Below are 72,089 nucleotides of genomic sequence, written 5' to 3' on the forward strand. Positions count from 1 at the left end.
GCTCATTAATTTACACAGAGATTTCAAAATTCTTTGTGCTGATTAAAAATGGGGTTAATAGTTGCTAATCCACTCAAATGAATGCTAACATCTTATTCATTGAAAATGTCACATGTACGTATCTATCCATGGACAGAATTGTGGATGAAGTTGCGTGTGGACAGACTTGGAGAGCCACAAGTATGTGACCCATGTACATGAGAGAGATGCTGTCTCATCGAAAAGGCAGCTGAGCTGTAAGATGGGCTCCCAGGGGTAGTGCTTCCCCTGAGACCCTCAGGCAAATATATAAAATCACAACTCTTTCATGCCCGTCCTTTTGAGGGTTCTATGTGACTCATCCCATTCTTGCTCATAAGAACTCCATTTGAAGCAGGTGAGTGATGTTTTTATCACTATAAAATGGTTACTATTGAGAAAATACTTAAAAGGTTGATTTCCTAATATTATCCATTTCATTCTGATGTTAATCCATCAGTTCATGCTAAACACCTGACCTCTCTGAACATCTCCCTTCTGGTTTATTATACTCTACTCGGTTGCCAGACTAATAATGAGAAATATGTATAAACTCAACAGAACTGACCAATTCTTCACAAGGGAAGTCCAAGCTCCTAATTTTATTTTAAAATAAATATACTTTTGGTGTCTTCTCTTCGCCAGTTACTCTACTTTCCAAATGTCACAACCACACAGTCACAGAGCTAATTGCTATTTTAAATAAACTTGGCATTTGCATATCAAACACTTCTCCTTAAACTACCAACTGACCTCATTCCATTGTCTGCTTGATTCTTCTATTGGCATTATATACTATCTACAAGGGTAAACTCAAATATGGACTCCTTCTTAATCATCAGATATACAGGATGAATTGCTCCTTCTCTTATATTCCAGTATTGAATTTTATTTTTGTACCATTAGATCATATAACTTTCTTTAGCTGTATGATTTTCTATCTTGTTTATGAAAGATCTCATTGTGCAAACAAACCATATCTTATTCTACTTCATTATAACTTAGCTCTTACTAACCTAAAGTGATATACAAGTAATTCTATTTGAATGAGAATTTTCTTCTGTGTCTATGAATAGGAGGCCACAGGTTGTCTGCTTCAGGGATGACTACCTTAAATCACACTGGCATCAGTCACACAGTCTTCCGTTTGCTGGGCATACCTGGACTAGAGGACCAGCACATGTGGATCTCCATCCCCTTCATCATTTCCTATGTCATTGCCCTGCTTGGGAACAGCCTGCTCATCTTCATCATCCTCATAAAGCGCAGCCTCCATGAACCCATGTACCTCTTTCTCTGTATGCTGTCTGGAGCAGATATTGTTCTGTCCACATCCATAGTGCCTCAGGCCTTGGCCATCTTTTGGTTCAATGCTGGGGAGATCTCCTTGGACTGCTGCATCACTCAGGTGTTCTTCATCACTTCTACCTTCATTTTTGAGTCGGGAATCTTGCTGGTGATGGCATTTGACCGCTACATTGCCATATGCTACCCGCTGAGATACACAAGTATTCTTACATATTCCCTTATTGGGAAAATTGGTGTAAGTATCATTTTGAGATGTAATGGTACCATTTTCCCCATAATCTTTCTTCTGAAAAGACTAACTTTCTGTAGAAACAACATCCTCCCAAATACTGCTTGTAAACACATTGTCTTGGCTCGCCTTTCTTGCAACGATATCCAAGTAAATGTCTGGTACGGGGTCTTTGTACTGGTGTCAACCCTGGTCTTAGATGTCCTGATAATTTTTGTTTCTTATGCGCTGATCCTTCGTGCTGTCTTCCACATGCCTTCCCAAGATGCTCGACACAAAGCTCTGAACACTTGTGGCGCTCATGTCTGTGTCATCATCCTCTTTTATGGGCCTGGGATCTTCTCAGTCTTTACTCAGAGATTTGGACGTCACATTTCACCCCATATTCATGTCCTCCTGGCCAATGTGTATATTCTTGTTCCACCTATGCTAAATCCCATCATTTATGGTATTAAGACCAAACAGATTCGGGACCAGGTGGTTCATGTATTTTTTACAAAGCACACATGATCATGATTGCGAACTTTTCTCAGAAATGTTGTGCTTTACGTCAGATTAACCTTCAAATTTAGGAAGGTTGAGCAGACAAGGTAATCGAATGACTTCATATACTGATGTCTCTAAAACAACTGCACTAGGAAAATTATAGCTCATGTTTCATCCAAGGCCTGTATATTGTCATTAGATATTAGTGTCTATAGGAATTTAGTTTGCTTTTTTTATCCCTATACTTGAGAACTGGATTAGTCCACCTTGTTAGTTTTCACCTTATAAGTCTAGATGAGAGGTTGGCATGAGATTAACTGAATCATAGCTGAACTATTTTTTCCCCAAAAGTTTTGAAAAATTTTAAGTAGTTGTATTTGTTTTATCCCTCACTAGAATATTTCTCCAGCCATCTTCTCCTATGTTGTCTGTACCTTCAACTTTTTCATTTGTAAACAATGCAAATTATTACAAGCATCACCTGCATAAATCATAGATTTTCACCATTACTATACAGTTTAGACTCTATGAATGTGTGTATGTGTACATATAAAGTATTTCCTCCACAAAATAAAGCAATGTCTATGTTGGTGATGTCTTTATTTACATTGGCATTCATTTGAAGTAAACATTAAAGACTGCTACACCGGTTGGTGGAAATTCTCTGAGTCAGGGATCTTGCTAGTAATGGCATTTGACCACTACATTGCCTTATACTACCCAGTAAGGTACACCGCTCGTCTTACCCAGACCTTGATAAGGACATTTGGTGTAAGTATCTTCTAGAGGAGTTATGGCATAGTTTCCCCTGTGATATTTCTTTTGAAAAGATTGACTTTCTGCCAAAATAATATCATCCCACACACCTTCTGTGAACACATTGGTTGGCCAGATAGGCTTGCAATGACATTCGAGTGAACATCTGGTAAAACCTTTTGGCCTTAAGTGTAACAGCTGTCTTAGATCTTGTGCAAATTTTTGTTTCCTATCTGCTCATTCTACATGCTGTGTTCCACATGCCCTCTGAAGATGCTCGACACAAAGGCCTGAACACCTGTGGCTCCCATGTCTGTGTCATCATCTTATTTTATGGGTCTGGGATCTTTACAACTCTTACTCAGAGATTTGGACACCATATCTCACCTCCTGTCCACATATTATTGCCTAATGTCTGCCTCCTGGCTCCACCTATGCTGAACCCCAACATTGATGGGATCGAGACCATACGGATCCGAGATGAGATGGCTCGTGTGTTATGTACAAGGAAGAAATGGTCTTGGCATGGGACCTGTGTTATCAGAATCTCAAAACTACCTACAAAATAGTCTACGGAGGTGGTGAGTGGGAGATGAAGCTAAAACACTGGGGAAATATGAAGGGGCTTTAAAAAGTTCATAGGAAAATTTGTCCACAACTTTTTGTAGCCCATACCTAGCTCAGTCTGATTCTAGAGTAAATTCACATGGGAAATAGTAAGGTGTCTTTTTTATTTTAAAAATGTGTAAATAACCTGAGAGGGAAGTGCCATCTTTTACTTGTTGCCGTACATACTTGGGGCTAGATGTGTTGATCCCTACAAACCATGTGCTCCCCATGACACTCCTCTAGTCCCTGGAAATGGATGCAGCTAAGTTAGTGCTCAGACTGAGAATGTATTTATCTAATCTATAATGAATGTCTAAGGCTCTGAGACATCATATGATATCCCTGGAAAGAACATACAAACCTTCATTGGTTTATATTTTTCACTCTAGATTTTCAGGTTATTCATATTTCATTTTAACTCACACCCTAATAAGAAGGCATGCTGGTAATGAATTGTGGGCTCCTATTGTGCAGAAGAACCTTTGTGGAGATGGAATCTGATGACTTTCTATTTGGGGAATTGTAATGAGGTTTTTAAGGGGTGGTGTGTACTGAGAGAATGTGCTCATGGAAACTCCTTCATTCCCAATGTCAGGTTTGTTCTTTGGTGAGTTGCTCTAACATTTGAGTTAGTTCCTGATTTCGTTTGTAGGAACACTTCTCATATTACCTTATTAGCAATTTCAAAAACAAAGAATATTCACTCCTTACCTCTCCAGAGTCTTTCATGGATGTTGGAATAACTTTTGACTTGCTGGGACACTTTTATTTCTAATTTCATACTCTATTCTCATTACTATATTTTATTTTTTAAATCATTTCATTGGGGGTTTATAAAGCTCTTATTACGATCAATCCATCCATTGTGTCAAGTACATTTGTACATACGTTGCCATCATTTTCAAAACATTTTCTTTCTACTTGAGCCTTTGATATCAGCTCATCCCTCCCCTTCCCCCCTGAACCTTGATAATTTACAAGAAATTTTTTTCATGTCTTACACTGACCAATGTCTTCCTTCACCTACTTTTCTGTTGTCCATTCCCTGGGAGGGGGTTATATGTAGATCACTGTGATCATTTTCCCCTTTCTTCCCCTACCTTTCCCTTCCTAGTATTGCTACTCTCATTTTTGGTCTTGAGGGGTTTTTCTGTCCTGGATTCACGGTGTTTATAGCTCTTATCTGTACCAGTGCACATACTCTGGTCTAGCCATATTTGTAAAGTATAATTGGGGTCATGGTAGTTGTGGGGAGGTGGTGGGAAGCATTAAAGAACTAGAAGAAAGTTGTTACGTTTCATTGGTACTATAATGCACTGATTGGCTTGTCTCTTTCTTGTGACCCTTCTGTAAAGAGATGTCCAATTGTCTACAGATGGGCTTGGGGTCTCCACTCCACATTCCCTCTCATTCGCATTGATATGATTTTTTGTTCTGGGTCTTTGATGCCTGATACCTGATCCCATCAACGCCTTATCATCACACAGGCTTGTGTGCTTCTTCCATGGGGACTTTGTTGCTTCTCAGCTACATGGCTGCTTGTTTATCTTCAAGTCGTTAAGACCCCAGATTCTATCTCTTTTGATAGCTGAGCACCATCAGCTTTCTTCACCACAGTTGCTTATACACCCGTTTGTCTTCAGCAATCATGTCGGGAAGGTGAGCATCACAGAATGCTGGGTTATTAGAACAAAGTGTTCTTGAGTTGAGGGAGTACATGGGTAGAGCCCCAGTGTCTGTCTGCTACCTGAATACTTCACTACTATATTTTCTATGGTACTCTTCTAACCAGCTTCTATTTAATTTATACTTCGGTTCACATTAGAGAGGCAAAAAGTATATTGTGCATGTTTCTTTTTACCTTTTTTGTAAAATCTATGTTTTTTATAGAAAACACTAGACCAATAAGGAAAGACAAGGTATCTAGCTGTGTTTGGCCGGTTTGACAAGCAGCTCCCTGTCAATGTACTGTTGAAATCATTGAAAGATTTTCAGTAAAATTTTACTGGCATGTGATATCAATAATATTTTCTACAATTTGAGTATTCTGTTGGGTCACCTTTCTTTGGAATGGGTATAAATATGGATCTCTTCCAGTCTGCTGGACAACTTTGAGAGTTTCCTAGCATAGACCAAAGAGTGCTTCCAGCGCTTCATCAACTTATTTTATCATTTCAATTGCTATTCCATCAATACATGGAGGCTTTTTTAAGCTAATACTTTCAGTGCAGCTTAAAATTCTTTCTTTGGGACCACTGGTTCTGGCTCACATGCTATTTCTTGAAATGGCTGAATATTGACTGGTTTCTTTTGGTATAGGGACTCTGTGTATTCTTTCTTACCTGTGTATTCTCACCGTGCTAAATATCCTGAATTGTATATTTGTACATGGCTATATGAGAGATTTTCCTTGTTCTTAGGAAATACCTGCTAAATATTTGAAGTGAAGAGTTAGGCTATCTGCACTGCATTCCACTAAAATGGAACAGCAAAATAAAAAGTGCAGGAATGATACTATATACTAAGCATAATGAGAGAAAGTAAACTAATAAAGTGGAGATGGCAAAGTGATGTCAATGGTTAACTCTAGATAAAAGCTCAATGAGTTTTCATTGTCATAGTCTTCTAGCTTCTCTATGCTTTAATTTACTTAACATTAAGTAGACATTTTTGTTATCTTTTTATAGTGCTTGGTGGTGTAGTGGTTAATTGTTGGGCTGCTAACCACAAGGTTGGTAATTCAAAAGCACCAAACACTGCGCAAGAGAAAGATGGTTCTTCAAAGTAATTTTTTGTGTGATAATAAAACGCATAAGCTTCATTTAGCATTAATTGCCTATTGTTGGCATTTTACATTTAGTTTATTTTGCTTTCCTTTATTATCTTCATTATATATATTTGTTGCTACACCACTTGAAAAGATAATGTCACACATATAACTCAAATATTCAGTATTTACTTTCTAAAATCAAGAGAAATTCTTAAATGATTATAGTGTAAAAGTCCAATTTAGGACTTTTCCTACTGATATAATACTATTATTAACAATTTCAGATAATGAAGGTCCTCGTATGATTATTTATAGCACAAAGTTTTCCAGTCTGCACCCAATCCAGCATTTCATGATGCATTTATTAAAGTTTATCTTTTGTCATGTAATTTTCCAGTTGCCTTCAATTCATATCTGACTCATGACAACACCATGTGTACCAGAGAAGAACTATGTTGCAGGTGGTGTGATCGATGACATTCTATGGAAGCCTTTATAGGCCACCTGAACTGATTGGGCAACCCAAAATTTCTAAATGCCTCTGCAGGGCTGTGGCAATCTTTTTGAGAATGAATGGATTTGGCCATCCAGTCACCTTGAGAGGAATCCCATGATGACATTAGGCTCAAAAGTGAGAATTCATTATTATAGCTGACACGGGAATACCGCCCACTGTGCGGGGATACTTAAATAGAAGGCTATGCCCTGTTCTTGGGCATTCTGGTAGTTAGAGAAGCTGAAAGTAGGATATAACCTCTGCAAGGTCTCAGAGCCTTTGAAGCCACTGGCGCCAAAAAAACTCCCTGAAGTTTCAAGTTGCTGCCATCCTGGCCTCATCTCCACTTAGGCTGGTTGTGGTGTGCGTGAGGAACATCAACAGGAGCATGGAATCCCACAGCCTCCTCAGTAAGAAGGGGTTCAATATCGGGTCCTTTGGCATGGGATTGTATGTGAGGCTCCCAGAACCAAAACCAATCTGCCCTTTTTCTATTATTTCACAATCATATATCAGCAAAGGTATGATGGCTACATCTGGAGTGAAATTCTATAGCTCTGGGGAAGAAATCTGATCATCAAACCCCAGCCAGAAAGATTCCACGAATGCAGAGATGTCTTTGGTGTCATTGTGACCTCTGAAGAGATGGTCTTTGATGGAGTGGTGGCAGACCTGAGGTCTAGAGAACAGGAGACTAACCATCTGGCACACGTGATCTAAACGGAAGAGGTCACCCTGGGAGCCTTCCTCATTTGTTAACTCTGCCAGCTCCTCTAGCACATGGATGCCTTGGAGGGCAGGGTGAGTGAGCTCATCCTGCAACTGGAGCACAAAACACACAAGAGTGTTCTTCACATCGCTTGCTTGACATGAAAATCCTTGCTGGTTCTGACTTGTTCCAAAGTAAGAATGCATATGTCCAGTATTTGCTCATTGTTTTCTCTTAGAATTCTCTCTAGGGGCCCAGCTCCTCAATGCTCAATGTATTCTCAGGCATTCCACAAGAAGACCAAAATCCTCACATGGTAAGTGGAGAGAAGATTGAAGTTGTCAAGTATTTTGTCTTCCTTGGATCCAAAATCAGCGTTCATGCAAGCAGCAGTCAAGAGATCAAAGAAAGAGTTGCATTAGGTCAATCTTCTGTACAAAACCTCTTCAGAGTATTGAAAGCAAAGATGTTACTTTGAAGACTAAGGTGTGCCTGATCCAAGCCAAGATGTTTTCCATGGCCTCATATGCATGTGAAAATTGGACATTGAATGAGGAAGACTGAAGAATCAATGCATTTGAATTGTGGTGCTGGAGTATTGAAAGTACCAAAGACTGCTGAAAGGACAAATCAATGTCTGGGAAGAAGTATGTCCAGCATGCTCCTTAGAGGCAAGTATGGCAACATGTCTTTGAGCATGTTGTCAGGAGAGACCAGTCCCTGGAGACGGACATCATGTTTGGTAAAGTCGAGGAACAGTGCAGTTGAGGAGGGAAGGCCTTTAAGGAGAAGGATTGACACAATGGCTGCATCAACGAGCTCAAGCATAGGGATAATTGTGAGGATGGAGCAGGACCAACGTGTTTCCTTTGGTTGTGCAGAGGGTCACTATGGGAGGGAGTGGACTTGATGGCACCTAACCACAACAACACTTGAAGAGGCTTGTTGAGAAGCACAGGTCTTGTGCGAAAGAAGGCGGTGATAAGCAGAAGAAGGAACCTCTGCAATGTGACCTGCTGCCTACTTTACCTAGAAAACAAATTTAATCCGCCAGGTCAGCAGTTGGAAACCACCAGCCACACCATGGGAGAAAGACAGAACTTTTACGGCAGCAAAAACAGTCTCAGAAACTCACAGGGGCAGCTCAACCCTGTCCCATGCGGTCGCTAAGAGTCGGCCATGGACTCAATGGCAGTGAGTTTGGAGGGGCTTGGGGGAATATCAATTAATTTAGGAGAAAATTTCTTCTGAATGAAATTTAGACATTATTTTTATTAGAATTCAGTGATTTCGTTTTCATACGCAGACACAAAGCTGTTGTTAGATATAATGCTGTTTCTTCTTTGGAAATTTGTGCATTCTTTATCAGAACAAACGATTTTTTTTAAGAAATGGAATGAATGTGCAAAAGGAAGGTCAATTCATCAGTAAGAATAGTTTGAGTAAATGTCCTTGAATATTAGATGTATCTTATTTCATAGAGCAAGGGCAGAATGTTGGGAAATAGTTTCTCATAGTTGACTCATGGAGAAGGAAGATGGGATTGCTGTTTGATTCATTTTAATAGTTTTATTAACTTAAAACCAATGTATTGGCATATACTTCATATCCTACAATTGGATAGTTTAGTCATATTAGTAATATTTGTGCAATCATCACCACAATGAGTTTCCGAACATGCTCTTCTCATACTCGTCTTCGTTAGCTTCCCATCCACGCCTTGTGCTCCCCAGGAATGCCAGTCGGCAACTCTCAATCCTGTTACTGTTTCTATCAATCTACCTGTCCTGGATCTCACATACAGGAAACCCTACAAGTCAAAAACTGGTATCAAACAAGCAGCGGGGGAGAAGCCAACAGCAATGATGACATAGAAAAACTTAAGTTAAAAAGAAAGCAGGCAATATTAAAAACTGAAACAACTTTAGAATGGGTCAAAAGGAGCTCAAACAATAAAGTATTTAAACCCAGTTACATCTGCCATGATCCATTTTACAATGCTGTCTGCCTGATTACAAGTCTATTCGTGTCCCTTCAACTAGTGTCAGAGGAAATTCACCCAAGGCTGACTCTATGGGGGACACTGCAAGTGGATTTTGGGCTTCCACTGTCATCCATAACCTTCGGGAAACTGGGTGTTCACAATTTAAACTTTAATACCTGTCCCTCCTTTGGATTTTGATTTTATTATTTACATTTCTTGGAGCACATAGGCTTGGTATCCTTCCATGTGGACTTAGTTAACACCTAATTTCACTATCTCTTTATTGACATTCTTGTTTTGTTCCTGTACCATTTTCCTGACTCATTTTCCCCGTGTGTGTGTGTGTGTGTGTGTGTGTGTGTGTGTGTTTCCTTTGGCCCTTTGAGCATATTTACTACCATTTTTCAAATGTCTTTGTCTAGGAAGTCCATTATTTGGAATTCCTTCGGGATAGTTTGTCCATTTATTAATTTTTATCTTAATTAAGCTATTTCTGCTCTCTCTCTGTTTTTTATTTTCAAAAATAATTTGAATATTATAATGTGGTGACAGGAATGTCAGATTCTCTCTCTTCCCCAAGGTTCCCTGGGGCGTCCCCTGTCCCCTAGGGAAGGACATGGTTTTATTTTATTTTAATTGAGAAAGTCTGTAGAAATTTGTTTGGTGACTTTCTAGGAAATGTGTCAAGAATAAAGACCAAAGTCTCTGTTGTTTAATGTGTTTTAAGCTAATGTTTTGACAGATATTTCCTGAATTCCAGGGGAAATTCTCTGCTAGAGCAGAGAGCAATGTGTGAAGAACACATTGGGTGCACTGAACACAAATGACCAAAGACCTGATCAGTTATTGAATGAAATAAAGAATATCATACATGAAGAAAGCAAATGATCATTCAGAAGTCAAGAAAGAAAGAAATATCAAAGTGGATGTCAGAAAAGACTCTGAAACTTGCCCTTAAGCATACAATATCTTAAAATAAAATGAGGAAACTCAGAAGTAAAGGAGCTGGACATAAATTTCAATGGGCACCTCAAGAAAACAGAGTATTATAATGAAATGTGAAAAGATTTGTAATTACAAAGCCAAAAGTGAAAAACACAGTCCACCTATGTCTCAAGCGGAAAGAACTGAAGAAAAGAAACTGAAAGCACAAGTTCCATCCGATATTGATGGATACTACAGGCAAAATACTGAACAATGTAACAATTAACAAAAGAAGATGAAGGGATACAGAAAGTTACTCCCCAAAAAGGTAGTTGATGTTCACCCATTTTAAGAAGAGGCATATTGTGGTAGTTAGGCTTTGTGTCAACTTGCCTGCACTTGTAGGAAGATATGGGTGGAGCCCAACCTCTCCATCAGGTCAACACTGATGATGTCTCTTCGGGAGTGCAGCCTACTTTACTATCTAGAAAGAGATGCTGTGGAGAACAGACTCTTTTTCTTTCTCTTCCTGCTGTCCTGATTCCTGTGTTTTGATACTGGGACTTGGGGCTAGTGGCTATCAGAACCCATTTAGATCCTAAGGAGCTAAAGGTCAGCAGCCTGTCATGCTTCCTGATTTTGATAAACTTGACCCAGTCTTCACCAGCCTGCATCTTCCTACCTCCTGCTTAATTTTTTCTGGTTCATTGATGAACATTTGGAAGAATCTCCAGTTTGCAATTGACCCAAGTGCTGGTGTTGGGCTTGGCTTGTCCACTCTGCAGCTGTAATACATATTTCTTTCTTGGTATAGATTTCTTTCTTATACAAATATGATTGGCCTTGTTCTGTTTCTACAGAAAACACAACCTAGCATACATATTAGGGGCTACCCCCCAAAAAACATAATTTTTTTCAAAGCTATGAATTAAAATTTATTTACAAAACAACCTTATCACCTTCAAAGTACTCTCCATTACACTTAATACATTTTTCAAATCTGCGATTCTATTATTGGAAACATTTTTCAAACTCATCTGTTTGGATGGGTGACAGCACCTCCCTTGTTTTTTTCTTCACCTCTTCTACGTCATCAAACCTCTGTCCTTTCATGTCCTTCTTTATTTGCAGGAACTAAAAGAAGTCACACAGAGCGAGGGAGATCAGGGGAGTAAGGTGCATGGGGCAAAGAGGCATGTTGTTTTCTACTCAAAACTGGCGCATTGAGAAGGCTGCTTGAGCAGGTGCATTGTCGTGGTGGCAAAACCAGTCCTCGATCTGCCACAGATCAGGCCCTTTTTGTTGCACAACTGTTACACAATCTCTTCAGAACCCCTACACAGAATGCTTGATAAAGAGTCTGACCGTGTGGAACGAACTCCAAATTCACTATCCGCCTCACATCAAAAAACAAAAGAAATGAGCATCATCTTGATCTTTGATTTTACTTGAGGAGCTTTTCTGGGCGAGGTGATGATGGCATCTTCCACTGGCTTGATAGAGGTTTGCTTGCAGGGTTGTGAGAACCACCCTATGTCTTGTCACCAGCAATGACCTTGGGGGGAAAGTCTGGGTCACTTTGGAGCTGTTCTTTCAAAGCATGGCATGTTTCTAGTTGACGCTTTTTTTCCTGGTCAGAACCTGAGGCACAAATTTCTGAGAGACCCTTCTCATTCCCATATCTTCTGTTAAAATTCACTGACCTGAGCTCTAAGATAGTACAGGTAACTTTCCTGTCTCTTCAATTGTCCATCGTCAGTCTTGGAGCACAAGTGCATGAATTTTGTAGACATTTTCATCCATTCAGGAAGTTGATGGACATCCAGAATGAGCTTTGTGATCAATCAACATTTCACCTTTTTTGAAATGAGAAAATCACTCATATATTTGAGTTTTTCCTATAGTGCTGTCCTTGAAAGCTGTGTTCAACATCCCAACAGTTTCTGTGGTATTTTTCCTGATGAGGAAGCACAATTTCACAGCTGCTTACTTAAATCAGCCTTCCAAAAATGATGTTTGAGTGAAACAGCTTTGACGAAAAAATTCACTGTGGTGAGAAAGAACCTTCTCAGCGATGCCACTGGGTGAACTAACTCAAAGCGGGTTGCTCAATGCTCCCCTAGCAGGAAAAATGTGTACCAGTCTGAAAGCTCCACCAAGCAGAGCTTTTTACTGTTTTGGTGGTGGTGGTGGTGGTGGTACCCCCTCATGCGATCACAAACTGATGAGAGATATTAATAGAAGACATCTCTGCTAGGGAGGGTTCTCTAGAGAAGCAAAACCTGTGATGCTTATATGAGGCTATAAAGAAAGAAATTTATATCAATAAAGTGATCCACATAATTGCTGATGTGGGTAAATCCAGTTGGTTCAAGTCCTTTGGCTAGATGCTAAACTGGAAACGTCTCTTGATCCATGTAGCTGCTGGGACTGGCAAACCAAGAAGCAGGAAAGCCACAGACTAGTAGAAGCATAGATGGATGAATCCAAGGTCTCCAGGTCATGAACAAAATTCCTTAAAGTTGGACCAACAGACAATATCATGATCAGTGGAGCAGACATTGAAGTTTTCAATGAATTCTTTTAGCTGCAAGGACGAATAAATCCAAGGTTGGCAAGCAACATGGCAGGTTGCTAACAGCTCCTACAGTCGACAGGAGTATCGTTGGCTCAAATCCACCGAACCAGAGGTCTATGAGGCAGATGCAGGATTCTGGCTAACAAGAAGGGAAGGAATTCTCTGTGGCATCTATTTATATGCATGAAGGAGGTTACACTGCTGAGAAAGTATCAGCAGGGCCGTGACCTGAGTAAGGGGTTGCACTCCACTCTAAGCTTACCACACTGCTTGGCTGCTCACAGCAGATCCCATCATGGATGTGTTTACATTATGCTTGGTCATACCGTGGGGGAGGCCTCAACTGCCAAACACTGAGAATGTTGGCCCAGGCAAGTTTACACAAAACCCAGCTATCATAACATCTAAGCTGCACTGAAGGTATTAGCAAAAAGCAAAGCATCAGGAAGTGACACAGCCACAAATGAAATGTTTCAATAAACTAATGAGCCACTCACATATCTAAGCTACAACATTTGGAAGACAGCTACCTGATCATCTGACTGGAAGTTATCCATATCTGTGTCCATTCCAAAGAAAGGTGACCCAACAGTAAAAATGATGGCAGCAATACATTATTCGGGAACTATCAGAAATTCAAGCTGGATTCAAAAGAGGGTATGAAATGAGGCCTATCATTGCTGACTTCCAATGAATTTTGGATATAAACGGAGAAATAAAAACCAGAAAGATGTTTACTTATATTTTATTGATGATGCAAAGGTATTTGGCTCTGTGAATTACAGAAAACTATGAATAACATTATAAGTAATGGGGGTTCCAGATCATTTCGTTGTATGTAAGTAGAGCCTGTCTAGGAACCAAGAGGCAGGCCTTCCAACAGAGGAAAAGAGTATTGTGTGGTTTAAAATCAGAAAAGTTATGAGGCATACTTTCTTTCACCAGACTCATTCCATCTGTGTGCTGGGAAAATAACTTGAGAAACTGGATGAAATGAATAGGAAGAATGCACGATCAGGACAAGGGGGAAGGCTTGCTTACAAATTGCAGAATGCAAACAACATCATCTCACTTGTTGAAATCCAAGAGCACTTACTGATGAAGATCAAAGACTAATCTAAAGTATGTTACACCTAAAGTAAGCAAAATTCCTTACAGTTGGACAAACAGACAATATCATGATCAGTGGAGCAAACATTGAAGCTGTCAATGAATTCTTTTCACTTGGATCCACAATCAAGGTTCATGGAAACAGCAGTCAAGACTGACACCGTGGCCGTGACAGTGTAATGTGTTATAACAAAGCAATTGTGAGGATGGCACAGAATAAGGTAAGCTGCATTCTGTTTTACACGGGCTCTATAACACCTAAGACGGAAAACAGCAAAATTATATTAAAAGTGAATATATAACAATTACAGAACATAGGTGATTTGAAAAATCATTTTAGTCTACATTGTCTAATACTTATGCAATAGATATGATTTATTCAAAAGCAAGAGAAAGAATTTGCTAAAAAGTCGTATGAACAAACAATGTAAACAGATTAAGATTTCCATTAGTGTAGGTATGTGTGGCAGTTAGATCTTATGTCACCTTAACCCTGTGTGAACTTGTAGGGGTGGAGACCAGCTTATTCATCAGATCACAACTTGATGATGCCTCCTTGGGGATGTGACCTTGTCTACAGGAAAGACTGTGAGAAACTTCTTCCTTTCCCTTGCTATTGCCTTCTTGCTTACTGGGACTCTGTGTGTGCTTCCAGGGGCAGCCCCACAACCTCTGAGTTGTCAGCACCCTGACATGTTCCCACCCACCAGGATTCCTCACCCACCAACCAGCCTGTTGTATCCCTGCTTCTGTTTCACCAGAATCCAAAGAGGGCCCCAGCTAACACCAGAACCATAGACTTGAGTTGGACTGGGCTGGGATGCTTTCTGGTATAAAATTACTTTTTACATAAAGTTCTTGAGTGCAAATAGGTTTGTTTCTCTAGACAAGCCAGCCTTACAAAGAATGGAAGAGAGGTATTAAATCAGATATGGCTTATTTTAAAATATTTAAATTTCTGTTTTTAGTTTTTAAGGGGTAATTTCATGAATATCGAATTATTAAAATCATTTTATTGGGGGTTGGTACAACTCTTATCACAATCCTTACATACATCCATTGTGTCGAGCACATTTGTGCATTTATTGTCCTCATAATTCTCAAAATATTTGCTTTATACTTGAGCCTTTGGTACCAGCTCCTCATTTTCCCCTCCCACACACTACCCACTCCCTCATGAACCATTGATAATTTTTAAAATATTATTTTTTCATATCTTACGCTATCCGATGTCTCCCTTCACCCACTTTTCTGTTGTCTGTCCCCCAGGGAGGAGGTTATATGTAGATCCTTGTAATCAGTTCCCTCTTTCTACAGGAACTTCCCTCCACCCTCCTGGTATCACCATTCTCACTGGTCCTGAAGGGTTCATCAGTTCTGGATTCCCTGTGTTTTCAGTTCCTATCTGCACCAGTGTACATCCTCTGGTCTAGCCTGATTTGTAAGGTAGAATTGGGATCATGATAGTGTGGGGAGAAAGCATTTAAGAATTAGAGGAAAGTTGCATGTCTCATCTTTGCACCTGACTGGCTCTTCTCCTCCCTGCAACCTTTCCATAAGGGGATGTCCAGTTGCCTACAGATGGGCTTTGGATCCCCACTCTGCATTCCCCCTCATTCACAATGATATGATTTTTTGTTCTTTGATGCCTGATACTTGATCCCATCAGCACCTCATGATCACACAGGCTGGTGTGCTTCTTCCATGTGGACTTTGTTGCTTCTGAGCTAGATGACCACTTATTGACCTTCAAGCCTTTAAGACTTCAGAATCTATATCTTTTGATAGCCGGTCACTATCAGCTTTCTTCACCACATTTGCTTATGCACCCATTTGTCTTCAGAAATCGTGTTGGGATGGTGAGCATCATGAATGCCAGGTTAATAGAACAAAGTGTTCTTGCATTGAGGGAGTACTTATGTGAAGGCCCAATGTCCATCTGCTACCTTAATAGTAAACCTATAAATATATGCACATATATTCCTCATAATCATATATAAAAATATTTACATATGTACATGCCTGTATTTAGATCTCTATAAATGTCCTTTGCCTCCTAATTCTTTCCTCTATTTCCTTTTACTTTCCTCTTGTCCCACTATCATGCTCAGCCTTCATTTGGGTTTCAATAATTCATCTCAGTTACGTTGCCATTCATCAAGCCCTACCAGGCCTCCTACACTCTCCTCACCACTGATTTTGGATCACTTGTTGTTCCATTGTCCCTGGGTTTGTTAACACCCACTTCCTTTCCTCTGCCTCCTCCTCTCCCCTGTCCCCCAGAACCATCGGTCTGTTGTTTCTCCTCCAGATTGTTTATCCAGCCTATCTTATCTAGATAGACCTGCAGAGATAATAATATGCACAAAAACAAGACAGAGCAAAAGAAAGCAACAAAAGAAAGCAAAACAACAACAAACCAATGACAAAAAAAAAGAAAGAAAGAAAAGCCTGTAAATAGTTCAAGGTCTGTTTGTTGACCTTTAGGAGTGTTTTCCAGTTGAGTCTGGTGGGGTATCATGTCCTGGCCCCTAAGTCAATTTTTGGTACTCCCTCAGGACTTCCAGGACTTCCTTGTTCTGCTCCCTTTGCTGCTCTGTTACACACCCTTAGTTTTTTGCCTTGGTGTGGTGGGGTTAGCTCAGGCACAATTCCCACACCGTGTCTCCAGTGTTGTCTCCTGTAGAGCTATAGGCCAGTGAGGAATGCCGTGTCTCATAGTGGGGCTGGCCATTGGTCCTCTCTGTTCATTGTCTGTTCTGAATAGGGATATCATCCTCAAGGTTTGGTGGGCCAGGATGTGCTCCACTCTCCTTCCTCCCCCTTCATTTGTTACCATGTGCTCTGATCAGACATGTCCCTCTCCCTGAGCTGTAGCTAAAGTGCTGTCCTCTTTAGTAAATTCTTCTAGGGGGAGAGGAGCCTATCCCCATAGTTGGGATTGGGGCCAGCCCCTCAGACCCCTGCAATGGTTCCCTACTTCATGCCTGTATGTTGCATTCACATCTTGGAGCACCAGGTTGAAGTCTGGTCCCTCTTTCCCTGTGGAGATATAAACAATACACTCCCCTTGGGTGGGTTAGCATCCTGTTCACCCGCTATCAATTTCTTTTTCTTTCCGCCCCCCCTCCTTTTTAGTTGGCTACCATATGTATCCCTGGATTTGGTCTTCCCCCTGCCATACTACCTGGACCTCACCCCAGGAATGTTTGTATACAGTAGCTTTTTCCCTATGCCTCTTTAGCATTTTTTTAAGCTTACCCCAGTGGACTGATGTTGTACTTGTCCTTTTGTGCTTGGCTTACTTCGCTTACCATAATTTCCTTCAGTTCTTCCCATGGGGTAATATGCTTCATCACTGCTTTTTAGCGATGCATAGTACTACATTGTATGTATGTACCACCGTTTTTTAAACCATTCATCTGCTGATGGAAATTTAGGTTGCTTCCAACTCCTTGCAATTATGAACTATGCTGCCATGAACAATGGAACGCAGATGTCTGGCCATGGTTTGTCTTTCCTCTTCTGGGTATATGTCCTGTAGGGAGATTACTGGATCATATGGTAACTCAATTTCCATCTGTTCTAGATATCGCCAGATCAATTTCCATAGTGGCTGTACATACATACAGGTCCACCAGCAGTGGATGAGAGTTCCTGGCTCCCCACAACCCCTCCAACACTTGCTGCTTTCTGATTTTTTCAATTGGGCTATCTTTGAGGGTGTTAGGTCGTAACTCATTGTTGTTTTAATTTGTATTTCTCCTATGGTTAATGATTGGGAACATTTTCTCAGTTGTTTATTGGCCATTCAGATTTCTGCCCTTGTGAAACTTCTGTTGAGATCCTTTGCCCACCTCCTCAGTGGGCAATTAGATTTTTTTCTTTTTGGAAGCAAGCAGAGTATTGTAGGTTTTAGTAATAAGGCCTTTGTCTGCTATGTCATTGCTAAAGATGTTGTCCCAGTCTTTTGGCTCTTTTATTACTCTCTTGGTAAATTCTTTCAAGGTACACAGGTGTTTAATCTTCAGTATATCCCACTTGGCTATTTGTGTCCTTCCCTATTTCTGATAGCTTAAGTATTCCCTGCGCCAAAGTTCTCAGGTTGGTCACAATTCTTTCCTTGATGGCCCTAATAGTTTTGGATTTTACCTTGAGGTCTGTGATCTACCTAGAATTTATTCTTGTGCATTGAGTGATATAAGGGTTCTGCTTCACTTTTCTGCAGGTAGATATCCATTTTTTCCAGCAACATTTGTTGAAGAAGATATCTGCTTCCTATTTGATATTTTGGGGGCCCTTAGCAAAGATCAATTGTCTGTATGCTTATGATTTTATTTATAGGTTTTCGGTTCTTTTCCATTGATCTGAGTATCTCTCATTACACCAATACCATGTGGTTTTGACAACTGTGGCTGTATAGTATGTGCTAAAGTCAGGTAAAGCAAGTCCTCCTACTGTGTCCTTCTTCTTGAGGAGTTCTCTGCTAATTCTGGGCTTCTACCCTCTCCATATGAAGTTGGTAATCAGTTTTTCCATTTCTTTGAAGAAAGATGAGGGTAATTATATCAGGTTTGCATTAAACTTATATACTGCCTTGGACAAAACTGACATCTTCACTATATTGAGTCTTCTAATCCACGAGCATGGAATATTCTTCCCTTTGTTGAGGTCACTCTTGGTTTCTTGTAATAGTGTTCTGTAGTTTTCCTCATATGCATCTTTTGTTCTGTTAGTCAGGTATATCCCTAGATATCTCGATTTGTTCTTGGCTGTTGTGAAAGGTACCACCTTTTTGATCTCCTCTTCTGTGGTCTTATCTGATGTGTTTTGCAGTCCGATAGACTTCTGTTTGCTTATCTTATATCCTGCCTCTTTACCATACTCCTCTATTGCTTCCTTGTGGAACTTTTTGGGATTTTCCATATAGAGAATCATATCGTCTGCAAATAATGATAGTTTTACCTCTTTCTTCCCCAGCTGAATACCTTTGATGTTTTTTCTTTGCCTTATGCTGGTAGCTAAAAGAGCCAGTATGATATTAAACAATATTGGGGACAAGGGGAAGCCTTGTCTGTTCCCCTTTTTTTAACAATTTATTGGGGCTCATATAATTCTTATCACAGTTCATACATATACATACATCAATTGTATAAAGCACATCTGTACAGTCTTTGCCCTAATCATTTTTTTCTCCTCTTTTCTTTTTTTTTACATTTTATTAGGGACTCAAACAACTCTTATCACCATCCATACATATACATACATCAATTGTATAAAGCACATCCATACATTCCCTGCCCCAATCATTCTCAAGGCATTTGCTCTCCACTTAAGCCCCTTGCATCAGGTTCTCTTTTTTTTTTCCCCTCTCTCCCCTTTCCTCCCTCCCTCATGTGCCCTTGGTAATTTATACATCGTTATTTTGTCATATCTTGCCCTATCCGGAGTCTCCCTTCCCCCCTTCTCTGCTGTCCCTCTCCCAGGGAGGAGGCCACATGTGGATCCCTGTAATCAGTTCCCCCTTTCCAACCCACTCACCCTCCACTCTCCCAGCATCGCTCCTCACACCCTTGGTCCTGAAGGTATCATCCACCCTGGATTCCCTGTACCTCCAGCCCTCATATGTACCAGTGTACAGCCTCTGTCCTATCCAGGCCTGCAAGGTAGAATTCGGATCATGGTAGTTGGGGGGAGGAAGCATCCAGGATCTGGGGGAAAGCTGTGTTCTTCATTGGTACTACCTTGCACCCTAATTAACCCATCTCCTCTCCTAAACCCCTCTATGAGGGGATCTCCATTGGCCGACACTTGGGCCTTGGGTCTCCACTCTGCACTTCCCCCTTCATTTAATATGGTATATATATACATACATACATATACATATATACATATACACATATATACACATACACACACACACTTATATCTTTTTTTTTTTTTTGCATGATGCCTTATACCTGGTCCCTTGGCACCTCATGATCGCACTGGCTGGTGTGCTTCTTCCATGTGGGCTTTTTTGCTTCTGAGCTAGATGGCCGCTTGTTTACCTTCAAGCCTTTAAGACCCCAGACGCTATCTCTTTTGATAGCCGGGCACCATCAGCTTTCTTCACCAGTCTGTTCCCCTTTTACAGTGGAATTGTGTTCATCTTTTCTCCATTGACTACCACGTTGGCTGTTGGTTTTTCATATATAACTCATATTATCTTGGGGAATTTTTCTTCCATTCCTATCTACTTGTGTGTCTTAAACAGGAATTGGTGTTGTATGTTGTTGAATGCTTTTTCCAAATGTTGATATTATCATGTGGTTCTTATACTTTTTCCTTTCAATGTGGGGAATACTAATGGTCTTTTGTATGTTGAACCATCCCTGCATCCTTGCTATGAATCCAACTTGGGCGTGGTGAATCATTTGTTTCATATATTTTGGTATTCTATTGGCCAGTATTTTGTTAAGGATTTTTGTATCAATGTTAATTAAGAATATTGGTCTGTAGTTCTCAATTCTTGTGGGATCACTGCCCGGTTTTGGTAGCAGAGTTACATGGACTTCATAGAAGGAGCTCCGGAGTTTGCTGTCTTTTTCTATGTTCTGAAAGAGATTGTGTAGGATTGGTGTCAGTTTTTCCTTGAATGCTTGGTAGAATTCTCCTTTGAAGCCATCTGGTCCAGGGGATGCTTTTGTTGGTAATCCCTTGATAAACTTGTCTATTTCTTCTACTTCTATGGGTCCTTTGAGATTCTTGACGTCCATCACGATAGTGTAGGGAGGCATTATTTTTCCAAGAATTGTTGCATGTCTTCCAAGTTGTTGAATTCATTGCAGTACAGTCCTTCATAATACTGTGCAATTATCCTTTTGATTACATTATGGTCTGTTGTAATGTCCCCTCTTCTATCCCTTATGCTTGTTATTGAAATTTGTTCCCTCCTTTCTTTGGTTAAGTTTGCCAGTGGTCTGTCAATTCTGTTTATCCTTTCAAAGAACCAACTTTTAGCAGCATTCATTTTTTCCATAGTTTTCTTAGTTTCCTTCTCCTAAATCTCAGCCCTGATTTTTATTATTTCTTTTATTTTGCTATTAGTAAGATTGTCCTGCTGACTCTGCTCTAGTTTTGTAAATTTTATGCCAGCATATCAATCATAAGTCTGTCTTCTTTTTTCATATGTGCATGCATTGCTATAAAACTTCCTCTGATAACTGCTTTTGCTGTGTCCCAGAAGTTTTGGTACATCGTGTTCTCATTCTTGTTGGTTTCTAGAAATTTCCTGATTTCATCTCTGATCTGGGCCAGTACATACTCCTTTTGCAATAGAGAGTTATTCATCCTCCAATTGTTTGTTCTTGTTTTCTTCATGTTCCCCAAAGTCTATTTTTCTTATTCCCTTGGACTTCATTGCTCTGCTCCCCTTGCTGTTCTGTTGCCCACCCTTAGTGCTTCGCCTAGGTGTGGTGGGGTCAGATTGGGCACAATTCCCACACTGTGTCTCGAGTATTGTCCCCTGTAGCACTATGAGTCAGTGCAGGATGTCATGTCTCATGGTGGGGCTGGCCCTATGGTCTTCTCTGTGCATTGGCTACTCTTAGCAGGATATTGTCCTCAGGGATGTGTGGGCCAGGATGCATCCATGGCCCTTTTGTCCTTTTCTTTCCCTATTTTTGTAAATAATTGCTTCTTTTATCCCTTTTCACAACTCTACCAATTTTTGTATTCTTTCTTTTTTCTTTCAAACTATTTCTTTTAGTTCCCTTACTTTTTCCCCTCTATCTATCCCCTTTCCTCTTAGTTTTCCCTTCTGTTGACATTTATATTATTCATTTCCAGTACTCCTTGACAGTCAACTTCCTCCACATAGCCCAAAAGCGCTCTCAATACTAACAGCTACATTACCATGCCATAGATATAGCAGTTGATCTTAGTCAACTCTAAAAAAATAAGAGAAGAAAAATACACACAAACAGATGAACACCCAGATCCAAAGAATTTTTTATGAAGAAAAGGCTATTAAACCATCAGAAAAATAATTCAGAAGAATCATTTTCAGGTACTTTCAATGCATAGAGAAAGAGTTTGAGAACAATATAACGAATAGAAAAACTAAAAACCCTACAATAAAAATACCAAATAGAACTCCAAAAGATGAATAATAAGAGAATAGAAATAGACACTTTCAAAGACCAGAGTGATAGAACTGATTAAATGGAAAGCTGAAATAATGTACTTGAAAACTAATCTCTTAACTCCAGTAAACAAGAAGAGTTGACAAAAAGAGAAAAGAAGTTTGAAGAATGCCTAAGAATCATGTTGGACACTCTCAGGAGGAGCAACTTATGTCTCATTGTGATTCCACAAGAAGAAACAAACTCCACAGGGAAAAAACGTACAAGAAATCCCAGAAGAAAAGTTCCCTAAGAGCATTTTTTTAAATGAGAAAATAACTATTCAGGAAGCTGAGAGATACCCAAACAGGATAGAGTCCAAAGAAAAACATCTATACATGTCATAGTCAAATTTTCCAATATTAAGAACAAGAAGCAAAATTTGAAAGTAGCTAGGGGGAAAAGATCAGTCACCCATTCAATAAGAATAGCTAATCAATAAGAATAGCTGATTTTTTAGCAGAAATTATGCAGGTAAGGAAATAATGGAATGAATGCCAACCAAGGATCTTATATTCAGCAAAAGTATCCTTCAAGTATAAGGGGAAAATATGGGTATTTCCAGACAAAATATAACTTTGCATATATCCCCACCTGAATTTTGCAAACATCTCAAAAGCAGATTTTCAGCATTGAACACTAATGACATAAGACCTGACGAGCTGTGGGATGATGTCAAGAACATCCTGAAGAAAGAGAACAATCATTAAAAAGACCCAGGGAAAAAAAGAAAAGATTGAAGTGGATATCAGAAAAAGACTTGGAACAGGGATACTGTTGCTGATTTCTGATGGATTCTTGGCTGAAATCAGAGACTACTAGAAAGATACTTGTTTGTGTTTTATTAACTAAGCAAAGGCATTGAACTGTGTCCATAATAACAAATTATAGACAGCCTTGAGGAGCTTGGGAATTCCAGAACACTTTGTTGTGCTTATGTGGAACTTGTACATGAATCAATAGGCAATTGTGCAAATAGAACAAGGGAATATTCCATAGTTTAAACTCAGGAAAGGTTTGTGTTGGGGTTGTATCTTCTCACTATATTTATTCAATCTGTATGCTGCGCAGATTATCAGAGAATCTGGTTTAAATGATGAAAAATGTATCAAGATTGGAGGAAGAATTATTAGATATTGGAGTCATGTCGATGGCACAACCTTGCTTGCTGAAAGTGAGGAACGTGTGGAGCACTTGATAATGAAGATCCAGGATTGTACACTTCAGCATGGGCTACAACTCAATGTAAGGCAGCCCAAAGTCCTCGCTACTGAACTAGTAGTTACATCATAATAAACAGAAAAGATTGAAGTTGTGAAAGGTTTCATCTTTCTTGTATTCATAATCAATGCTCATGGAAGCAGCAATCAAGAGATCAAACGATGCACTCCATTGGGTAATTCTGCTACACAAGAACTCTACAGTGTTCAAAAGCAAGCATGGTACTTTGAGGACTAACTTGCATCTGATCCAAGCCATGATATTTTCAATCGCCTCACATGCATGTGAAAGAAGAGCATTGAATAAAGAAGACCAAAGAATAATTGATGCATTTGAATTATGGTGCTGGCGAAGAATATTGAAAGTGCCAAAAGAAGAAACATATCTGTCTTGGAAGAGGTATAGCATTCTGGCAAGGATGGTAAGACTTCATTTCATGAACTTTGGGAATGTTAAATGGAGAGGCCAGTGTCTGGAGATGTAGCATTCTTGGTAAAAGATGGACAGTGAAAGGGGAAGGCCTTTGACAAGATGAATGAACACAGTGGCTGCAACAATGGGCTCAGGCATAGGAATAATTGTGAGAATAGTGCAGGAACGCGTGGCACCTAACAACAACCCCCCCAAATTCATAAACACAGCACAATTCCCATCCAGATCCCAACGTCATTCTTTAAAGAAATGTAAAAACAACTACTAACTTCATATGGAGAGGGAAAAGATCCAAGAAAAGCAAAGGAGATTTTAGAAAAAATAAAAGTAGGAAGCTTCTAACTTTCCGACCTCAAAGCCTATTATGCAGACACAGTAGTTAAAACCGTCTGAGCCAAGTACAATGGTAGATCTACAGACAAATGAAACAGATCAAAGAACCGAGAAATCAATTCATTCACCTACAGACAAATGATCTTCAACAAAGTGCCATAGCATTAAATGGAGAAAGATGGTCTCTTCAATAAATGGCACTGCCAAAATGGGATTTGCACCTATAAAAACACTGAAACAGGCCCCATACCTAATCCCAGGTACAACACAAGAAGTGATCAGAGAAGACATGGGTGCTCTATAAAATTATAGTGAAGAAATCAGATGGTGCCTCGCTATCAGAAAGATAGCATCTGGGGTCTTAAAGTCTTTTCTTTAACAAGCAGTCATCTAAGTGAGGTGCCAGTTAAGTCCGCATAAAAAGAACACACCTGCTTATGTGATCTTAGGATTGTAAATAATAAAATCCAAGATGAAAGACGTGAATTATATTGTACCTTAAATTCTAAGCACCTGGTTTGCAAAAGGCTATCAATGATAGTGAAAACCCAAAATGCATTTACAGAGCCCCGTGAGAATTAAACCTCCATCGATGTTCCATGGACCATTGATCAGGGATGTGAATAGTATTTCCCTCAGACAAAATGCATTGGAGCATAGATTACTGCAGATATCGTTAGATAAAAATTTAACATGTTATAATTTGTATACCCTTATGACCCATTTTTTGTTTGTTCTAGTTTCAATTAACTACTGCTTTAAATTGGATTGAGGTTTTTCTGTATTTCATTTTTTTGTCGTTTGGGGGTTTATTTGTTTGATTTTCTGTAAGTGAAATCCAGGATAAGTAAAACTATAGAGACAGTAACTAGATTAATAGTTCCTTAGGGTCATAGTGAGAGAGATTAAGATGTAAGAGAGAGCTCATAAACTCAAAAATTAAGAAAATGTTTTAAATTGACAATGATAATGGTTATACAATTTCTTTTCAATATATTTAAACCATTTAAACTTTGTAAAATTGCCTAAGCAGGCTACAAAGAGGAGGGCTTGGGCCTGCCTATTAGCAGAACTGAGAGGAGATGTCCTAACCAAATTACTGTACCCTGAATAAGAAATATAAGTCTTCTAACTCCTGTAAAGATTTATAATCTCCAAAACACACAGGTGAATGTCCTAACATTTTTTTTTAATTTTAACAATTTATTAGGGGCTCATACAATTCTTATCACAGTTCATACATATACATACATCAATTGTATAAAGCACATCTGTACAGTCTTTGCCCCAATCATTTTTTTCTCCTCTTTTCTTTTTTTACATTTTATTAGGGACTCATACAACTCTTATCACCATCCATACATATACATACATCAATTGTATAAAGCACATCCATACATTCCCTGCCCCAATCATTCTCAAGGCATTTGCTCTCCACTTAAGCCCCTTGCATCAGGCCCTCTTTTTTTTTTCCCCTCCCTCCCCTTTCCCCCCTCCCTCATGTGCCCTTGGTAATTTATACCTCGTTATTTTGTCATATCTTGCCCTATCCGGAGTCTCCCTTCCCCCCTTCTCTGCTGTCCCTCTCCCAGGGCTAACATTTCTTATAATTCACTTGGAACTGGAATTATTCACTAGCAGTGAGTTGTGTTTTTGTGTGTGTTTTTATTTTTGTAGTGTTCTGCCTCCTGAATTGTAATTAGTTATTTTCCTAATAAACTCCATAGTTCCAATTTTCTGAACTCTTAATGTTGCTAAGAAACTCTCTTTCAATAATGAATCTACATGGAGTTACAATTCTTTTTAAAAAGCGTAACAAGAGAGATAAAGAGAAAATATTGTAAAATATTACTAATGACTGAGTTTAAATGAAGGCTACATTGGAATGAATGCTGATATGTTTATAGATTTTCTGTATTTTAATATTTTGAAAATAAACATTTAATGAAAAACAGTATTCTATCAAGCATCTCTATTAGTTGTTAAGTAGATGTGTAGTTTTTCTGAATAAGCTCCATTTATCATTTTAAAATAGAAATCTATTAACTTATTATCATATACAGACACAAAGATGTCTCCCCTTTACAAATATGTGCATGTCACTTACTTGGCTGATTTTATAAAGATAAAACCCAGAAATTAGTTGAAAGAAGGGAGAGGTGCTACCAGCAAAATTATGTAATTGAGAAATTATGGTAATTGAACACTGATGTAGATTATTTGTACTCAAAGGAAGGAGGGTGAGGAATATTTCTTCATTAAAACTGTGATTTATGTAGTATTATAAATACATATATGAAGATATTAAATTTTTCTCACATAGCAATCTAAGCTCATTATTTCAGACTCTAGGGTATAAAGTAATATTATAAAAAAGGAACATGTTTAATCTTTAATGTATTTAAATCACACCCAAAAAATGCTTTGTAGGAATAAGCATGTTCAAAGATAATCCACATAGTGAATAGTCAACTTACTTGGGCTGATTGAAACTTAGACTAATAATTACTAATTCTCATTAAAATAGAAGCAGGAATCTTTTAAGTAGTGATATGATAGCATGTTATTTATTAGCAAGAATGCATATGTACTCCCAATCCAGCGATGGAGTTGTAGAAGAAAGGGTGGCAGTGGGTGGACTTGAAAAGCCATAATGAGATGGAGGAGGTATTGTGGAAAGATAGTTCTTAATGTGGACTCACTTGGGTAATAGCTTCCCCTGGAGAAATGCAGGCAAACATAAAAATGTCTGCTCCCTCAGACCTAGTCATTCAGAGTCCTCCTCTGACTCATTCTATTCTAGGTCATGAATACATTTAAAGAAGGAGAATGAGTTATTAATTCATGTGGAGCAAACTTTCAGAGGCAAAAGAAGGACTCCATCCAAACTGGAAGGCTATGGGGCTACGGTAGGTGTCTGAAGACCTTTTTCTGGAGGTCAGTAGTTAGAATGGGAAAGACCAACGTCACAACTAAACCAATTCATTTATCCTTCTGGCAGTCCATCGCTCTCTCTCACTGCCATCAAGTCAACTCTGACTCGTAACAACCCTGCAGGACAGGGCAGGACTGTCCCCTTGGGTTTCCAAGACTAAACTTTACAGGAGCAGAGAGCCTCATCTTTCTCCCTCGGAGCAGTTAGTAGGTTTGAACTACCAACCTTCTACAGCAGTGAGTTTTTGAGTTTTTGCATTTCAGTACAGTGGACAGTAGCTTCTGGGAGGGGAGTGTGATAAGGGCCTCTCGAACTCTTCGTGACTCTAACTATACTAAGGAGTTCTGAGCCCTTGCAAGAAGATTTAATTTAACCTCCGGCCCTGACTACTATAATATACTACTTCTTTACCCTCATTCCAATATTGTGTATGCTAGATCCTGGAAATGCAAAATTGAAAAATAAGTTTCAGAATTAACTTACCTCATAATAGAAATGCTTAGACTAATTTAAAAAATAGAAATGCTTAGATTACTTTTTCAAAACAGAGGAAAGGAATGACTCTAGGAGAATGTATCTCCCAGGTGCATGCCTGATTTGGGGGCACATGGTGAGCATGCCCTCAGTAGAACCAGCTCTCCCAGCAGCACAAAGGAGATGGAGTAACTTCTTTGGGATGCTGAATGTACCTGTATCTCAAGCCTTCATAAGAACAACCATTAGGAAGCATTCTAGTAGCTATTTTGTTTTGTTTTAAGAGGGACCTTGAATTAGGTAAGTAATCATACTAGTTAAAGCAACTTCTCTAGTTGGGCAATCCCTGATCTCCAACCTTGGATTATTATTAATGCTTAAGTAAATAAAACGAGAAGCTGAAAGAGGTAGTAGAAGGAATATCCTTGGGGTGGCAGAATGGAGAGGCCAAGGGAGTCGGAGATAAATTAAAAACAAAACCCCAATAAAAAAGCAAAACCAACTGCCACAGAGTTGATTCCAACTCACAGCGAACCTCCAGGACAGGGAAGGACGGCCCCGGTGGTCTCTGAGGCTGCAACTCTCGGTGGGAACAGAACGTTGCATCTTTTCCTGGGAATGGCTGGGGAGTTTGAACCACTGACGTTGTAAACAGCCCAGTGCATAGCCACTTATTGTGCCACCAGACCTCCTTAAAACGTCTCCAGAAAATAGCCCTCAAGGGGAAAATTCACCCCATTTAAGAAACATTGACTTAAGGCTTGATCTAAGAATTTTCCAGGGGGATAGTGAGCCCTCTGGTGACTTTGGTTACCAGAAATGAGCAAGGTTGTTTTGTTTTTTCTCCATTCGTTATTTGGTTTGAGCCCACTTGTCCTTTTATATTACGAGCATCGGGGCCCTTCTTCTTCCAGAGCACTTTGGAAGAGTCTTTTCTTAGCTTCTCACCTTTCAGCAGACCAGGATGTGGAAGTACTTAATAGTTTTATGCTTTTACGAGAATTTTCCTGCTAGTGGCTAAAGGGACATCGAAATGGGAATTTCAACTATAAATAATTTCAAAACATTCATTACATTAAATCTGCGATACATCAGAGATCAAGGGGGATAGAAAATAGCTGCCACCTGCTCAGACCCTCCCTCCATCCTACCTCTTCTGCCCATTCACAAGGCCGTGATAAGTTTATTCAGTTCAGTAAATTCTCTCGCCCTTTGGCCCCTTTCACAGACCAGAAAATTATATATGAGCGAAGCTACAAAAGCCAAGCTTCACTCAATCAATACCAACTGTGCCAACTTTTTTAAGCCTCAACTTCCAATCCTGGAAAATTGCCGGTAATACCTTCTGCCCTAGAACATAATCTAGAGAGTTAATGAAGGACCATAGAATGGTTTTGAATCAGTCCCGAACATCAACTAGGTAGTTTTAAATGTTACTGTGTTAATTCTATTATACTGTGAAAATACTACCAATGCATTATTTTCTTCTAGGAAGAAAAAAATGTGCTTTATACAATCTATGTATGTGTGGATTGTAATAAGAGTTGCATGAGCACCCAATGAAATGATTTTTTTTAAATCTTCTAGGATAGTTGAAAAGTACTAAAAAAATAAAACTCATTGGATTCACTCTTTAAATATGTAAACTATAATTTACATTTGTTCCTTTGGTGGTAGTTGGTTATACGGTTAATTAAAACTAGTGATTTTTCTCATCTCCATTTCAAAAGGTAAAAAAAATGAAAAGAAAAAGTATGAAGCTTTCCTTTCAAATTATTTCTCTCGTCCAATCCATTTTCCACCTACTGCCAGATGCAGGCAGCGAGCGCTCCAGTCTCATAGCAAATGATGGCTGATTACCTCTCCGCAGTCGAGCATTCCAGCCCCTTCGCTTGTAATCAGTCTTCCATGCTACTTCATACCGCATGCAATCTCACAATCTCACAGCTTTAACTGTGTAAAACTCTTTATGGTTTATAATGCAATACTCTTTTCTTAAATGCTCAAATAGCCTCACTCACCTGTCCACCTAATTCATCTCCACCCAAAGGCACCCAACAAACAGAACAAAGTATGTTGTCCCATTATGTTCCCCCTGTAGCGCATTTATGGTCTCCTGCAGGGTGGGGTAATGCTATATTCACTTAACTAAGTTGTTTCTGTACACCATATAAGTGCCGAGCTGGCCTGCAGGACTGTTGCCTCATTGAAAGAACAGATATTGCATTCATCTTTTCATTCTGTGTGGTCCCAGCACACTGACTATGAAAAAGAATTGAGTAGGTGTTAAAAAACCTCTGGTGGCATATGAACTTTTTTTTCAAGTATAAGCTAAATTGACCTCTATTTCTGTGAATAGGAAGTGAGACCCTAAGTATGGTTGCCTTGAACCACACCGGGGTTAGCCACAAACTCTTTCGCTTGCTCGGCATCCCGGGCCTAGAGGACAAGCACATGTGGATCTCCATCCCCTTCTTCATTTCCTATGTCATTGCCCTGCTTGGGAACAGCCTGCTCATCTTCATCATCCTCACCAGGCGCAGCCTCCATGAGCCCATGTTCTTCTTCCTCTGCATGCTGTCTGGCGCGGACATTGTCCTCTCCACAATCACAGTACCTCAGGCCTTGGCCATCTTCTGGTTTGGTGCAGGGGAGATCTCCCTGGATCGCTGCATCACTCAGCTCTTCTTCATCCATTCCACCTTTATCTCTGAGTCCGGGATCTTGTTGGTGATGGCATTTGACCGCTACATTGCCATCTGCTACCCACTGAGGTACACCACTCTTCTAACAAACAGCCTGATTGGGAAAATTGGCGTGACTATCTTTCTCAGAAGTTATGGCACAATTTTCCCCATAATATTTCTTTTGAAAAGACTGACTTTTTGCAGAAATAACATTCTTCCACACACTGGTTGTGAGCACATTATCTTGGCCAGATATGCCTGTGATGACATCCATGTGAACATCTGGTATGGATTTTTTGTTCTCATGTCAACAGTGGTCTTGGATGTGATGTTCATTTTCATTTCCTATATGCTTATTCTGCACGCTGTCTTCCGCATCCCTTCCAAAGACGCTCGACACAAAGCTCTCAACACATGTGGCTCCCATGTCTGTGTCATCATCCTCTTTTATGGGCCCGGGATCTTCTCAGTCCTCACGGAGCGGTTTGGACGCCACATCTTACCCCATGTTCATGTCCTGCTGGCCAATGTCTGCATCCTGGCTCCACCCATGCTGAATCCCATCATTTACGGGATCAAAACCAAACAGATTCGGGACCAGGTGATTCATGTGTTGTTTCCGAAAGAGATATGACTTTGATCATGAAACTCAAACTACTGTTTTTTCAGCACTCCTAGTCATACATGAGGTAGGCTGTAGCAGCTCCAGTAGGTGGATGACAAGTGAGCCAGAACCGATGGCTCCCTGAGTCTTTGTATCAGGAGCATGTCCACAGGGACGCTGTAGGGTCTGCTTTGCAGGGTCTCTGATCAGTAATGAATGGGCAACTTCTGGTAACTCCCAGAGCTTTCTCATTCAGATATATAAGTGAGTTTATCTTTTTAATTCAACCCCACCTTTCTAACCCGACACAATTATTTGGAACTAGATGAACTGTGGATGATTGACGAACTGTTCTTTTGTGGTTTGTTTCATGCCTTGATGGCGTGAAGTAGCTCCTGTTCTTATCTAGCTAACGTAGGACATTGCTTTATGTATTTCCTCCTTCTGTCCTTTCTACCATCAAATTGTTATTTTCCACCAGCTTATTTCAATCTATATACAATCTGTTCTTTTTCCTGTGTAGAGGAAGAGAGCAAAGGGAGGGAGGAAAGAATTTGTTGTCCTCAATCCCCACAGTTTGTCTTCCTCATGCTCCTCTGCCTCTCTCCTCACCTCTCTCCACTGTCTTCTCTCCTCTCTCGCTCCACTACAGTCAAACGCCTTGAAAGAGTTGTCTACATGTCAGGATTCAATATCTTCCTATTTTTCTTTTTTTTAGTACTTTTATTGGGGCGCATGCATCTCTTATCACAATCCATACATTCATCCAGTGTGTCAAGCACATTTGAACATATGTTGCCATCATCATTTTCAAAGCATTCTCTTCCCACTTGAGCCCCTGATATCAGCTCCCCATTTCTTCCCCCTCCCTCCCCTGCCAGCCTCCCTCACAAACCCTTGATAAGTTATAGATGATTATTTTTCATATCTTACATTGTCCTCCGTCGCTTCTCACATACTTTTCCATTATTCGTCCCCCTGGGAGGGGGTTAAAGATTGAACCTTGTGATTGATTCCCCCTGTCTCCCTCCATCCTCCCCTAATCCTTCCTATTTTTCTTGATCTCATTTTACTCATACTTTTTCCTGCACCATTACACTGCCTACCTGAGTGGCCTCCACACTGCTGATTCAATGATCAATATTCAGTTTTCTCATTCTTGAAAGGTCACTCATCTTACCCTTCTTGTCTTACTGTAATCCAGCTGACTGTGCCTTAGGTCTCTTTTGATGGGATTTTCTCTTCTCTGTGACTACTTAACACTAGAAAATCCAGGACTTAGTCCTTGAAGTCCCTACTCTTCCCCAGCTATAATCGCCCTCCAGTCTATGACTGAATTCAGACCAGAACTTTAGTACTATAGACATATGGGGAAACTTAATTCTGTTGTGAGGATTACTTTGTGCATTAAGATGTGTTTAGTAGCATCCATGGACTCTACCAACCAGATGCCAACACTACTCTTCTCTTCCAGTTATGATGACCAAAAATTTCTTCAGACGGGCCAAATTTCTCTGGGTCAGGGAAAAATCTCCATTTGAAAAATTCTGCTTTAGACCCACCAATATGCAAAAGAATTCCAAATATGTTTCTCTATCCTCTAACTCGGACTCTAAACACTTCTAACTTTGTACTTAACTTATGTACATAGGCATCTACTAAGTATTTCAGATTTAATAAAAACTTCACTGTGATTCAATCAATTCTAACTCTTAGCAATCCAATAGAAGCTGGCCCTGCCCCTGTGAGTTTCTGAGACAGGAACTCATAACAGAAGTGGAAAAACCTCATCTTTCTCCCAGGGTGCATCTGGTGATTTGAATTCCTGACCTCACCATGTCCAAGTTCATACTTATCTTATTCTCAAACCTCCTCTTCCAGCACTTTCCCATGTCATGAACAACAACATTCTCTCATGCTCATATTATTGAAGTCATGTTTAGCTCTTTTTTTCATATTTACATCACTCCAAGGCCTTAAAAGAAGCCCTCATGACACAGGGGTTAAAGCACTCACCTGCTATACAAAGTTGATGAATCAAAACCTCCAGCTATTCCATGGGGGAAAGATGCCCTTCTGTAAGTATTGACAGGCTTGGAAGTCCTATAGGGCAGCTCTACTCTGTCCTCTTGGGTCATTATAAGTCACATAAACTCTGGACTTAGTGACTTGGATTGCCTTCCAAATAGTTCCCTTACTGCCCTTCTTCTAATACCCACTTCTATCCATTTGCTTAGCACAAAATTTGGAATAATGATCTTACGATATCAATCAAATATCCTCAATCTTTGTCATGTTTTTGTCAAAGGCACTCAAAAGTAAACTTCATAGTCCTTACTAAGAGCTACATGATCTAGTCCATAAGCTCTTTTATTTCTTTCTTTCACGCTGTCCCAACTACACTTACTCTGCCGCCAGCTGACTACGCTGTACACGACTACCTGCACCCTAGTCTTTCTTCTCTTCCACACATATAGGATGCCTACGTCCTCCTTGAGGGTTCCGTACTTGCTATCCCCCTGCTAGAGGGAGCTCTCTTCTGTGTGCAGATAGCTGCATGATTTGGTGCCATGCTACCTGTAGGCCTTTGTTCAATATAACTTTTTCAATGAGACCATCTCTGACCATCTTATTTTAGATAAACATTTCTACAACACCCTGCTCCCAATCCTTTTTTGTATTTATTTTTCTTCAAAACCTTTATAATCATCTGGTTTAATAAGGATGATGTTAATGGTGATGGTGATAATGAAGCAAAGGTTTATCAGAGATTAATATGTTCCAGGATTAACTAATTTTGTTTAGATTCCAACTTCTTAAAGTAAAATATATGCTCGACAAAAGCAAATTTCTTGCTTCAATTGTTTCAGTATAGCCTAAATTTGAAAGTGTCTAGTACACCATAGGGACACAATAACCATTTGTGCACTGAAGGAATGAATATAAACTGATAGACCCATATGACTACAATTGTCAGCTGCAGCATCTAAGCTTGGGCAACTTGAACCCTGGAGAGTCGTTGGAGCAATCTAAGGGCATTTCTTAACATTCTGTAGGTATTGGATAAAGCTGGGAGTGGGATTTGAGAGCCTCACAGAATTCAGTTTCAAAGAGAACTTCTCAAGGAATCCCATTTCAGTTCCTAACGAAGACAATTTGCCATTTGCTTGCAGGCTACCTTTCCAGAAATATTTCCTGTTTTAACTGTTTTGCATAAATGCCTAAAAGATGGCTTACCCCTCCATGGCCACGCCATGCAAATCTATACCTCTGAGCTTTTTGTACTTATTTTCTTTTATTCTTCGTCTCCCACAGAGGCTGTGCATTCCCCCCAACTTCTTCCCTCAGGCTTACTTCATTGGCTCTCACATTATCGAAGCTAGTATGTGGTGTCTACCTTCTAGTTCTTCACCATCCATTTCCCTCCCACCCCTCGTAGCCGTCAAAGAATGTGTCTGTTCATGTAAAACCCTTTTCTTGACCTTTTTTTTAATCATTTTATTGGGGGCTCGTACAATTCTTATCACAATCCATACATACATCCATTGTGCCAAACACACATGTACATTTGTTGCCATCATCATTCTCAAAACATTTGCCTTCTGCTTGAGCCCTTAATACTGGCTGCTCATTTTCTCCCTTTTCTTGACTTCTTAAATAGTGGTATTCTACAGTATTTCCCATCTTGTGGTTGATGTGTTTCACTCAGAATAATGTCCTGCCGGTTCATCATGTTATGCGGTGTTTCTCAGATTCGTCATTATTCTTCACACTTGTGTAATAGTCCATTGGATAGATGTACCATAGTTCATTTATCCACTCATTCATGGATGAGTACTTAGGTTGTTTCCATCTTTTCACTGTTGTGAGTAGTGTTACCAGAAATGTGGCTGTGGATGTTTCTATCCACGTACAGCTAATATTTCTCTAAAATATATATCAAGTTTGGGATTGCTGGATCATACGGTATTTCTATTTCCAACTTTTTAAGGAAGAACCATACCATTTTCCACAGTGGTTGCGTAACTTTAAATCACACAATTCATGTATAAGGGTTCCAGTCTCCCAACCCTTACTTGTTGTCACTCATAAGTATCACCTTTGACAGATTAGTGAGCTTGTCCTCAGACCTCCCCTAAATTTTACCACTTTCATACAGCCTGTTGTAAATATCCTTCACAGTAGACTATATGGACTGATGCTTTCTTGATGAGAAGATAACATACTCAATCATTTTAAGTATTTTTTTCTTTTACTAAATCAGTTATATGATAGAAATAAGATATGTACATTTTTTTCAGTGCAGACATAGTCATGACTAGTGACATGTTAGACATTTGTATATATTTTCTATTGTGTATGTGTGTGCAAGTAAAGATTTTTTTTTAATGGAAGCATATTTCACCCACTGTTCCTTGCTTAGGAAATTATTGTGAACATCTTTCTACTCCAAAACATATATTATTACAGGCATCTTTAAAATTAAAAGATCATTTTATTAGGGGTTCTTACAACTCTTATTACAACTATACATCAATTGTATCAAGCATATTTGTACATATGTTGACCACAGGCATTTTTATGGGTTTCACTGTATTCAGTATATATATTTCATTGTATTCAGTACAAAGATGTACCATATATAAAACAACCTAGTATACCCTTTTAAAAGCAGTTCTTATATATCATCATAACTATTTATTCACTGTTTTATCCCCATCAAGAACACGCTAGGTATCTCATAAATGTTGTTTCCTAGGATCCATCATATCAAACTAAAAGAGTAAGCACTAAATCAACAGCTTCCAAATACCTTTCTTTGTAAATTGTAAGTAACTGAAATCACCACTTGAAAATAAGAAAATGAATAAAAATTCCAATTATGCCCAGCTATCAAAAGATACAGCATCTGGGGTCTACCTAGCTGAGAAGCAACAGGGCCCACATGGAAGAAGCACAACAGCCTGTGTGATCACGAGATGTCGAAGGGATCAGGTATCAGGCATCAAAGAACAAAAAAAAATCATATCATTGTGAATGAGGGATAGTGTGGAGTGGGAACCCAAATCCCATCTGTTGGCAACTGGACATCGCCTTACAGAAGGGTTGCAGGGAGGAGACAAGCCAGTCAGGGTGCAGTATAGCAACGATGAAACATACAACTTACCTTTAGTTCTTAAATGCTTTTCCTCCCCCCTCCCCCAGTATCATGATTCCAATTCTACCTTACAAATCTAGCTAGACCAGAGGATGTACACTGGTACAGATAGGAACTGGAAACACTGGGAATCCAAGACAGATGATCCCTTCAGGACCAGTGCTGAGAGTGACAATACCGATAATGCGAGAGAGGAGGGAAGGTGGGGTGGAAAGTAAGAACTGATTACAAGGATCTTCATATAACCTCCGCCCTGGGGATGTACAACAGAAAAGTGGGTGAAGGGAGACATCGGACAATGTAAGATATGACAAAATAATAATAATTTATAAATTGTCAAGTGTTCATGAGGGAAGAGCGGGCAGGGAGGGAGGGGAAAAATGTAGGAGCTGATACCGGGCTCAAGCAGAAAGCAAATGTTTCGAGAATGATGATGGCAACAAATGTACAAATGTGCTTAACACAATGGATGGATGGATGGACTGTGATAAGCATTGCTCAAGCCCCCAATAAAATGATTTTTTAATTCCAACTATAACTACTGTTGTTGAAGCCAAATTATTTTTCTTTGTTTTTTATACATTTTATGTATATGTTTGTATATGTGCCATATATGGGTTGTATATAAATACATGTTTTATATATTTACATGTTCTGCAAAGATGTTTTACATCTATAGTACACACATGATGGCAAGTCCAAAAATATTGCTAGGAACTCATAAAAACCTTTATTAAACAAAGTATCAAAATGTGAAACTATTGTTTCTTGATATTACCTCCATCTAGGTCTATACCCTTCTGCAGTGATGCTTCTATCTCTCTAGCTTCTCTCAGGAGCCCTGAACTCTTCCACTTACACCTTGTCAAAATAGTCTGGGCAGCCTCAAGAGTCTCAAATTATGTTCCCTTGGAACGTGCCTGAGGTTTGGAAATGAAAAGAAGTCTGAAGGGGCAAGATCATGATTGCGGGTGGAGACAACTCAAAGAATGAGCAGGTGCCTTGTCGCAGGGCTGGGGTGGGGACAGAAATTCCTTGGTACAATGTTTCTGACCATTTTCTCATCAGCACAGTTTTCAATTTTCTTAAAACTTCCTCATAATAAATTCCTGTGATGATCCTGTAGTCAAGAAAATCTATCAAGATTATACCTTTGGAACTAAAAAAACAAACAAACACTCCTTATACAACGTTCTGAGCTTGACCTTTCTGTCTTGAATTTCACTAGCCTAACAGATTCCCTCAGAAGTCACTTTTTTTATTGGACATATTATTTAAGGGACCCTACCCAACGAAAACAAGTGTATTTACGGAACTCGTCTGCAGACAACCACCAATTGCAGAGACGTGTGTGAACACGTGCTGGTGGCACTGTGACCCACCAGCGACTCTGAGGGAGAAAGGTTAGATCTACAGTCTCAGAAACCCTGTCCAGGGTTGCTAGCAGGTAACATCGACTTAGTGGAAGTGAGTTTGGTTTGGTTTGAACTGTATGAAGTGGCCAAATGACAATACATTTTTAAGTTATTTTCACATAGATTTCAATACGCCCCAAAGAACACATCCACACAAAGACACATAGGAGCGCTTGTAGTAGCTGTATTTATAATCGCCTGAAAATGAAAATATCATCTACCTCCATCAATAAGAGAATGTTTACAATGTATCCATCAAAAATAATGAACGCCTAGAAGGAGCCCTGGTGGTGTCCTGGGCAACATGCTGGGCTGCAAACACCGGAACAGTGAACTGCTGATTGTAACATAATTTCTTTTGGAACAATTCACACACAACTAGCCCATGGGAAAAGACCAAACTGACTGCCATCGAGTCCCTGCCGACTCACAGCGACCCCTGTGGTGTAGGGTCACACATCGGGATGCGATGGGCATGGACAGTTGGAAACCCCCAGGGCTGCGTGGGAGAAAGACCCGTGGGCAAGGCGCAGAGGTGCGGAAGGGCGGGCATGAGGGAAGAGGGGTGAGGAGTGAGCAAGCAATATCCTGCTTGAGGAATCTAGCTTTTGGAAGTGAAGAGAGTTATGTTGCTAAACAGGTCATTTCCTTTTTGCTATGTGGGGATGAGAATCCTTGAGACCACTCTTCTTTGACACCAAATAGCAAAACAAAATCCAAAGTTGTTGCTCTCTGATTCAGAGTAACCCCGTGTGTGTCAGAGTAAGGTTTTCGATGGCTTGCCAGGCCTTTCTGCCACAATGCTGTTGGGTGGATTTGTACCACCAACCTTTCAGGAGGAGCCAAGTGAAAGCCATTTACACTACCTAGGGACTAGCAAACAGTAAGAGGGTCCCCCACTGTATCATTCTCAACACCTACACAGTCTTTCCTGGTTAAAAGAATCATCAGACTTCAGGGTACCCAGATCCATAAGAGTTTCCATCACCAACAACTGCATATGACTCCTCTATTCGTTCCACAGATTTTTTAAATACCAAGTACCTTTATTTTTCTTAATTTTATTAATTTTGTTGTGGTTGATAGCATACCTGACAAAAAATATGCATTAGTTCAACAGATTGTACATTCAGAGTTTAGTTGCATTCGTTGCATGGAGTGGTGCGACCTTCCTCACTCTCCTTTTCAACAAATATTTAATGTGCTGAGAAATGTTTTAGGTACTAGATAAAATAGTACAGAAATCAAACAAAAGTTAGTCCCCTCATTTAACTTATTTTTATTTGAAAGAATATGAAATTTTCATCCCTATATACTGGTACTTTACTACCATTATCATCATCATTAAACCCACTCACTCACTTATCACTCACTGTCACTGAGTCGATGCTAACTCATAGCGACCCAAAGGACTAGCTAGAACTGCCCCTGTCGGTTTCTGAGACGGTAACTCCTAACTGGAATAGAAAGCCCTGTCTTTCTCCCGAGGTGGTTTCAAACTGGTGACTTGTGGATCACAACCCAACAAGTAATCACTATGCCACCAGAGTTCCTTATTAATGTTATGGAGAAGAATAATTTTTAGAAAGGAATTACAGCACCAGTTGTGCTATGACACGGTTATTGTGATCTGAAATATTATGGTTGGAGGAGGTATTGTTGAAAATGTGTTGACTAAGAATCTGATGGAGGCAATGGACAAAGTCATGAAGCTACAGCAAAGGAGAATTAAAACAGAATAAATATCAAATTAAAATAAGAACTTAATGTAGGTGCTCACTTCGGCAGCACATATATTTTTTAAAAATTGGAACGATACAGAGAAGATTAGCATGGCCCCTGCGCAAGGATGACACGCAAATTCGTGAAGCATTCCATATTTTTTAAAAAAAAGAACTTAATGTAGAATTATTAGATCTTTCTATTAGGGATTGAATTACGTCCTCCAAAATTATAAATTGTAAATCTTACCTCCATGCCTTTGGTTATGATCCCACTTGGGAATGAGTTGTCTTTGTTATGTTAACAAAGCAGGATTAGAGTAGGGTATATTTTGAGTTGATATCTTTTGAGATATAAACTAGTGAGAGAAGTAGAGATGGTGGGAGATTGATGCCAAGCCACAGGAGCAAGACTTTCCCTCGTGCCAGCACTCTGTATTCAGACTTCCAGCCTAACTAAACTGTGAGATCACCATTTTGTTGATTAGATCCACCCATTTGCAGTGTTGTTGTAGCAGTTCTAGATAACTAAGCCACCTGTGAGGACTATGGCCCTTCATTTGGAGTATCACTCAGGTGTTTTGACAAGGAAACCAAGAAATTCTCATTTTATTTTAATTGTAACACCTTAAACCAATAGGAATTTGGAGAATAAACGTGTTTTTCATTACCGGTGACAGTTACACAATGTTGTGATACAACATTGCAAATTATTCCAGGGTCACTTTTTATGGCCTCTGTGTTACATCTTAACATAGAGCCATACAAATTATAGGCTGAAAATAAACAATGCATTGGGGAAGGTGGGTGGGATGAAGGTAGAGAAGGAGCCCCCTTAAGAAGGAGTTGAATGATATAGTATGTGGGAGAAAGGTAAGAACTGAGGGTCGTTCTGAACTGCTGGAAGATTAAAGGTTCCCTTAGATGGTTCCTAGAAGGCTGCTGGACATGGTGGTTTGATGGTAAGAAGTTCCAGTTGGAGCAGATTAGATATGAGATGCCTATTAGACATACGAGTAGACAAGTTAAGCAAACAATTAGAAATAAAAGTCAGGAGAGAAGTTTGATGCTAGATTACAAATTTGGAAATCTTTAGCATACTGATAAAGAATCGTGAGAATAGATGAGATGAGAGAGTGATTGTAGCTAGAAAAGAGTATGGTCCCAAGGATTGGGTTCTTAGGAGTCCAGCGTTAAACAAGGAAATGGGAAACACCCATGAAGGGGAATCGAGTAGAGCCAATAAACACAACTGGACTGAATGAGTAAACATTTTCAAAGGAGAATGAATGTATCAAACTGCTATTACACTGAATAAGCTGGAGATAGGCCGTGAATATTAATGTAAGGGTGAAGACCGTTATGGCCTTAACAAATGTAGCTTCAGTGACATTCTTGAGTGAAAGCCAAAGTGGCATGGAATCAACAAAAAAGTAAAGATAGAGATTCAAATCTATGCATGGGAAAATCCACTAAAATGTTCGGCTCCAACCTAAGTGAATAGTTCTATAGATGCTGTAAAACTCCAAAACCAAACTCACTCTCTGAATCAATTCCAACTCATAGGGGCCCCATAGGACAGGGTAGAATGGTCCCTGTGGGTTTTCAAGATTATAAGTGTTGACGGACTAGATAGTCTCGTCTTTCTCCCAAAAAGTGTCTGGTGGTTTTGAATGCAGTCCAATATATAACCCACTACACTCCCATGGCTGTAATAGTTCAAAAAATTTTTATTACATTGTGGTTTTATATTGGAGAAACACCAACATAAACAGGTTGGAATTATACTTTTAAAAGCAAAATGGTCAAGATGACAGAATGGGTTTCCTGATTCTGATACAAGATTGGACAAGAACAGCCAATCAACGCATGTAAACATTATGAAAGAATAAATTATCAATGACTCAGAGAAGACCACTATCTCCGGTTCATCTGATTCCATCTTCAGTTGAGTGTTATAGAGGGGAGTCACTTAAAGAGCTGGACTAGTTCTCAGTTTTACTAAGGAGAATGCAAATGAAGCATGGAGAGCAATCATATGTAACGAATGATTAGAGGTTTTGAAAGAAACCTGCACCCAAGTCACTCAGTTGCAATTGCTCTGGAGATGTCACCTTATGGATTCGTTTGACCTCTACTGATGCTAACGCTCACTTCACGAAGGGCTAGAACTGCTCAGAAAACAGAGTCTCCGCTTCCAACATCCGTTATTTCTGCCTTGTAAATAATGTATGAACCACTTGCTCTCAGATCTGTTTGGTCTTGATCCCATAAATGATGGGATTCAACATGGGTGGAACCAGAATACAGACAGCCAGTAGGACATGAATACAGGTGCAACGTGACATCTAAACCGCTGGGTAAGAGGTTGGGAAAATCCCAGGCCCATGAACAGGCCCATGAGGTAGGATGATGACACAGACATGGGAGCATCTTTGGAAAGGAGGCAGAATACAGCACAGAGGATCATGGTGTATAAGATAAAGTTAGCATAATATCTAATATCACAGTTGACATTAAGGCAAAAAATCCATACCATGTTTACTCGAATATCATTATATGAAACATGAGCCAAGACAATGTGCTTACAACCAATGTTCTGGAGTATGTTGTTTTTGCAGAATGTTAATCTTCTCAGAAGAAATATTTGGGGAAATTGTACCATAGCTTCTCAGAAAGATAGTCCCACCAATTTTTGCAATCAATGAATGTGTAAGAATAGCCGTGTGTCTCAATGGATAGCAAATGGCGAGTTAGCAGTCAAATGCCACCACCAGCAAGATCCCTGACTCAGAAATGAAGGTAGACTGGATGCAGAAGAGCTGAGTGATGCAGCGATCCAGGGAGATCTCCCCAGCATGGAACCAGAATATGGCCAAGGCCTGAGGCACTGCAGATGTGGAGAGGGCAAGGTCTGCCCCAGTTAGTGGAAGAGGTTCATGGGTTCATGGAGGCTGTTCCTTGTGCAGATAACAAAGATGAGCAGGCTGTTCCCAAGCAAGGCTATGATAGAGGAAATGATAAAGGGGATGGAAATCCACATGTGCGGGTCCTCTAGTCCAGGGAGGCCCAGCAAATGGAAAACTGTGTGCCCCACATCAGTGAAGTTCAAGGTGGTCATACTTGGACCTGGCAACCTAGGGCCTCACCACCTCTTCACAGAGAGAGAAATTTTATATTATAGTCAATCATTCAGGTCACCAAGGGTAATTTGGCACCTACCTCAATCCATTCCATTCGTAAGGAGCTATGACACATAAAGGTAAACAAGATGTGGTTTGTTTTTTAATGAGATTATAATCTCATAAACAAGATGTATGTCTAACTAAAATAAGATGATCATATTAGCATATTAGTAATTTAAGAAACATTCTAGATGGAAATAGGAGAAATTAACCCTGTCCATACTTGTGATGGTAAGAAGAATAAGTTAAATAGACTCAAAAGAGTCCATTTAAGTAAAATAGGCTAGCTCTGATTAGGGATTACCAAGCAGGGAATGGAGTATGAAATAATTTGGAAGTCTACAGAGGAACATTGGGCATGCAGTGATAATGTTTAAATAATTTTGAGCTCTCTGAGGTGCTGACACTGTAAATTTGGAACAATTAATGAAGTAGATTGACCTTTCAATGTAAATCAAGTAGACTGAAGATCATCCTGTGGGGGTAAAAATAGCCGTGATGAGTTTTACAAAATTACTTTGTATACAAAAGTATTTTGTATAAAACACCAGGGAGGAATACACTCTTAGAATTATATGTGACCAAAAGGACAGCATTTGCCCAACAACAAAGCTCAGAAGACAGGAAGGAGCTAAACAGAATGAGGGGAGACAGACACACACAGGAGGAATAATGGGCCTTGCAAATCTGTCTCCTCCACATTGAGTCCAGAAGAACTAGAAATAAAGGGTCCTGAGTAGAGAGGGAGGAAAATATAGGACAAAATTCAAAATAATTTAAAAAATAACAGGCTTAGTAGACTGATGGAATCTGGTGGATCCCTCAAGACTCCATGGCCCTTGGTTCATGGCCCTACATCGATCACCCTTGGTCATTCTTCATTCCTGAAACTGAGCTCACCCCATGTTATAATAAACAGGTACTCCTTCGAACAAGCATCCATGCAAATTCAAAAGGGCGGCTTTTGCCCAGAGATGAACTTCAGAAGGCAGGAATGTATAGGGGGAAAGGTAAATAGAAACCGTAAACACAAGAAAGAAGAGGGAAGAGTGGTGTTACATTGTGTGGATACTACAAGCAATTTCCTGTTATAGAATGTGTGTGAATCGGTGAATGTAAAATCAATGATCTGCTTCATAAACCTTTACCTAATTCACAATTTAAAAATTTTAAATAAAACATGACTACAAATTCCAGAGCTTAAATGACTTGATAACTACAGCTTATCTTCAAACTCAAGTCTGTTAAATAACAAAGGAATAACTGTTTTATAATGTTTTAAACTAATTTACATATTGAATTTCCAACTGTCTCTGATGACTTAAAATGGAGCTAATGATGTCTAGTTCCCATTAAAATTGAAGCCAAAAAAATCGATGTAGCCATGTTAACACTGTGATTGAAATATAGCATGGGCACGCCTAATCAAGGGTCAGCTTGGAGGAAAGGATGTACGGGCTGCTGCGGCGTTACAAGGACGCGGCCTATGTGTGCGCGAGGGAGGAGACTGTGAAAAGATGACTTCAGTCTATGCTCCATGGAGTAAGATGTGCTCTTGAGATCTTCAGCAAATATATAACTCTCTGCTCTTGGGCACCCCCCCCTTTGGAGACTCCTATGTGATCTACCCGATTCTAGCCCATGAGAACTCTATTTGAAGGAGGTGAGTGATCTCTCAATCGCTGTAAAGTGACACTTTAGGAAGACTTTATCCAGACTAGATATAGTTTATTAAGTCAGTAGTCAAAAATGTAAAATTTTTGTCCAGAGTGAGGTAGACATGTTGTTGAGATTAGTGCAGTTATGTGCTGGAGCCATGTCCATGGTTCCATTTGTTCACGTCTCTTTAAAACTATCCTGGAGACTTCCTCCCTCCCAACTACCATGATTCGAATTCTACCTTGCAAGACTGGATAGAGCAGAGGTTGTACACTGGTGCATATAGGAGCTGGAGGCACAGGGAATCCAGGGTGGATGATCCCTTCAGAACCAGGGGGTGAGGGGCGATACTGGGAGAGTAGAGGGTGAGTGGGTTGGAAAGGGGGAACTGGTTACAAGGATCTACATGTGACCTCCTCCCTGGGGGACGGACAACAGAAAATGGGTGAAGGGAGACGCCGGATAGGGCAAGATATGACAAAATAATAATCTATAAATTATCAAGGGCTCATGAGGGAGAGGGAAATGGGGAGGGAGGGGGGAAAAAAAAGAGGACCTGATGCAAAGGGCTTAAGTGGAGAGCAAATGCTTTGAAAATGATTAGGGCAAAGAATGTACAGATGTGCTTTATACAATTGATGTATGTATATGCATGGATTGTGATAACAGTTGTATGAGCCCTTAATAAAATGTTTAAAAAGAACAAAAAAATAAAATGCCCATACAGTTAAAAAAAAAAAAAAGCTCCAAGTTCACTAATATTATACAAGTAACTTAAAATTGGCTGTCAAGGGAGTATATGGATCCTGCCAACACTGCAATGAAGGTCGTTTATCTAATTACATATATGTGTATGTATTTATATATTTTTTAAATGTGTGTGTTTGTGCGTGTACGTTTGGCAGTACTCCACTGGATGCATCACAGCTGTGCGCCGTATAAGCAGAATGGCAAGTGCATTCTGGGAGGGGAGGGTGAGGAGACTCATAACTTGAAGATCCTGTGTGTTAGTCAATGTTGACATGAGAAACAAATTCATAGACACTCATATGTGTATAAGATATATATATATATACATATTTAAGTCACTTTATTGGGGGCTCGTACAACTCTTATCACAATCCATACATGCATTCATTGTGTCAAGCACAATTGTAAATGTGTTGCCATCATCATTCTCAAAACATTTGCTTTCTAATTGAGCCCTTGATACCAGCTCATTTGTCCCCTCCCTCACACACCCTTGATAACTTATAAGTTATTATTATTTTTTTGTGTCTCACACTGTCTGATGTCTTCCTTCACCCACTTTTCTGTTGTCTGTATCCCTGGGAGGTGGTTATATGTAGATCCTTGTAATAGATTTCCCCTTTCTCCCACACCTTCCCTCCACCCTCCCGGTATCGCTACTCTCATGATTGGTCCTGAGGGGTTTATCTGTCCTGGATTCCCTGTGTTTCCAGCTCTTATTTGTACCAATGTACATCCCCTGGTCTGGCCAGGTTTTTAAGGTAGAAATGAGATCATGGTAGTTGGGGGAGGAAGCATTTAGGAACTAAAGGAAACTTGTATGTTTCATCAGTGCTATACTGCACCATGACTGGCTTGTCTCCTCCCTGGGATCCTTCTGTAAGGGAATGTCCAGTTGCCTACAGATGAGCTTTGGGTCCCTACTCCACACTCCCCCTCATTCACAATGATATGATTTTTCGTTCTTTGATACCTGGTACCTGATCCCATCAACACCTCGTGATCACATAGGCTGGTGTGCTTCTTCCATGTGGGATTTGTTGCTTATCAGTGAGATGGCCACTTGTTTATCTTCAAGCCTTTAAGACGCCAGATGCTATATCTTTTGATAGCCGGGCACCATCAGCTTTCTTCACCACATTTGCTTATGCACCCACTTTGTCTTCAGTGACTGTTTCAGGAAGGTGAGCATCATGGAATGCCAGGTTAATAGAACAAAGTGTTCTTGCATTGAGTGGAGGCCCAATGTCCATCTGCTACCTTAATACTAAAACTATAAATATATGCACAAAGATCTATTTCCCCATCCTCATATATAAATAAATTTACATATGTACATGCCTATATTTAGAACTCTATAAATGCCCTTTGCCTCCTAGTTCTTTCCTCTATTTCCTTTTCCTTTCCTCTTGTCCCATTATCATGCTCAGCCTTCATTTGGGTTTTAGTAATTCCTTTCGGTTACATTGTCCTTGATCAAGCCCTATCAGGCCTCTTACACCCTCCTCACCACTGATTTTAGATCACTTTTTGTTCCCTTGTCCCTGGGTTTGTTAATACCTACTTCCTTTCCCCCACCTCCATCTCTCCCATGTCTTCCTGGAACTGTTGGTCCTGTTGTTTTCTCCTCCAGATTGTTTGTCCCACCTATCTTATCTAGCTAGACCTGCAGAGATAATAATATGCACACAAAAATTAAAGAGAGCAAAACAAAGCAACAAACAAAAAGGACCAAAAAAAAAAAGAAAAGCCGGTAGGAGAACCCAGAGAGGGCAAACCCGCCCTAGGATAACCAAGGTTAGGCTGCCATCATGAACCTAGGGTCCACCCTTCTTGTCACTGTATATCTCTAGACCTTCCCATTCCTATGGGAACACCCCTAGCTCATCCCCTTCCTGTCACGCTTATGCCTATCACACATCCCCTTCCTAAGATGTGCATGCCTATTATACTGCTCCTTCCTATGACATGTGGTGACCTGCAATTATGCTCCCCTAAGAGATATAATGCTTGGTTAGCAATAAGCGGGATCCTCCAGCCTCGTGCCCGGGGCTCCAGCCTCCGGCCCAGCTCTCCAACCTCCAGCCCGATCCTCGAGCCTCCTGCCAGGTCTCCACCCAACCTCCCCTCGGCCCACGCTGTGCACAGACCTGGCTGGTAAGATCATGGCCATCCAGGAGGTAGGCCACACACTCTCTGCTTCACTCTCCTGTTGACAAGTCACATGGAACCACACGGATGGCAGGCAAAGCCCTGGAGATGCGCCTACTACCATTGGATGCACAGGACTTTCCACCCATAAGCCTGCGATCTTGCTGCATTCTGCATCATTGCATGTGCTGCATGAGTCTACAGAGGTATGGATGGACTAATGTCAGACATACAGGCTAATATCGGACTTATGGGCAATATACCAATGCTCTCTGATATAAAGCTTTCTCTTCAGCAAAAAAAAAAAAAAAGAAAAGCCTATAAATAGTTAAAGGTCTCTTTGTTGACCTTTAGGAATGTTTCGAGTCTGATGGGGTGCTATGCCCTTGCCCCAAAGTCCATTTTTGGTATTCCCTGGAGACTTCGTTGCTCTGTTTCCCTTGCTGTTCTGTTGCATGCCCTTAGTGTTTCTCCTCAGTGTGGTGAGGTCAGATCGGGCACAATTCCCACGGTGTCTCCAGGGTTGTTCCTCCATCGGGCAATGGGTGAGCGAGGGATGTTATAGAAAGAGCTTTAAATAAAAGTGCAATTGTATATGGAGAAAATACTCCTGCCCTGTCCAGATCAAGTCCATAAGTCTTATCTTAGCCCATATGTCTGATACCAATCTACAAATTCCTCTTCAGACTCAGACAACACATGCAATGACACTAAGTACAGGATGATCACAGGTCAATGGGTAGACAGTCTTGTGGATCCAGCGGCAATGGAAGCATCTCAGCACTGATGTGGGTCTCCACATGGCTCCTCCAGCTACAGGGCCCTGGCTCCATCACTGTAGCTCCATATGGCTTATCAACAGGAATGTCTCACAGGGAGAGTCTGTGTCCTGCCTCAGCAAGCTATTTATCTCTGTAGCATCTCCAAATGATGTCATCAAGCTGTGACCTGATTGACAAGGTAAACTCCACCCCTTCACTGAAAATAGTCTCAAGTTGACACCAGATTATGTAACTATCACACTTTGTTAGCTCTCAGTGTGCCAAAACACCTTGAGATGCTCCAGAGAAAGCCACACAATGGTCTCAGGTCTCAACTACTGTAAACTTTCCAGGCATTTTAAGGAATTTGATCCTTCATCACACCCATACAATTTTTGTCATTTGGTTACTTTGTTAAATAGTTTGGGGAGTTGTGCTGTGTCTCAGCATACTGGGCTCCAGAAATATATATGAAAAAGAAATTTTTCAGATCTCAGGTGGTTCACAATCAACTGAGGGAACATTGAGAGTTTAAATAGGTCGGTGTTTGTGTTAGTCTGAGTTCACAAGAAAAACAAACCCAGAGACACTCATACGTGTATATGAGAGATCTTTATATCAAAGAGCAATTGTATAGTAAGAAAACATCTGAGCCCAGTCCAAATCAAGTCCATGATTCCAATATTAGCCCATATGCCCCATTCAAGTCCAAAAATTTCTTTTCAGACTCATGCAGCACATGCAATAATGGCAAATGCCGAAAGATCACAGGCTGGTAAGTGAAAAGTCTTATGGATCCAGGGGAAGTGAAAGTACTTCAGAGCTGTTACGGATCTCCATGTGACTCTGCCAGCTCTGAGTATGGCTCCTCAACGCAGCTCTACATGGCTTGTCAACAGGAGGGTGAAAACAGAGAGAGTGGCCTGACACTCCAAAGGTAGAATCAAGAGAGAGGAAGTTCCCAGACTCCTCATGAGAAGGCAACCCCCACAGGAGGCATCATTAGGCTGTGACCTAATTGACAGGCTAGCCTCCACCCCTATACTTATTTATCAAGTTAACATGAAATTATGTAACTACGAGTGTTTGTCCCTGAGATAAGTACCCGGATTATTAAAATCCTTGTGAAAACAAAGGAGAGTGACTTTAGGGAGGAAGTTTCTTACACATTCATGGCTGGCATGTTGGGCCGATGAAGAGAAGAGTAGTGCAAAGTAGGAGGCTGAGGCGACTCCTCCAGGATTGTGAAGGCGCCTGGATCAACACTGAAGACAACTTCTGGAGATGGATGAGGAACTTTCTTTGAGTAACTTTGGGCTATATAAGCAACCACTCATTCTAGTAATGCAATTTTTCCTATGAACCAGACTCTACTCCCTCAGACCCTTAGCCCCTATTCTTTGCTTCACAGATGAAAGCTCCTCTTTACCACTCACAGAGTATCAAATATCCATCAATATCTGTAAGCTGGTCTTTTTCAATACTTCTCTTTTGGGTTATTTATTTTGCTTTCATCATCATGTGTTCTTCCTGCTTGCTTTGACAGAATTGTAGTGCACACAGGTACCCTTCATGCATCCATGCTATTTTCATATCTATTTTAATTTCTTCCATCTCATCCAGGAAGATGATTTCCCTCAGGGGAATGGCTGCTCTCAGAACAGCCGTGTGGCGACAGGCTGACCTGACAGTAGCGGCTATCAATAGGAGGCACATGCTGAAGCCTGTACTGAGCTCCTGCCGTGAGATTTCATTGTCAGTGTGTGTGTACTCATAGTTTCAAGGGTCACACAGGAATGGGCATGTAGAGTTTTCAACCAGAGATTTTCTTCCTCTGAAAATCAAATGTAATGGTAAGGAGAATGGAATTTTCGGGGAGAGAAAACTAATGGTTGTAGGTATTGCTATGTGTTAGGTCTAGAGTCCAGCACGAAATTAGTGCAGATAATGAAAGTCATTTACATGTATACTTCATTATAAGAAGCCCTAATGGCACAGTGGTTAAGTGCTCTGCCGCCATCCAAAAGGTTGGTGGTCCAAATACATCAGTCCAAAGAGCTGTGGCAGACTGGTTCCATAAAGATTGACAGTCATGGAAAACATAGGAAGCAATTCCACTCTGCCCTTCAGCATCACTATGAATCAGAATTAGCTAAATGACAAGGGGTTCCCTTGTACTTAATTATCCTTGGTTTCATGAAATTCTCACTAACTCCAGGCAAAATTCAGAAGTATCTCTTCATAGCTGGGTCTGGGGGCTCAGGATCATAGTCTCAGGGGACACCGTGTCAATGGACATAACATAGTTCATAGAGACAATATACTACATTCTACTTAGGTGAGGAGGATCAATTGGGGGCTTAAAGGCTTAGAAGTGGCTATCTAAGGAGCAATTATTGGTCTCTCCCAATTGGAAGCAAAGACGAGTGAAGAAAATCAAAAACACATTGAAACAGTCCAAAGAACAAATGAACCACACAAACCTCAATCTCCATGACCCTGAGACCCAAAGTGCCATATATACTCAAGTATAAACCAACCCAAATATCAGCCAAGGCACCTAATGTTACCACAAATACTGCATTAAAAATGTGCTAAAAAAACTCAGCTTATACACGAGTATATACAGTAGATGATGCCCCACTCCCACTACTGATTGTTATCATCAGAATCACAGTAGAAGATCCTGAATAGAAAGGAAGAAAAACATGAAATAAAAATTCATGTCCCTTGGGCCTCAACTCAAGTACTCCCTTAGCACAAGAACATTTTGTTCTAACACACTGGCATTCTGTAATGCTCACCTTCCCAACACATGTGGCAAAGAAAGCTGATGGTGCCCGGCTATCAAAAGATATATCATCTGGGGTCTGAAAGGCCTGAAGGTAAACAAGTGGCCATCTAGCTGAGAAGCAACAAAGCCCACATGGAAGAAACACACCAGCTTGCATGATCATGAGGTGTCGATGGGATCAGGTATCAAGCATCAGAAAACCCAAAACAAACAATCACATTAATTCAAATGATGGATTTGGAGTGGAGACCAAAAACCCAGGTGTAGACAATTAGATATGCCTTCACAGATGGATCACAGGAAGGGATGATTCAGCTAGGGTGATTTATAACACCAAAGAAACACACATTTTTCTAGTTCTTTAATGCTTGCTCCCGGACCCCTGGATTGTTATAAGAGCTGTAAGAGCTCCCAATAAAATGATTTTTTAATTTAAAAAAGAGCTGTAAGAGTGGAGACCCAAAGCCCATCTGTTGATAATTGGACATTCCCTCACAGAAGGGACATGCGGAAGGGACAATTTATCCAGGGTGCAATATAGCAATTTCCTCGCCGCCCCCCCTCACTATCATGGCATCAGTTCAACCTCACAAATCCTGCTAGTGTATGTAAAATTGGTTTATATAAGACCTTTCGACACACGGAATCCAGGAGAGATAAACCCCTCAGAAACAGTAATGGGAGTAACAATGCCATGAGGGTACAGGAGTGGGGGGGGGGGCAGAAAGTGGGAACTGATAGCAATGATGGATGTATAATCCCTCTCAAGGGGAACAAATAACAGAAATGTGGATGAAGGGATACATTGGACAGTGTAAGATATGAAAATAATATGTAATTTATTAAGGATTCATGAGAATGGTAGGGTTGGGGGAGGGTGGAAATAAAGAGGAGCTGATATCAAAAGGCTCAAGTAAAAAGAAAATGATGATAGCAACATCTGTAAAAGTTCACTTGATATAACGGATTTATGAATTGTTCTAATACATAGACTCATCCCATGGCTCCACTTACAGCCAAATAGTAAATAGAGTCTATAAAGTACCTATATCGCCGAAGACAAAATGGGTACATAAGCAAATGTGGTGAAGAAAGCTGATAGTACCCAGCTATCAAAAGATATAATGTCTGGAGTCTTAAAGGCTTGAAGGTAAGCAAGTGGCCATCTAGCTGAGAAGCAACAAAGCCCACATGGAAGAAGCACACCACCCTGTGTGATCATGAGGTGTTGATAGGATCAGGTATCAGGCATCAAAGAACAAACAAAAAATCATATCATTGTGAATTAGAGGGAGTACAGAGTGGAGACCCAAAGCCCATTTATAAATAACTGGACATCCCCTTAAAGAAGGGACACAGGGAGGAGACAAGCCAGTCAGGGTTCAGTACAGCACTGATAAAATATACAACTACAACTTTCCTCTAGTTCTTTAATGCTTCCTCCACCCCATCCCACCCCCACCATTATGATCCCAATTCTACCTTACAAATCTGGCTAGAACAGAGGATGTACACTGGTACAGATAAGAGTTGGAAACACAGGAAATCGAAAACAGATAAAGCCCTCAGGCCCAGTCATGAGAGTAGCAATACCAGGAGGGTAAGGGGAAGGTGGTGGAGAAAGGGGGAAATAATCACAAGGATCTACATATAATACCCTCCCTGGGGTACAGACAACAGAAAATTGGGTGAAGGGAGACATCAGAAAGTATAAGACATGACAAAATAATAATAATTTATAAATTATCAAAGGTTCATGAGGGAGGGAGAGGTGGGGGTAGGAATGAGGAGCTGATACCAAGGGCTCAAGTAGAAAGAAAATGTTTTGAGAATGATGATGGCAACAAATGTACAAATGTGCTTGATACAATGGATGGATATATGGATTGTGATAAGAGTTGTACGAGCCCCCAAATAAATTGATTTTTTTAATCTGTCCTGGAAGGAGTACAGCCAGAATGCTCCTTAAAAGACTGGAGAATGAAAAGAAGATACCATTCGTCACCGGCGGGATGGTGAGATTTGGTTTACCTTGGACATGTTATCAGGAGAGACTAATTCCTGGAAAGGAACATCATGTTTGGTAAAATAGAGGGTGAGTGAAACAGAGGGAGACCTTCGCTAAGACAGACTGACAGTGGCTGTAACAATGGGAAGATGTCACAAGACTGGGTGGCATTTCCTTCTGATGTACGTAAATTTGCTGGGAGTCTGAGTCAACGGCAGAGTCAGCAGACCACGTGGAGGCAGGGGACTGGACTGGACTGGCCAGCCTGGCTCCCCTTCTGCATTGGTGTAGCAGCATGTCAGTTTTACCACTGGACGTGTACATTTTTAACACGTGTGAACTCTCTACTAAGCCACAGCAGTGACCCTTCTCATTCCCAAATTTTCTATTAAAATTCACTGAACCGAACTCCAAGATTATCCAGATGACTTCCCCATCTCTTCAATGGTCTCTCACAGGTCTTCAAACACAAGTGCACAAATTTTGTGGACATTTTCGTCCAGTCGGGGAAGTTGACAGATTATCCAGAAGGAGGTTTGTCATCAATCAATATTTCGCCTTTTTTGAAATGGGAAAACCACTCGTGCACTTGAGTTTTCCCCACAGCGCTGTCCTTGTAAGCTGCGCTCAACATCACAGCAGTTTCTGTGGCATTTTTCCCCGAGCAGGAAACAACATTTCACAGCCGCATGCTGTTCTCTTAAATTGGCCATCACAAAAAACAAAGTTCAAGCAACACAGCTCTTGTGAAAAAAATTCATTCACTATGACCAGAGAAAACCTTACCAGGTGATACCACTGGGCATACCAACTCAGAGTGCATTGCTCAAGGCTTACCTAGAAGGCGGAAATGCCTACTTTTTTCTATTAGGGGTACCCACTCACATAAGTAACTTGAGCTCTCCTGGTGTGTGTTCCTGGTGCACCCAGTATGCCTGGACCCAAATTTACACTTCTGCAGTCCATTTTTCCCCCCTACTCAGGCTTCTCCCAACCGAATTTCTCCAGGGCTATTAGCTTAACCCAGCCCTCCAGCTAAACCCCATTCCTGTCCTGGTAACTCAGTAGCTCGCTCAAGAGTCTGTGCTTGCCTCTCCTAGGGGTATCTGTGCTCTGGATTTGGCTCTGATGCTGCGCACTTACCTTCCTGTCTCTTAGAATTTCCCTCAGTGAAAAAGGCAATTTAAGGGTCTGGTCAGCCCCTAGTGTGAGGGTACTTTACCTCAGGAAGACCTCCAATGCTAGTTGGTTTAAGTGGCTATCTGTTGGTGAATCTCTATCACGCGGTCTCACATTTTACTCATTGCGTTTCCTTCTTTCTGTAAATACCCCAGATTCTCCTGGCCCCTGACACTACCCTGGAATCAGAGCGAATTAGTCAGGACACCTATCCAGTCACCCTTCAAGGAGGAGCTGGGAAGCAGCTGGTAAGATCAAATAGGGAAGTATTCCGTGAACTACCTTACCAAAACCAAACCCACTGCCACCGAGTTGATGTCAATTCCTAGTGAACTTTTAGGGCAGGGAGAACTGCCCAGTAAGTTTCTGACTAACTGTCAATGGGAGTAGAAAGCCCACTCTTTCTCCCCACAAGTGGCTGGTGGTTTTGAACTGCTGACCTTGCAGGCTACAGCCCAGCACGCAACCAGCATGCCACTTGGGCTCCTTTGAATTATTCAGCACCCTGCAAACACTAGGAAAGCATGGCAGGAAATGGAATGAACAGCCAAGTTATTAAAGTCTGGATTACCAAGGGACACAACCAGAGAGCTCCAAGAAGATTCTATAGGGGATAGTGTTACCAATGGGGCCAGTGCCAGCGATGGCAATAGGCCTGCCTGGCAAAAATAGACACGAGGGTGCAGCCAAGAGGGCTGACTGCCAAGAACAGGCCACAGGGAAGACATTAGCTGTGGCAGGAATTGGCCAAGACAAGCAGGGAGCTCAGCCTGCCAGCTACTCAGTGGGTAGAGGCAGGAGTATCCCAGCCTGCACCTCCCAGCGGGTATCATCTCTCCGGAGTGCAGCAGAGGACCCAGGCCAGGTGTGGCTGAGGAAGGAAGGGAGGTAATAGTGGCCCCTGGGACACACTGATGACTCCACCTGTGGGAAGAGGTGCCAGAGTCCCCAGAACTCTTTATGGTCTGGAATTTGGCAACTACAACCCTCCATCACCGCTGAGGAAGACCATATTCTGCCATTTGGTCCCCATGGTAGGGAGACAAGATGCTCAGACAATTCCTTCCCCTACTACCTCCTCCCCTATCCAAAGTGACAGAATACTGAACAAATGATCTAGTTCACAACAAAGGCAATAAGAGTTAGTCTTGGACCCCCAAACCTGTGGCCACTGGATATCCCCAAAGGGCATCTGGGGGTTCCAGTACCATCCCCTGGGGAGAGGTCTTTCCATCATGGTCCAGGTACATGCTTTCCTCAAGAGGACATATAGAGACAGGAGCAGGAGCCCAGGGACTGTGGTGGGCTTAATTTGTGGGGCCCAATAAGCAGCAGGGCTCCCTGGTGCTCATCCAGAGTTTCCTGGGGTCGAGTACTCAGGGAGCAAAAGGCAGCAAGCATTTGTGAATGCACCTAGTGTATCAATGCTTTAGTAACTGGTACTGCAAATTTGAATCATGAGGGTGGCAAAGAATATGCAGTGTGCTATGAACTTCCAGAAGAAGAAACAAATCTCCCTTGGAAGATATACAACCAGAGTGCTCCTTGGAAGCAAGGACTGTGAGACTGTCTCACATGCATTTGACATGTTATCCGGAGGTACCAGTCTCTGAGGAAGGGCCTCGTGCTCGGCAGAGGGTCACCATAAAAAGAAGACTCTTAGTGAGATGGGCCGATCCAGTGGCTGCCATGACAGGCTCAACCATGACGATGATTGTGAAGATGACATAAGCCTGGGTAGTATTGCATTCTGTTGGACATAGAGCCGCTGTGCTGTAGACCAACTTGGCAGCGCCTCGCAGCAACAACACAGCCACGCCTGGTCCTGAATTTGAATTGTGATGTTGACAAGGAATATCGAATAAGTACGAACTGCCACAAGAATGAGCGAATGACTCTTAGGGGAGCAGAACCAGAGTGCGATTGAGGCCCAACGGTGTTGGGGCCGTTCTGGTTATATTGAACACATTGTCACGGAAGATTAATCTCTATAAAAAGATGCCGTATGTTCTCAAGCAGAGGTCAGCAAACAAAAGGAAACCCTTGGGTTCAGACACACCAACCACTGTGAAGGGGGCTCAGAACTGGGCAACATTTTACTCTTATAGCTCAGGACACCATGAGTCGGAGCAATAGCAACCAACAATTGCCAAACCTGGCCCACACACTAAATCTCAAGGCTGCCCCTCCCATCTCAAGGGCTCACTCGCTCATTCGCTGATGCTCTTTCCCCCAGGCATAACAACCACAGAGAGAACTGTGCTGTGAACTACCCAACCAGCTCCATGATGATCTCACATTGGTGACCTAATAGCCCTCCTTCCCCTATCTCCATCCTGCTCTGCACTTTCATGATCACCATTTCACATAAACCTCACACAGTAAGAGCCCAGCTTGGTGCCAGACAAGGAAACCTTTCTGATAACTGAGAAAACTAACCTCTAGCACAGAAAGGAATGTGGCCATCAATCTGCCTGTGGCCTAGCATCCTCGTACGGCCCCTTTTCTGAGGTTCCTCTCAGTTGACTTGAACACTCAAACTTTTGGGTAGAAGCTGAGCACAGTAACTGTTTTTATCACACATGGATTTCACAATGCCCAGCATCACATCAGCATCTAAGGTCAAAAAGAACCAGAGAGCCTCTTCCCGCCCCAAAGTCTTTCCCTGTTCTGTCCCACCCCAGGCCTTTTCCAAGGATTCACTATTGTTGGCCTTGTTCAGACATAACTTCTGTCCTTTTTCTTCCTGCCTCACGTAGGCCTGGTTGCAAGAGTTCATGAGTTGTGAGTGGATTGGGGAATCTAAGAACTTCATCGTAGCGCTGATCTAAGAACATGACCCTACCCAACACTTGCCCTCATGAAGAGATCCCTGAAGATAGGGTGCCATGTAGCAAAGTGCAGTGAAGGAATCAGAGTGCCGGCTGTCGGAAAGAATAGCATCTGTGGTCTTAAAGGTTTGTCTTAAAGCAAGCTGTCATCTAACCGAGGTGTCAGCTAAGTCTGCCTGAAACACATCAGCCTGTGAGTTCGGGGATTGTAAATAATAAAATTTAAATCTGGAGGAAAGAATAATACTAATAGCTTTAAGTCTGAGCACCCAGTGTGCAGAAGGCTATGGGTGGCGATAAAAAGCCAAAACCCATATGCAAGGTCTCTATGAAGATTAAGCGTCCAGGGGATCCTACCTGACTGTAGACCGTGGATGTGAACAGCCTTGCTCTCATGCAGATATACTTAGGTTAAAATTTAGCACCTTATCATTTGCTCCTTTTTGACTCATCTAAAATTTGTTCCAATTATTAAGATTTTTTTATTTCTTTTCAACGGGGGTGTTTCTCTGTTGATTTTGTTATTGGGTTTGGGCTTTGGCTTTGTATGTTTTTCTGTACACAAAATCCAGCAGAGGTGAATCTATAGAGACAGTGACGGGATTCAGGTTTCTTGTTGGTGGGGCAGGGAATGTTGGAGGGGAGATGGGGAGCTAAAAACAAGTTCAAGAAAGATGCAATGTCCTCAAGCTGACGACTGTGCAGCTCTTTTTAATGTGATTGAATACTGAACTGTATGTTATGTGCTTTATATATCAATAAGACTATTTTTAACAGTGTTCATGAGTTTGAAGTTGCCTTCAGGATGATTCTACCTGAAGTGCAGAGACTTGATTTGTCCAAGGTTAGGAGGTAGACTGAGCAGAAGCGCAGGGTTCACCTCACTCCTGTCTGATGGGTTTTCCCTGTGCAGAGGTGGAAGCCTCCTCCCTAAGCAGGAAGAAAGTCCCTCTTCTAGACTCCTGCTGAAGTGTGGTTTCTGACAAGCTTTTGAACAATGCAAGTCCTTGGGAAACAATAGAGGCTAAAGAAAGGATCGTCCTCCCTTTGGATGCATTTTATATTCTCTCCGATTGTGGTTTTTTGTTATATTTTGTTATTGTTGCTAGGGTTTTGGGTTTTTTAATGCTTTTATCTGAAATCCAGGGTAGGTAAATCTATAGAAATAGTGACTGGATTAATAGTTTCTTAGGGTTACGGCATGGAAGGATAGGGGAAATGGGGAATGAATAAAAATGAGCATAAGGTTGAGGAAAATGTTCTAAAATTGATGATTGCACAATTCTTTTTAAGATATTTAAACCATGGAGTTGTATGGTATGTGAGCATATGTCAATAAAAGTTTAAAACTTTTTTTTTTTTTAAAGATCATGAGAAGACCTGATGACAGACCATTCAGAGGGTTTGTTTTTGGTTGGGTTTGTTTTTTTTTGGGGGGGGCTGTCATTTGTTTTTAATTGGGAACCTGGGGTGTTGTCCTCAGAGATATCCCTGGCCTCCTGCCCTGATCTCTTTGAAGAATCAGGTGAACAGCTAGGAAGTTTCACTCATTGAAGCCTTTAGTCAGTGAATGGAGAACCCTGGGGGTGTTACACCACCAGAATGTGTATTTCATCTAACAACTATGTTAACTAAGTAAAGGGATTGTTAGGGTGTTGCCAGGAATAGGAGGGAATTTCTCAGAAGTTGATGGCTCCCCTTTGTGGCAATGGCTTAGTCACTGAGAGCGCCCTGGCTCCAGGGGACGATGTGTGACGTAGGATGTTAATAAAGCAAAAAGCATCTCTAGGTCATTTGTGACTTGTACCACTTTTAAGCCAGCATTTGGGAAAGCCCGTCACCTCACCTCGGGTTTCCTGCTTTGTGCTTTTAGTTCCTTTTTCTAATTTTTAGGTCACGTGGGCAGTTACTGGGCAGTAAGCCCAAGTGTCCCTGCTCAGCCCCGAACAGGCAACATCAGCAAATGGCTGACCCCTCCCTAACCACCAGACAGTCACCATGCTACTTCTCTTACCAAGAACAGAGCAGCCAACAACTATCAACCAATGTAGTCGAATTTTATTTCACAGCAATTGTGTCAGACTTGCAATGACAATAACTTTAGGGAGTAGATCATCTGCAGAGAGACATGTGTAATTATTTCCTACACACATCTCTGCCTGAGAATCACACAAGTGTTGTCAGTTGACCTACCACACACATTCCTTAATTCTAAAATGACTAACCTGGTCCCTGGGCTAGGCTTATACCTAGGTGCACCCACCCCCTTCAAAATTAACCGGTTGTCACCTTGGAACGTGGATGCTGGTATGGGTACCCTGGAGTCCCTGGGCAGTGCAAGCAGCTTTTGAAGGTTCAAATCCTCCTGAGGCCCCTCAGAAGAGCCTGACAATTTACTAGAAAGTTAGCCATTGACAAACCTATGGAGCACTAGTTCTCTAAACTAGAACTGACTTGGCAACTGGTGGAGGTTTTTTGCAAATTGGCCAAGGAAATTGAAAATGCTTTGTAAAATACAGTATTTCGGAGTGCCAGAGTCAAAGCTTAAAAAAATAAAATTTCAAAGATCATTTTGGGGTCAGACTTGGATTCTTGCCCTTTTCCACATAGTGGCCAAGTCTTCCCCATCTCACTTCGGGGACTCGTACCATTAGGAACCCATCCTCAAATAGACACCATCACCCACCAGGTGTACTCCATGCAAGCAGCAGGCCTCTCATCCTAGAGTGCGCACCGCACCATAAAAAGGGGAGAGAGCTGGGTGGTTTGTAGTAAGAGAAACGATTGCAGAGGGCTTCAAGGAGCCCTGGTGGGTCAGATAATCGTTGGGTTGCTAACAAAGGGGTTGACGGTTGAAAGCCCCCAGCTGCTAAGTGGCAGAAAGATCAGGCTGTCAGCTCCTGTAGAAAAACCCAGGACAGGCAGCCAGGTTCTGAATGGCTAAGTGCCAAGGGGTTTGAGTGTGGGGTTCGACCTTTGGGGGGTTCTCCATTGTGACCTTGGTCAAGGGAACAAAGAGAAAACAAGGGGAGACATCAGCAGGGCTAGATCCGCATCCCGCACAGCCGTGGCCTATTAACCAGAGCGCCCTGGGTGGCCCTGTGGCCTGAAAAGCAGCGTTTCCTTCCTGGGGGAGGTCGGGGGTCCAGTGAGATCCCACGCTATGTTCACTGGGGTGGCTCACGTGTGAGATCGCAGGCTACTTTCACTGAAGCGGACAGGCTGCTTCAGGCGAAGAGAAAGAGTAACCGGGCGAGCACCCAAAATGGCCACTGAGAAAACACGGCCTGCTGTTAGGTCAAACATAGAAATGAGGCACCACAAGTTCGTGTACCGAGATCGTTCACAACTCTTCCGGCCTCGGAGCCCGCCCCCGGCTCCCCCCCACCGCGCGGACACTAGCAGCGAGCCTGCGCGTCCACGCGCCCCGCCCGGCTCCCCGGGCCCAGCGCCCGCCGCCGCCCGTTCCCTGGACTCCGGCGCCCCCGCGCGGCGGCCGGCGGACCACGCGCCTCGGCTCCCGGCGGCGGGGCTCCGGGGCTCGCGTGCCCCGCGGTCGGCGCGGCCTGCGGCCTCCCGGGGGCCTTGTCCGCCGCAGGTCGGCTGTTTGCGAGCCCGCCGAGCTCCCTCGGGCGGCCGGCGACGCTAACGAGGCCCCCCGGGAACAACGCCGCCGCCCGCTCCTCCGCGGCGGGAGGAGGCCCAGCCCTGGCAACCGGTGCGCGGTGACCGCCGCCGCCAGGCGGGCTTGCCGACGAGGCTGGCTCCCGACGAGGCCTTCCCACAGTGCCCCGCGGCACGGCCGGCTGCTGGACCAGGCTGCGATGAGGCCGCCGCCGCCGCCCCGGTGCATTGTGGGCCAGCGCGAGACACACACACACCCACCCCCCCCCCACCCACTCAGAACCCCCGCGTGTTTATCCTTTGTGTGGGGCCCAGGGACACCCGGACTTCTCCATCTAAAAGGGTCCCCGCTGCCTGCCATGGGGCTGAGGAGCTCTCTGGATTCCGAGTGCTGTTTTTAATAATACAAGGTTGTTAAATCAACGGTGTCCACCCCCTACAGGCTATTGGAGTTGTATTGACCATGACCTGTACATTCATGTACCAGTTGCCAGGAACTGTGCTCTTCAGTTACCTATTCGGTCCCCCGCAAGAAGCCTGTGATGGATGGGGCCTGTCGGGTTTGCACCGTTATCCCCACTTTACACCTAGGGAAACTGAGGCCTAAGGAAGCAGCCAGTTAGCTTAGGGAATGGGGAAGGGAATATTCTTCAGGGCAAGCTATGAGGAGGTTTATCGGTTGTTTAAACTGATGAATACAACAACTATGTTCTGTTACCTAATCCACAGTAGAAAGTTCACATGTAAAAGCAAGAGCCTGGCTGGAAAGCACCCAGCCAGTAAGTGGCTGAGAGGATGCTGATGATCTTTCTCCCAGTGTTTCATGGTGCCCTCCAGGTGCCACTGCCCACTCAATTGCTCCTCAGAATAAGGCACTTTGTGATCCACTTGTTTGGAGGAACATTGCATACTTTCTCTCCGGAGACTGATGATACATTTTAGCATGCTGGACTCTCTCCGAGATGAAAATAACCGTCAAACCTAGTTCAATGCAGTTCCCCAAACTTGTTTGAACAAGGACCCCTTTTTAAGACACTCCTAGCTCTTGGGAGTACTGCATGTTTCCTATTCTTATTATGTCCATTTTACAGAGGAGGAAACTGAGGGACAGAACATTAAGTAACATCCTCTAAGTCACCCTGATGGTGAACTGCAATCCAGGCAGGCTGGAGGGAAAGCCTGTGGGGGTGGCCACTGTTCTCTCCTGCCTTCCTACTAGGGACGGAGGGGAAACTACAGACCAGACCCTCAGCACCCAAATCCAAATCCCCTGAATAGTGGGACCATTTCTTCTCTACCTGGGACTACCTCCCCCTAATTCAACCACACCACATGATCCATCATAGCCACCACCACAAACATCCTCTTGGGTAAGGGTGCATGATAGGGGGTTAGACAGCTACTATTCAGGGGTCACCTTATTATACAGTAACTTAAGTCTCAATTTTCTCTTCGGCAAAAGACCACCACAGTATCTAGCTCAGGTTTGTGGGAAGAATAATTGAGATAACAGATATAAAGTATTAGCACAGGCCCATCTTAAGTATTCGATAAAGTGCCTATCCCCAGTGCCTACCCCCAATTCTACCTCCTCTGAGCAGCCTCCTTCCCAACCCCAGGCAGAGTCTGGGCCCCATTGCTGTGTTCCCTGGCTTCCCCCCAAGTCAGCCTGCCACTTTTCCCGGTCATGAAATTATCATTGTATGTGCTTATCTCCCCCACAAAATGGAGCTCCTAAGGACAATTACAAGGAGCCCTGGTGGCATAATGAGTTACACTGATAACCTTAAAGTCAGGGGTTCAAAACCACCAGGCACGCCTATGCCCATAAAGAGTTACAGTCTTGGAAACTCACAGGGGCAGTTCTACCCTGTCCTATAGGGTCGCTATGAGTTGGCATCGACTCGATAGCAGCGAGTTTGTTTTTTTGGAAGGACAGTTTCCAGGTTGGTTCTGTTCACTGCTCTCCCCCCAGAGTCTCGTCCCACCAGCTAGACATGAAAGGAATACAGTACGTGTCTGCTGACTCAATGATTAAACCAATAATTAAAAAGACAGCTAATATTAAATACTGAGAGCCCATTTCCTCTGGCTTCTAACTCAACACAACCATCAAATGTGGTCGGCACTGTTGTTTCCCACTAAAGAAGTGAGAAAGAACTAAACGGTGGAGACCACTGGAACTCAGTCAGTCTGACTTCAGACAAGAGGACCAAGAGACTCACAGCACTTTGTGTATGCATAACAGTTTATTGTAACTGAGAGAGAAAAAATAAATAGTGCAATGTCAGCACCTGGGCCTCAGTTTCCCCACCTGTGCAGCATGAGGATGGACTTGCCACCATCCAGGCTCTTGCCCTCTCAGTGGTGTCTGTCAGCCACCAGCATGGGGGAGAAGGCAGAAGGGGGAGGCAGGCAAGGAGAAGCCTCAAAACACTGAGGCCCGTAGTTTGGCCCAGTCAGGAGATGAGGGCAGGGCAGGGACCAGCAGGGCAGGAAGGGCCACACAGCTGCCTCCAGGAGCACTCAGGTCAGAGTTAACTTTGGGAACAAGGAGAGGGGGCAGTGTCAGTGTTCCAGCCAGACTAATAATTAAGTGCAATAATGACTTTTCACACCTGGCTAGCACTGGGCAGGTTGCTTAAGCTTTTTAATAAATATTATCTTCCTGTGCCTCACATCAGCCTATATTATCCCTGAGAACTAAGGTCTAGAGTGGACTGTGACTTGCCCAGGGCCACACGAGGGTCGTCGTCTATAACCCCATAAAGCCTGCTGTCAATGGCCCAATCGGTTTAAACTGCAGCAAGTTTGACTCTAAAAACTGAGCTAGCTCTTTAAGGAGAGCGCAAGCAGGACGCAGGTGGCAGCCCCAAGACCGTAGTCAAGTGACAGAAGTAGCCGTTTCTACTCATTAAAAGTTTGGCCCGGTAAGCAAAGTGGGCACCTGAGAGAAGACAGATCTCCCAGGGACCCAGACCGCAGCTGGGCCCTGGTGACGGAATCTGCCTACAGTAATTGGGCCCCAGGTGTCCAGCTGAGCACGGGTGTCCAAGAGCCCCACAGGCCCCTGAGGTCCAGCTCATTATGGCCTAATTGGTACAAATCACTCGGCCAGCCTTGGGGACAGAGCGTGATGAGCTCAGAGTGAGAAAAGTTTGAGCAGCCACAGCCGAGTCCCGGGTGGCCACAACTTTCTCCTCGGTGGCCCACACTTTGCAGAGCCCGGAGGGCACCCAGGCAGGCCCCTCCAGGCGCCCAGGTTTCTCCAGGTTGCGTGGCCCTGGCGCCGCTGTCACCATGGGGGCAGGTGTAACTCTCGGCTGAGCTCCCCAGAGCCCCAAGGTTGCCCTCTCCTGAGGAGGGTCCCACCTCAACTGCATCCTCCACCCTGCGCCCTACCCCGGGACACTCGGCGGGGCAGCAGCCCCCTCCCCATCCCGGAACCAGACTGGGCCGGTCTCCTACAGAGCCATCAACCTGAGGGGGGGGGGGGTCCCTTCCCCTCCCGCAGCGGTTCATGAGCGCAGGTGCCCCTCACCCGGGCCACGGGAGGGAGGGAGGATGATGTAAAGATGATGAGAGCGATACACGCTACTATTTCAGAGCTAAGTGTGTCTTCTGGGTGTCCGCTCACTGACTCTTCAGAAAAAGAACCCACGAGGCGGGCATTATTGTGCCTATTTCGTAGAGAAGTAATAAACTGAACCTCAGAGACCCGAAGTTTGCCCACTTCATTCAGCCTTTCCCAACCCCAACCAAATTCTGCCTAGGACGGAGTGGAAGTACCCCCACGGGGCTTCCAAAGCACTGTCTGTGACACCGCAGGCGGCCCATCTGTCTGTCTGTCAACCTGTCCTTTAGCACGGGGAGCACGTCACTTAGCCCCTGCACACTAGGGTTCCTCTGCTTTCAAGTGAGACCGATTTGGGTTCGAATCCCAGTCAGCCACTTCACTGGCCGTGTGAACTTGGGAAAGTCACCTAACTTCTCAGTTGCCTCATCTGTAAATTGGAGATGATGTCAGTGTTTATTTATAACGTTGGGGGTGGGGGTTTGTTGAAAGACAATGTAGGTAAAATACCTATCCCAGTCCTCAGCCAGAGTACACGGTTCACTAAATGCAGTGGCTCATGCTATTGGACAGCTTGGTGGGATACAGAGGCCGCAGTCCAAACACTATGCTTGCTCTCTTAGACGGTGGCCAGTTCGGCACAGGGTCCTGGCATTTCAAATGTGTTAGGTCAGAGATGAAAAGAAGAGAGTTATCGATATTAATACACACCCAAATGGAGGAACGTTGCATGCATATTAGTTAGTGAAAGAAAACTTCCTACCACCATAGAGTCCAGTCTGACTCACACTGACCCGCCAGGACACAGTAGAACTTCTCCAGGGGTTCCTAAGCTGCCAGTCTTCGTAGAGGCAGACTGCCACGTCTTCCTCCCCTAGAACAGCTGGTGGGCTCCTCCGGCCCACCTGTTGGCTGGCAGCTGAGTGCTTTACCCGCTGGGCCACCAGGGCTCCTGGGTGAAAGGAGCCCACCTGAAAAAGGCTCGTACTGAGTTTCATTGTGGGAGTCTTGGGGGTGGGGGTGGGGCTTCAAAAAGTCATGGACCAAATGAAACTAAAAATAATAAGACTTCTCCATGAAGTTTTTTCCCCTTCGCATTCAACATTCAGGAAGAGACAGAGAGATAGTAAAAGTCCGTGGTTGCCAGGGGCTGAGGGAGGGAGGAATGACTAGATGGCGCACAGGGAGCCTTTCGGCCAACTCGACTGGGTTGTTAAGAAGCTCTCAGAAACCGTGAGGAGCAGTTTGTTCTACCCTGTCCTACAGGGTCCCTCTGGGCCAGAGTTGACTGAATGGCAGTGAATTGGGTTTGGGGTTCTCCTGGATGCTATTGTGAGGGTGGACACAGGACGTTTGTCAAACTCACAGAACTGCAGCACACAGAGTAAACACCAATGCAAATAACACTGAGTAGTATACCAAGAGCTTCACCAAGGGCACAAAATGAATAGAATGTAGCCCATGTACGGAAGGTGTTACTAATATGAGAAACCATGCAGGGAGCCAAAGAGAGAGACATGTGGGGACTCGGTACTTTGCCATCTTTCTCAAAACCTTAAAAAGAAATACCTACTATTTTGAAACGTAGAGCCTAGAGGGGTGGATGAGACAAGAAAGGGAGCGGTCACGGCCAATATGCGTCAGGAGGAATGCAGGGCCTCATGTCCATGTGAGACCGCAGTTAACTTCGTGACGCTCTACTTTATCATCTGTGAGTCAGAAACGACTCGGTGGCAGTGAATTTGTTTTGGGGTTCTTCACCTGTAAAATGAGAGACCAGTACCTGTCTTGCAAGGTGACTGTGAGAACGGAGCCTGAGAATGTAGGGAAGTGTCATCTTCAAGTTCTACAACAGTATAGAAATCTCCCTGCTCTTTCATAGACAGGAAGTTGTGGTTCCGAGACCTCTAAATCACCAGCTGGTGAGTGACCAAGCCCTAAGTGAATCCCAGAACTTTTCTGCCCAGCTGATGGTCCAGCACCTCAGCAGAAGCACCCACCTTTCTTCGTGCCGTCCACCACTCAGGCCTTCCCTCCTGCGCAGGCTCACTGGTGCCTCCCTGGGGCTGGACATCCCTTCACAGAGGAGGAGGGTCCCAACGCCAGATCACCTCCCCAGGAACTCACACAGTGAGTCAGCAAGACTCACAGGAAAGGCCCAAAATCCACACCGAAAAACGGAAGCACGGGCCAGTGGGGCAGTACTCCCTCCCGGTACTCAGAGGTGTGGTAGTTATATAACTGTCGATTTAAGGTTTAAGCATGTAGGGGCGGAGTCTAGCCTGTCAATCAGGTCATAGGCAATGGGGCTTCTGTGTGGGTATAGCCTTCCCCTAAGGATTCTGGGAAATCCGGTACTTCCTCCTTGGAGGTGGGAGACTCTCTGCTCACACCCAGGGAGACACAGCAGCTGACAAGACACATGGACCCACCCTGATGCAGAGACCCCTGCCAGCGCTGAGAGGTTTCCAACGCCACTGGATCCAAGGACTTTCTACCCACTGGTCTGTGATCTCCTACATTAGGCGTCATTGCATGTGTTTCATGAGTCTGAAGAGAACTTTATAGATTGGTATTGGACTTATAGGCTAATATCGGACTTATGGACTTGGTCTGGACTGGGCTGGGATGTTTTCTCCAAGTTCAGTTGCTCTTGTATATAAATCTTTCTTATACACATATGTGTGTCCATGGATTCGTTTCTCTAGTCTACCCAGACTGACACAAGAGGGGACATAGCCTGGGAGCTCTGGGCCCCTCTGCAGCTGCTTTGCCCACCTCTACCTCATGCCCCACACAACCCATTACCAAGTTGACACAGATAGCTCTCTGTGGAAACACTTCAACACATGATCTTCATCCCCCTTTGACCAGATAAACCCAAAAAAAACCCCACCACAGTGACCCAGGATGGGGTTTCCGACACAGTAAATCCCCACAGGAACAGAAAGCCTCATCGTTCCCTCGAAGAGAACTGGTGGGCTTGAGCTAGATGAGGCCCCTCAAACCGGAGCCTCCACCAGACACAGGCCCTCTGCAGTCTGAAGCCTGCTGTGCTGCTTGGCTGACACCTTGTGGCTGCTTTTAGCGGTGCAGTCTGCACCTGGTGAGGCCTGCCATTCTCAGGCAATATAGAGAGCCAAATCTGTAGCCAGAAGTCAAGGGCCCTGGGATGGGGAATGGGCAGGAGTCGTCCCTGGTCACACTGCAAGGTTTTGGACATGTAGGCCTAATGTCCAGGCTTCTGAACTGTCTGGCCAGTGGATTCTCAGTAAAGACCCAGCTCTTCTGAGCAAGGGCTGTGATCCAATCGTGCATTCGTTTGATCTGACTCTGGCCCTCATCCCTTCCCGGGTTCCCATTTCTACAGAGGGCAAGAGGCTACCACCAGCCTGGGACTCAGGCCAAGAGCTCCAGAGGATAAGCCTGAGGTTCAGATGCCAGACTTGACTTCAGGTCCCTACACTGCCACTTTCTTCATCTATTTAAAACCAAAAAAAAAAAAAAAACACTGGCATTGAATAATAAATTCAACTCATAGCAACCCTATACAGCTATTCCCAAGTCTATACATCTTTATAGGAGCAGCGTGGCTTACCTTTCTCCAGAGAGCAGCCGGTGGGCCTGAAGTGCCGACCTTGCAGTTAGCAGGCCAAACCTAACCCACAATGCCAGGCATGGGAGGGGCTGATGAGGGAGGCTAGGTGAGACTGCAGCCCTCTGGTCACATTAATCACAGGCGCCCCATGACCCCAGGCTTCTCAAAGGCAGGCCAGAGCTCAGGCACATCAGGGCAGCTTCTTCAGTTAGGCAGTTGGTGCCTCGTCCTCTCCAGGGCTCAGGCTTTTATTCCTTCTGGGGTCAAAGATTGAACTGACAGGTGAGTCTGCCATGGAGGACGAGTTTTGCACAAAAAAGGACCAGGTTCAGGGAGGCACACTGGGTGAAAGTAAGGTTTAGCTCAGCTCCATCTTACACTCCTTACGGAAAGACCTCTAGTCAGATCAGGGCAGGCTTGGGCCCCTGCACAGGAGGAAATTTAAGAGCTGAGAAAGAAAGAAAGTCTCTTCACTTGGGCCAAGGCTTGTGAGGCCAGAGGACAGGTGTGAAACATTCTCAAGGGTGGACCCAGATAGAATGGTGGAGGGCGGGAGGCGATGTCAAACTGAGGGAGCAGGATAAACAAGAAATGGGGGAGGGAGGCCTGTCCAATCCCAGTCTCAATCTCATCGCATTTGGAGAATATTCCCCAACATTTCCCAGTGCTGATGGGCCCTCAAGCTCTCCAGAATTTCTTCACCCTACCCCAGAGCACTAGAACAAGTTCAAGACGCATAAACAGCTTCGGTCTTGGCTCTGTTACCAGGCAGCTGGGAGAACACTCCCTCCAAGCCTCAGTTTCCTCATCTTTAAGGTCAGGTGGCTCCACCTACCTCCCTGGTGTGCTGGGAAAATGACATCAGTTGAGGAAAACAGAAGAGTTTTCTCAGCTATGTGAAGTTCATCAGAAACATCAGAAGCTTGAGGCATGGCCACACGGCCCAGCGCCCTCTTCCTATGGAACACAGACAGAGGCCCCGAGAGAGACCACAAACTGCGCAGTCTCAAGCTTGCTGACTCGCAAGCCCACACCGCCTCCCACCAGGGCACACCGAGGCCCATGCAGAGACAAGGCGGACGAAGCCCCAAAGCTGATTTCCAGGGCTTCAGTCGGGCTCCTGGGCCCCAAAACCTCTTCCCATGCTCCATGAGCCAGGATTTCCACCAGCAGTGCCAGAGTGAGCTGAGGCCATTACCCATCCCTGGGGAAAGCTTCAGACCCCTCAAAGATCAGCCTTGACATCGTGTCTCCGTTATCAAATGCTGAGGCTACGCTGGTAACGTCATGGGTGACGTCCTAATCGATCCCAGGATCAGCCATTCAAAACCGCCGGAGCCTTTGTGGGAGAAAGATGAGACTTTCTGCTCCCGGACAGATTGGTAGCCTCGGAAGCCCAAGGGGACATCCTGTGGGGTCAGTGTGAGTCAGACTCGACTCCACCCAATGGCGGAGACCGTGGAGGGTTTTTGTCTGTTTTTGTTCTGTGTTGTTTTGGTAGCTGTGGCAGAAATATCACAGATGGGTGGTTTGAAGCACAAACATTCATTTTCTCACAGTTCTAAAAGCTAAACGTCCAAATCAGGGTCTCAGACACGTCGGGTCCATCTCTTTTACTGACACCTGGCAGTCCCCGGCTTCTTGGCGTTCCTCGGCTAGAAGATCGTGCGTGCGTGCGTGCGTGCGTGCGTGCGTGCGTGCGTGCGTGCGTGCGTGCGTGCGTGCGTGCGTGCGTGCGTGCGTGCGTGCGTGCGTGCGTGCGTGCGTGCGTGCGTGCGTGCGTGCGTGCGTGCGTGCGTGCGTGCGTGCGTGCGTGCGTGCGTGCGTGCGTGCGTGCGTGCGTGCGTGCGTGCGTGCGTGCGTGCGTGCGTGCGTGCGTGCGTGCGTGCGTGCGTGCGTGCGTGCGTTTAATCTGGTGTTTGTGGTTTAAAATTTAAAATTTAATCCCCCAGGAAGTCTTTCTGAATGAACCCCGCCCACCTACACAGCCCCGCCCACCTACACCTGCCCTTAGATTTCGAGGACTGGGTTTTCTCCCTGGAGAAAGCGGGAAATCAAGCTGGAATCAAGAAATTTAAGGCCCAGATTAGAAGGGTTTCTTGGGAGTCGCAGCCTTAACTCCATCCATGATTTCACAAGCACACACACAACACACCTACTTCCCCCTCTCCAAACTTCCTCACTGTTCCTCTGCCTCTTGTGCACCTGTGTATGAGAATTGGTGGATCGCGTAATGGACCAAAAGATCCATCTGCACCTGAATCCCTAGAACCTGTGAACATGACTTTATTTGGAAAAGAGGCCTTTGCAGATGAAGTTGAGGGTCCTTAGATGATGTAAATGGTTAACATGCTCTGCTGCTATATAAAAGGTTGGAGGTTCAAATCCACCTACAGGCACCTTGGAAGAAAGATCTAGTGATCTACTTTTGAAATTCACATCCATTAAAAAGCCTATGGAGTTAAAAAAAAAATAAAGACCAGGCTTACTGGTTGAATAGAGACAAGTAGGTCCCCCAAAACTGTGCCTCTTACTCGCCCTTCAGGTCTGGAACTGAACTCACCCCTGTGCTAGAATAAGCAACCATGTAAGGTCAAAAGGGCAGCGTTGACCCACGGACAATGTCCACTGAGTTCAAAAAGAAGGTGGGATGGGAGCAGAAATCAAAGAGAGGAAATGTGCTAAGGGACGGGGCCTTGAGAGGGTTGGGGTGGATGAGTTGAAACAAAATGTACATACATTATTTGGGTCCTGTGTTTTTTTTTAATTTAGTATTAATTGGGAGTCAGTACAGATATCATTCCATAGTTCAATCACATCAAGCAGAATTATACAATTGCTACCACAATCAGTTTCCAGACATTCTTTTTCTTTTTGGACTCCTTGACATCATCTCTCTCTTGCCCCTACCTACCTCCCCCACTGTGCCCCCACCCCCCACCCCTGAAACCTTTATTTTACTGCTGTCCCTGTATGTGGCAGTTACATAATTTCCTGTCAACTTGAGCAAAGGGGTGGAGTCTAGCCTGTCAATCAGGTCGCAGATGGATGACCTCATTTGGAAGCACGACAAAGATAAACAGTTCAGTGGAGACCAGACTCAGTTTCTCTGCCTTCCCTTTCCTGCTGAGGAGACACTCAGAGATCTGGAGGAGACACGTGGAGACCTACATCAGAATTGAAATGCTTCCACTGGCCACTGTATCCACATGACCTTCTACCCACTGGTCTATGATTCTCCTATCATCATTGCATGAGTCTGCATGAGAGGAATGTATGGACTAATAAAGGACATATAAATGGAATGTATGGACTAATAAAGGACATATGGGCTAATATCAGACTTATGAACTTGATCTGGATTGGGCTGGGAGGTTTTCTCAATATACAATTGTTCAGACACATATGAGTGTCTATGAATTTGTTTCTCTAGTCCACCCGGACTGACACACTATAGGTTCATCAATCCTGAGTTTCATATACTGAAAAACAGAAAAACATATAACACAACTTCAAGAATATGGCCTCCAATGACATAACACCTTGAAAATACACCCTAATATGAACAAATAAATACAAAACAAAAATACAGAAAATGTTGAAAACTAGATCAGGACCAGCATGCTTCTGAGTGGGGATCAAATGAAAAAATTTTAACTGTTCAAGTCAGATTTATGCCTTTGTAAAGGCATATATGGTGCCTGGTAATCTACACTGGAAACCTCCTAATTCCCAATCAAGGGTTTCTGAGAATAAATAAATGAAAATTTTAAAATAAAATGTATGGAGCACAGTTCTCCTGACACACCTGGAAATCAGAACCAGCTCAACAGCAACTAGCTGGAGCAGATATCCTTTAATTCAGATCCTGAGGTAGGATCATGTAGGATTACCTGGGTGAACCCTACCTCCAAGGACAGGTGTCCTTACAAGAGGCCTCCAGAGGAAAAAGACAGAAAGGAAAGAAGGCCAGGTGAAGATGAATGCTGGGGCTGGAGGGTTGAGCCACAAGCCAAGGAGCCTCTAGAAACTCCAGAAGCTCGAAAAGCCAGGGAGGGATCCCCTAGAGTCACCAGAGGGGGAGGGGGGTGGGGGCTACTGACACCTTGATTTTAGGCTTATGGCCTTTAGAACTGTGATAGAATAAATGCATCTTATGTGAAGACACCAAATCGGTGGTAATTTGTTACAGCAACCCAACCAAACTAATTGAGAGGCTTTAGCCAGGCTGGTGAATCATTTGTAGGACTCTGGGTGGGTCATGGTGTGAGCTTATCCAGTGGCAGGTCCAGTGAGAACCACCACCACCTTGGAGGCACAGCAGGCACTGATGTGCCTAACCCAAGAGGAAGACACCCCTTTACCTGGGCGTTTGCATCCAGTCGCAGGCTCCATCCTGCTGGAAGGTCCAGGAAAAACTTCAGCGTGCAAGCCCCCCATGAGAAGAGCATAATCACGAGGGATGCCTGGACCCCGAGAGACAGGACAGGAGCAACGAGGAGGAGCTCTTTCCTTTGGGCAAACTTCACACCTGGGTGTGGAGCAGGGTGTGGAGGGCTCTTGACGGTGCCCTTCAGCCACAGCTGGACACCGCTAACAACCCTGCTTCCACCTCCTCCCACGAAGGTTTTAGTAGGATGACCTTGGGTGGTCTCCCACACTCCAGACCACATGGTCCTCCCTTCCTTCACATTCAAGGCTTTGGGGTCATCACACACACCCATACCCCTGATGTCACTGCCCCTTCCCCTCCGGTCAAGCTTCAGTCTCAACCCTCCCAGGCCTTCCTCTGTCAGGGGAGCCAGCCCCTAACAAATCATCACAGGCCCGGCAGGCACACTTGTACAGTGATA

General features: G+C 42.9%; 2 protein-coding genes, 1 non-coding gene and 2 pseudogenes across 3 annotated transcripts; 4 read left to right on the top strand and 1 right to left on the bottom strand.

Annotated features, from left to right (window-relative positions):
- Nucleotides 1-1,120: 1,120 nt before the first annotated feature.
- LOC142446912 (olfactory receptor 52B4-like) lies at nucleotides 1,121-2,065 on the top strand. Its single transcript, XM_075548644.1, has one exon. It carries the CDS (start codon nucleotides 1,121-1,123, stop codon nucleotides 2,063-2,065), a length of 945 nt encoding a protein of 314 aa, XP_075404759.1.
- Nucleotides 2,066-2,568: 503 nt separating this feature from the next.
- LOC142445911 (olfactory receptor 52B4-like) lies at nucleotides 2,569-3,366 on the top strand (annotated as a pseudogene).
- Nucleotides 3,367-29,913: 26,547 nt separating this feature from the next.
- On the top strand, nucleotides 29,914-30,858 carry LOC142445912 (olfactory receptor 52B4-like). Its single transcript, XM_075547776.1, has one exon. The coding sequence runs from the start codon at nucleotides 29,914-29,916 to the stop codon at nucleotides 30,856-30,858; it is 945 nt and encodes a 314-aa protein (XP_075403891.1).
- Nucleotides 30,859-39,173: 8,315 nt separating this feature from the next.
- LOC142447473 (U6 spliceosomal RNA) lies at nucleotides 39,174-39,285 on the top strand. Its single transcript, XR_012784172.1, has one exon. It is a non-coding gene; the product is annotated as a U6 spliceosomal RNA (small nuclear RNA).
- Nucleotides 39,286-41,329: 2,044 nt separating this feature from the next.
- Nucleotides 41,330-42,243, bottom strand: LOC142446913 (olfactory receptor 52B4-like; annotated as a pseudogene).
- Between the last annotated feature and the right edge of the window lie 29,846 nt (nucleotides 42,244-72,089).

This window comes from Tenrec ecaudatus, chromosome 4, assembly GCF_050624435.1.
Source record: "Tenrec ecaudatus isolate mTenEca1 chromosome 4, mTenEca1.hap1, whole genome shotgun sequence".
Classification (NCBI taxonomy): Eukaryota; Metazoa; Chordata; class Mammalia; order Afrosoricida; family Tenrecidae; genus Tenrec; species Tenrec ecaudatus.

Bases quoted from the DNA above. Each gene is read 5' to 3' on its own strand.
- LOC142446912 (XM_075548644.1), top strand. From the start codon at position 1,121: ATGACTACCTTAAATCACACTGGCATCAGTCACACAGTCTTCCGTTTG.
- LOC142445912 (XM_075547776.1), top strand. From the start codon at position 29,914: ATGGTTGCCTTGAACCACACCGGGGTTAGCCACAAACTCTTTCGCTTG.